Source organism: Vulpes lagopus, chromosome X (assembly GCF_018345385.1).
Source record: "Vulpes lagopus strain Blue_001 chromosome X, ASM1834538v1, whole genome shotgun sequence".
NCBI lineage: Eukaryota > Metazoa > Chordata > Mammalia > Carnivora > Canidae > Vulpes > Vulpes lagopus.
The window spans coordinates 88473325-88544226 of NC_054848.1; the positions used below are offsets into that span (position 1 = coordinate 88473325).

General features: G+C 49.1%; 3 protein-coding genes and 1 long non-coding RNA gene across 4 annotated transcripts; 3 read left to right on the forward strand and 1 right to left on the reverse strand.

Moving 5' to 3' along the window:
- The first annotated feature begins 10526 nt into the window (after positions 1-10526).
- Positions 10527-11818, forward strand: LOC121482626 (basic proline-rich protein-like). The gene is made up of 2 exons (XM_041740468.1): positions 10527-10915; positions 11257-11818. The coding sequence occupies exons 1-2, from the start codon at positions 10527-10529 to the stop codon at positions 11816-11818; spliced, it is 951 nt and encodes a 316-aa protein (XP_041596402.1).
- Positions 11819-13885: 2067 nt separating this feature from the next.
- Positions 13886-16451, forward strand: LOC121482627 (collagen alpha-1(III) chain-like). Its single transcript, XM_041740469.1, has 3 exons — positions 13886-14136; positions 14476-15552; positions 15890-16451. Exons 1-3 carry the CDS (start codon positions 13886-13888, stop codon positions 16449-16451), a joined length of 1890 nt encoding a protein of 629 aa, XP_041596403.1.
- Positions 16452-19802: 3351 nt separating this feature from the next.
- LOC121482628 (basic proline-rich protein-like) lies at positions 19803-21086 on the forward strand. The gene is made up of 2 exons (XM_041740471.1): positions 19803-20191; positions 20525-21086. The coding sequence occupies exons 1-2, from the start codon at positions 19803-19805 to the stop codon at positions 21084-21086; spliced, it is 951 nt and encodes a 316-aa protein (XP_041596405.1).
- Positions 21087-26370: 5284 nt separating this feature from the next.
- LOC121483129 lies at positions 26371-40948 on the reverse strand. The gene is made up of 3 exons (XR_005985695.1): positions 40732-40948; positions 27019-27079; positions 26371-26930 (listed from the first exon to the last, which is right to left on the reverse strand). It is a non-coding gene; the product is annotated as an uncharacterized LOC121483129 (long non-coding RNA).
- Between the last annotated feature and the right edge of the window lie 29954 nt (positions 40949-70902).

Consider the following 70902-nt stretch of genomic DNA (forward strand, 5'->3'; position numbering starts at 1 on the left):
ACAGTGCCCCCCCCTCAAAAAAAGCCCTACAAATCCTATATGACAGAGGGTATGGTTACCCACTCAGGATAGGACAGAAGATGGAACAAGGATCAGTATGTTGAAATGGGTATCATCTTCCAGATGGAGAAGATATAGGTCAGGTTTCCTCACTACTTGTCAGGTATGTTGCAGCAGCCCAGAAATGCTACTCCTTGGCCACCCTCCCAGTATAGAGGTGTAGGACTTGGATCCTTTTCGATTTCCCCCACAGGATCCATGTTCTATGGGTGCAGCCTTTGGCTCTGGCCACAAGCACAAACCTTGACTGCCTTAACAATGGAGGCTAATGAGATCATGAAAGTCGGGACCTGGGACCTGGGACCTGAACGCTGGGCTGGCAAGGACAGCTGACCACAACGGGTGAGCCCGCTTGATAAACTTTCGGGCAACTCACAAGTATGTAATTAAGGGGCAGGGAGCGGGTTTCAGCAAGCTTTCAAGAGGGGTGAAAGCAAAGGGTGTTTGTGGAGAGAGAAGCTGAGCCTAGAGACTTGTTCCCCTGTTGATGGCCAACAGGTAAGAGCTAGGCAACGGGCACAAGCCACCCCAGAGGATCTTCCAGAAGTGGGATATAGGGACGGACATTCAGGGTCTAGAAGAAAAGGAAGAGTGTGTGCCGGGAAGAATGTACCTCAATCTGTCCTTGGCAGACATGCTTGATTTTTGACCATTTTGGGGGAGAGAAGGGTTGGGTTCCTTCAAACCAACAGCTCTGTGTTTTAGGCAGTGTCTTTAGACCTCTTGTTGATTTTCTGGCTGTGGGGGCAGGCATGGGGTTCCAATCTGTAGCACTAGGCTTGAATGGAAGCCAGGGCCATTCCTTCCCATTGCAGAAGTCAGTTTCAGGGACTCTTGGGGAAAGTGGCCAAGAAAGTTGAAGTATGCAAATGAATGGCCAGGGTGTCTGCATTGTTCTGCTCAGCAATGTTCCTCTCTGCTGCTGGTGAGGTAGGTTCAGAAGCCCTGGAGACAGGCCTGTGCCTGAGTCCTTTGGGACCCCAGGAGATAGCCCCATAGCTGGTTTCATCTTAGGCTCTGGAGAAGGTCTCTTTCAACCCTCACACCATTGTCCCAGTAAGGGCAGTTCTCTTCTGGAATCTGTGTGCTGTCACTGGGCAGCCAGATTCCACATCCTATTTCTAAGCTGGTCAGAGGACTGTCATTCAACCAGTCTCTAAGGCTGCCAATGGCAGCAGGACTCCAGTGGTGGGCTGTGGTTGTGTGTCACCATACCCAATAAGGCTTCCAGGACTCTGGGCCCAAGCAGATCAAACCTGATTTCTCTAGGAGTCATTGGGACACGTGGCCAAATGCCCATAGCCTCCTGGCCTAGGATCTTTTATAGTAAATTCCTCTAGCCCTGCTCAGACATGGTGGCCACCAGAGTTCCAAACCCTGGCTTCCTGTGCTAGACCCACTAGGCTCTTAGACCATGATCCTTGAATTAGTGCCTGTCTCTGGAACTTCCATAAGGCCCTACTCAGCCTTATGCCATGCTTACCTCTGTGACTAGTCAATCTCCTGACCTCCCTGGAATACTATCTCTTGTCTACTCAACTCTTCCCCAGGAAGTGATGATACACAGTTCATGGAATCTGTAAAGTATTCCCTCTTGATGGCAGTATTGCACCAGAAATGTCAACCTACTCCTCTACCCCTCCACACTCTCCTAAAGAAAAACCACCAATCTTTGTCTAACCTGGCTCACAGAGGTAGTTTAGCATCTTGAACACATGGGATTGGAGTCACACTTGAAAGTCAGGTGCTCCATCCAGCAGAGCCTGGTGTCTACCATCTTCTTAGCCTGTCTTTGTGACCAAAAAGCAGTGACTGCCCATCTAAGCACCCTAGCAGAGGACCTGAAAGTATCCATAGCTACATCCTTAGCACTCCATGATTGCCTTAGACTTTGGGAAACACTGAGCATGTGTGCAGAGGCAGATCCATTTCCCACCTGTGCCCAGCAGGGTCTATGTTTCCTGGACATTCTTCCCGGTCACTGGAGAGGTAACTCTGAATGCGGAAACCTCAAGCAGGCAGACACAAAGGTCTGTGGCAGACCAGTGGCATTGGCAATGGAGTCAAGAGGAGGTGAGTCACCTACCCTGAGACAGATGATATACAGAACCTGAGGATCTAGCTCTTCTCAAGTGGTAGACCCCAGTTCAGGTGTAGACAGTGGTATACATGGGAGATGGGAGGGTAGCCAAGCCTTCTATCACAGATGTCAAAATTCCAAGTTGAATAGAAGAGAACCTAGTCTCCAAAGAGAAGGGACAAGTGAAATAATGGAGACCTGTGCTCCCAGGAGGAAACCAGGGTGCCCACACTGGGTACTTGTCAAGAGAAAAAAGGAGAATATGAAACAGAATATTTACTCTGTACAAATGTGTCAAAGCCAGGGGATTTACGGGGCTGTGAGAGCAACCAAATGCAGAAGAGTGTTACTACCACAGGAGCCTTATGGGATCAGAGCAGGGGAAATGGAGAATGCCATATACATTTGTTAGATTTCATTTGTTGTATTCAACCCCCAAACCACACGACAAATATTACATGTGGTTCCCACTGTGCAGAGGAATTTGGAAGGCAGAGAAGACAAGTTGAGAGTGGTCATCATTCAATGGTAAGGGCTTCTGGTTTGACTGGGAGAAATTTCCTTCCACAATGGTATTTCCAAAGCGATTAGAGTGTATAATACAGAACAAAAATTTTATATATAGTTGACTGTTGAATAACTTCAGGGTTAGGGGCACAGACCCATCTCTCCACTGCTGGAGTTGAAACTCCAGATATGACTTTTTACTTCCTTAAAAACCTTACTAACAACAATTGTTGACTAGAAATCTCTCCAATTACATAAACAATAAGTTAACACATATTCTGTACATGTGTTACTTACAATAGACTAGAAAAAAATTTTTTTTGGAAAAAAATGTTTTAAAAAAATCATGGAGAAGGACAAACATTATATGTTTTCATTCATTTGGGGAATATAAATAATAGTGAAAGGGAATAGAAGGGAAGGGAGAAGAAATGGGTAGGAAATATCAGAAAGGGAGACAGAACATAAAGACTCCTAACTCTGGGAAACGAACTAGGGGTGGTGGAAGGGGAGGAGGGCGGGGGGTGGGGGTGAATGGGTGACGGGCACTGAGGGGGGCACTTGATGGGCTGAGCACTGGGTGTTATTCTATATGTTGGCAAATTGAACACCAATAAAAAATAAATTTATTATTAAAAAAAAGAAAATCATAAGGAATTGACACAAATGGAAAGATATTCCATCTCACAGAATGGGAAATATTATTAAAATGTCCATACTACCCAAAACATTCTACAAATTTAATATAATCCCTATCAAAATATCAACAGCATTAAAAAAAATTATTTTAAAGATTTTATTTATTTATTCATGAGAGACAGAGACAGAGAGAGAGAGAGAGAGAGAGGGGCAGACTCCATGCAGGGAGCCTGACGCGGGACTTGATCCTGGGACTCCAGGACCACACCCTGGGCAAAAGGCAGGTGCTATACCGCTGAGCCACCCAGGTATCCCCCAACAGCATTTTACACAGAGCTAACAAATAATCCTAAAATTTGTGAACCACAAAAGACCTCAAATAGCCAAAGTAATCTTGAAAAAATTTGAACAAAACTGGAAATATCAAAATCCCAGGTTTTAAGATATATTACAAAAAGCTGCAGTAATCCAGTGTGGTACTGGGGTGCCTGGGTGGCTCAGTTGGTTAAATGGCTGAGGTCATGATCCCAGGATTGTGAGATTGAGCCCTGCGTCAGGCTCCACACTGGGGCCAGGAGCCTGCTTAAGATTCTCTCTTCCCCTTCCTCCTCTCTAAAACAAACAAAAACAATAACAATAAAAGTATGGTACTGGCACAAAAATATACACATAGATCCCTAGAACAGAATAGAGAGCACAGAAATAAATGATTATATGGTCAATTGATCTTTGATAATAGAAGCAAGAATATGCAGTGGGAAAAAGACAGTAAGTCTCTTCAACAAATGGTGTTGGGAAAATTGGACCACCATCTTACACCATACACAAAAATAAACTCAAAGTGGATTAACAACTTAAATGTGAGACCTGAAACCATAAAAACCCTAGAAGATAGCACAGGCAGTAATCTCTCCAATATCCACTGTAGCAACATTTTTTTTTTGATATGTCTCCGGAGGCAAGGGAAACAAAAGCAAAATTAATGAGACCACTTCAAAATAAAAAGCTTCTGCACAGCAAAGTAAGCAGTCAATAAAACTAAAAGACACCCTACTGAATGTGAGAAGATACTTGCAAATGACACACCTGATAAAGGGTTAGTATTTTAAAAATATAAAAACTTATACAACATAAAACCCCTAAATAATCCAACTTAAAAATGGCCAGAAGACATGATCAGACATTTCTCAAAAAAAGACATACAGATGTCCAACAGATAGATGAAAAGATGCTCAACATCACTCATCATCAGGGAAATGCAAATCAAAACCACAATGAGGTATCACCTTGCACAAGTAAGAATGGCTAAAAACAAAAATACAGGGGAAAAAAAAGTGAGGATGTGGAGGAAAAGGAACCCTTAAGCACTGCTGGTGGGAATGCAAACAGGTGCAGCCACTGTGGAAGACAGTGTGGAGGCTAATAATTTACAAATAGATTTAAAATTAATCTATTAATCTAATTTAAAATTAATTACAAATAAATTTTAAAAAAATCCTAATAATTTACAAATAGAATTACCATATGATCTGGTAATTCTACTGCTAGGTATTTACCCAAAATAGAGAAAACCACGAAATCGAACAGATATGTGCACCCCTATGTTTACTGCAGCATTATTTACAATAGGCAAATTACAGAAGCAGCCCAAGTGTCCACTGATAAAATGAATAGATAAAGAAGAGGTGGTGCATGCACGCGCGCGCGCACACACACACACACACACACACACCCTGGAATATTACTCAGCCATAAAAAAGAATGAAATCTTGCCATGTGCAACATCATGGATGGATCTAGAAGGTACAGTGCTAAGTAAAATATATTAGTGAAAGATAATATGATCTTACTCATCTGTGAAATTTAGGAAACAAAACAAAGAAAAAAAAACCCAGACACTTAACTATAGACAACTGATGGTTACCAGAAGGGAAGTAGGTGGAGGGATGGGCAAAATAGGTGGAGGGGATTAAAAGCACACTTATCACTTATATTACTGAGTAATATATAGAATTGTCCAATCACCCTACTGCACACCTAAGACTAATATAATGCTGTATGTAAATTATACTGGAATTAATGTTTAAAAAATTTTTAAAAAATCACAGGGAAAACACACATACAGTACTGGACTGTATTTATTTATTTATTTATTTATTTATTTATTTAAAGATTTATTTACTTATGATAGAGAGAGAGAGAGAGAGGCAGAGACACAGGAGGAGGGAGAAGCAGGCTCCATGCTGGGAGCCCGACGCGGGACTCCATCCCAGGACTCCAGGATCACGCCCTGGGCCAAAGGCAGGCGCTAAACCGCTGAGCCATCCAGGGATTCCCCCCCGGACTGTATTTATTTAAAACAATCTGTATATTTAAGTGGGGCCCTACAATTCAGTTTCAATGCAGTTCAAACTCAGGTTCTTCAAGGGTCAAATGTATACATATATATTAATGAATGAATGGTGATTATGAATACTGAGAGTGAAATACCCACTACCAAGGATGGCTTCCCAGCAGGGTCTACTGAAAAATGCCCCTCTCATCCGGGTGATCTGACTATGTGGATGGAGTCACTGGGCTTTCCACCTATCTCATGGACCCCAATATCCAGCACCTGCCCATAACCATCCTGGCACACACAATGCCAGGGTGACTGCCGGAGGCTCCTGGAGGTAAGTCTGTGCAATCCACCTCCCTTCTTCCAACCAGACCTGGACCCTTGTCAGTTCCTCTTGCTGCCACAATAGCCTCCTCCCTCTAGGGCCTGCTCCTGAGCCCTTAAGCTGGATGCAGTACCTGGATAAGCACCAGAAAAGAGGCAATACCTTAAGGAGAACAAGGGACCATCCAGGTCCCTACTGCTATAAATCAACGTCCTTGGAAAGTGGGGATTCTGTCTACATTCATCCATTTACAAGTCCATCTGCAAGCGTATTGAGAAAAACAAGCCCCAAGACCCTGCTCCCAGGAAACGCGCATATAAAACTAGAGAGATGTGGAACTGGATCTACACACATGCGGATTCCTCTGGCCATCATTATAGGTACATTCCTACTACCAATAAGCCCAAAAGGAAAAGACACCACCTCCCAACACCCCAGTACAGCAACCATATTTAGGGTTAGATGGCTTTTGGGTTTCCATGAACCCTTTTTGTAAATTTAAAGAGGGGAGGGAAGGCCCCAAAGCAACCAGGGATGTAATTTCTGGAGCAACAGTGCCATCAGGTGGAATCTTTTTGAACAAAGCTTGCAGCATCAGTCTATGTTTCTGCTCAGAAAGGCCCGTGATGGGAGGAAGGATGGGTCTGGGGCACCCACAAGATTCTGGGCTAGACACAGGGAATGGGCACACCTCCAGAATTGGTGGTGAAGCAACACAGGGTAGATGGAGCTGGGCTCACCTAACTAGGAGCCCGTGCTCCAGGCTGTCTACCTCAGGCCTCTAGTCTTCACCAGGCAGTGGGGGCGTGGCCTCAAGAGCTGCCATGTTAAGAGAACAGAGTTGAGGCTCCTACTTCAGGACATGAAGCCCGTGGAGCCTTGCCTTTGATGCAGAGGTGAGCACGTCAGTGTGGGGTCTCAGGGCCATGGGAAACCTAGGACAGGAAGCTTCAGGCTCAAAAAACACATTAACTGGGGAAAGGGTAGCAGGTGGCCACCCTCTCAGGGGCAGCATTTTGCAGGCCAGATGGAAAAGTTTATTATTTGGTATTAGAACCAGACAAGGAAAAGCAATTCAGATTGCAGGTTAGAGCTAGAGTTATATTTTTTGTCTTTTGTCTCCTGATTTAAAATAGCCTGGGTGCCATGCTCCATAGTACCTGAGAATGCCTAACTTGTCATACGTGACACAGGGTGTAGATACTCACTCAGGATATGATGGAATGGGAGAGGAGTAGATGGGACAAGTTTTAGTATATCATTTCCTTGACTCGGTGGATCCAGATTTCTTTTCTGCACTAGTTGTCAGAAATGCTGTAGCCCAGAAACACCCTATTCCTTGGCCTCCCTCCCAGAGTATGGGTATATGACTCAGGTCCTTTTCCTTGAAAAGACTCCTGAGACTTCCCACACATGGTCCACGTTTTGTGGGTACAGCCATTGGCCCTGTCCAGAGGAGCTCACTAAGGACATTTTCCTCCCCCCCGCCCCTGGCCCTAAGCTCTGCACCCAAGGTGGGGCTCAAAATCACAACCCTGAAATCAAGGGTTGCATAATCTACTGACTGACCTAGCCAGGCTCCCCAAGACCACTTTAAATTGGGGACCAATCAGATCAAAAGCTGAGACATAGACGCAAGGCGTGGCAAAGAAGGTTGATTCCAAAAGCACAAGCCCACAAAAGCGCAACTAGACAAACATTCAACTGACTTGCAAGCATAAAATGAAGAGGCAAGGAGGTTTCAGCACACTTCCAGCAGGGGTGAAAACAAGGAGTATGTGTGGAGGGAGAAGTAGTACCTGGAGACTTGCTCCCCTACTGACATCGAACAGGTAAGAGCTAAAAGTAAAGTGCATGAACCACCTCAGAGTTTCTGTCCCGAAGGACAATCAGGGTTTAGAAGAAAAGGCTGTGTGTCTGGGAGTATGAGCCTCGATTGTGTCCTGGGCAGACATGCTTGATCTGTGGCCCACTGCGGGGAGAGGAGGATTGGGTTCTCTCAATCCAATAGCTCTGAGTTTTAGGCAGTGTCTTAGGACCTCTTGTTGATTCTCCAGCTGTGAGGGCAAGCATAGGGTTTAGGCCTGGAGAGCTAGGGTGAATGGAAGCCAGGTCCATTTTTTCCCATTCCACAGTGAGACTCAGGACTTCTTGGGGAAGGTGGCTAAGAAAAGCAAAGAATGCAAATGACCAGCCAGGGTGTCCTCATTACTCTGCTCCTTTTCTGTTTTCTGCTCCTAGGGAGGTGGCTCCAGGACCCTGGAGCCAGGCCCATACTAGAAGGCTTGGAGACCCCAGGTGATGATTTATCAGTGTTGATTCCATTTTAGGCTCAGCAGAAGGATGCCTTCAACCCCGAATCCTTACTCCTGAGGGAAGTTTTATTCTGGCCTCTGAGGGCTCTCATTCTATATCAGGTCCCTTTGGCACTGGGTAGTTAGGCTCCATATCTAATCCTGAGTTCAAAAAACGTTTGTCAATTGGCCTGTCTCTACACTGGCAACGGAAGTCCCACTCTACGGCACTCTGTACATTTTGGCTTGGCGTTCAAGTTCCAAGAGAGACATCCAACACACTGTGCCCACACAGGCCAAAGTTGCTTTTGCACTGACGGATAGGTGAATGTGACCAAAGATGCTGGCCAGGGCTCCGACTGAGAGAATTCCTCTAGACTGGCATACACATGGCACCCCCAAGGGTCCTGAAGCCTGGCTTCCCATGTGATGGTAGCCAGGAACCCACGCTCTGATTTTCATTGTGCCGGTCTCTGGAGTTCCCATGGCCTTGGGTTTCGCTTTCCCCAGTGCCTAGTAGAGCTCTTGGCATCCTGGGGACTCTCATCCTTGGCCCACACTTCATTCTTATCACTGCTCCCCAGGAGCAAGGTTGTTGTGATATCCAATTCTTTCTATTGGGAGCAGTATTGCAACAGAAATGCCAAACTATCTCTCCACTCAAAGCCCTCTCACTCTACCTATAGCTAAAAAAAAAAAATCACATAGCCTCCCTTAATGAAAAAAATGCAATTACTCCACATTGAGACACCGTGGAAATATACAAGAACTGAACTGCAGAAAATTCTTTACATTCTAGGTTTCCTAAGACCTCAAGAAAAAATGCTGACTGTAAGCACAGTATTGTAGTTACCACCAAACCTAGTAGAGGACTATGAACAAGTGAAACTATAAGAAGTCACTGAAAGGCCAGTCTGATCACAAAGTCTCAAAAAAGCAGGCACAAGTACTTTGGGGACCAATGGAAACAGGAGTGTAAACAAGAAGTCCAACAACCCTGTGAAGAAGACGAATGACCAGAAAGACATGCCATTAGTCTCATGAGGGCTCCAAAGTTCAGGAATAAGGAACGGCACACAAGACGCAGTCTGGACACAAAAAGGGAGTACCAAAAAAATTGAGTAATTGACTACATGCCTCGGGAAAGTGAACACTCTAGACACAGAGCAAAGAAAATCAAGCATGGGGAAAAAATAAAGGACACATGTGATTCAAAGAAAATAAGTTTTTCTTACTCCAACTAACTTGTTGACAAAAGGCAGATAATATCTACAAACATTCTGTGATCAACAAAATAATATTTGAAGCGCCATGAAAACTACAAGGCCAAAATGTTGTGCACCTAAGGAAAGTGCAGATTACAAAAACGGAGTAAAATTCACAGCCAGAAGGAAGTGCCAATTACACCAATTCCAAACCCAGAAAAACAGAAAAACATGAATATTCAAGCTATTTTAAAACTAAGGACAATAAAGACTAATGTAAAACAAAACAAAAATCAAGCATTAACTATAAGGAGAAAAAAAGGCCAGATAATGAGCAAGAAAGCCAGGGAGAGTAGACTCAGACATACAAGAAGCTGAAATGTGTGAGAAGGGGCAACACGCTGCCTCTGGCACGCGGCGACGGCGGCGCGGGGAGACACCCGCGGACGCTCGGGGCCTGCTCGTGGACGCGTGTGGACGGGAAGGCACGACCCATCCCGGACCTTCTTCCACCCGTGTGTGGGCTACCGGGACAGCCGGGGCCTCCACGGAGGTCGGTCCGCGTGATCCAGAGCGGGAGCCTCCTTCGGGGCACTGGACTGGCAGATGCGTGCCTGACTATTGGCCCACGGGGGCAAACGGAGCTGGGCCCCCCAGCCCAGGGGACGGGGCTCCGCTCCCGGGAGCCTCCGAAGCCGGGGCGGGTGCTTGCTTGCTTGCTTGCTTGCTCGCCCGCGGCCCGTTGGCCCGCGGCCGAACCCGCCACCCGCCACCCCTCCACCCTCACCCCGAGTGGCCCGGCCCTTGACATGAGAGCCGCCCGCCATGTTGGGGCGAGGGACAGCGGACAGGGACACGGGCTTGGCTCCCGAGTCCTCTGGCGTGGCCTTTTTTTCTTCTGGCAGAGGGCGGAGGGAGAGGCCCTGGGGGAAGGGCGGGCTGGCATTCGCGGTGCAATACTGCCATCAAGCGGAAAGTCCTCGGGGGGATCCGGGAGCCCGGCGCCCTGCTCTCTCTCTCCCCCGCGTGGAGGGGCCCCGGGAGTGACGTGGAGGGAGTCCGGGGACGGAGGGACGTGATGGAGCGCGAGGGAGGTCCGAGGTCCGGGGGCCTGGGGGCCTGGCCGGTCGGGCCCGGGAAGTCCCAAGCCACGTGTGGGCGGGACTGGAGCGGGGTGACGCAGCCACCCGGGCCGGGCCAGGGGGCGCCGGGCCTGTGGCCGCACGTGCCCCTTCTCCCGGGAGCTAGAGCAGGATCCGGGGGGCCGTTGGCCGCCAGCCCCCTGCAGCCCCGCCTACGACCCGCACGGGAACCTGGAGGGCTGCCGCCACTGCTGGTGCGGACGGAGGCGGGGCCCCTGATGTCCCCGTGTCCGGATCGCGGGAAGGGGTACGGGTGTGGAGCCGGGCCACCCGGTGTCAAGGGGGGGTCCTTGAGCGTGCGGCGGTTTTGGGAGGCGGTGGAGGGGTAGGGGCGGGGGAGGAGGTGGTGGCGGAGCTCACCAGGAGGAGCAGAGAGTCCCGGAGGGAGGGACGGAGGGACGGGCCCCCGGTGGGGGCAGCAGCAGCACCAGCGGGCCTCCCCCCCTTCCTCCTCCTCCTCCTCCTCCTCCTCCTCCTCCTCCTCCTCCTCCTCCGCCGCCGCCGCCCCCCCCCCCCCCCCCCCCCGCGTCCCCTGCCCAAACCCGGCCTGGGCCCACCAAGAGGCTGTTGCCTGACACGGGTACCGGGAAGCGGCACTGCCAAGTCCCGCGCGCGGCTTTCCCCTCTCTGGCGGAGGCCTGGTCCCAGTGTCCCCATTTCCCTCAGCCAAGTCCAGGCCAAGCTGCCGCCGCTCCCGCCACCACCGCTCCCGCCACCACCGCCAGCACCGCCACCGCCACCACACCCCCGTCCCGTCCCGCCCCGCCCCGCCCCGGGCCAGGCCTCTGAGCTAGCCCCGTTTCCCTTTCTGGGCCACCTTCTCCAACGTCCCACCACAGCCCTCAGGGCAACAAGGACAGTCAAGGAACGGCTGCCTGAATCCTGCCTCTGCGTCCCAATGCCAACGCTTGCTCCAGAGCTGGTCATCAACGGACCAGCGTGGAGCGCCTGCCAAAAGGGCCAGGCGCCTCGCGATTGCCAATGGCCCCTTCTGTCCCGCCGGGACACTGGGACTTCACCCCCGGGCCAGGCGTCCCCTGGAAGCCACCGGGCGGCGGCTCAGGGGATCGCCAACGCGTTCCGCTTGATGGCAGTGTTGCACCAGCAATGCCAACCGGCCCTTCCCCCAGGGCCTCTCCCTCCGCCCTTTGCCGAAGAAAAAAGGCCAAGCGCTGGCCACCCGGGCTCCAACATGGCGGCCCCCGTGTCTGGGCCGCTTTCGCTTTAGGGGAGCGCGCCTAAGGCTTCTGAGGCTTCCTAGGCTTCTGAGGCATCGGAGGCCCCCTGGAGCGGAGCCCAGCGGAGCCTCGGTGCCCTCGGCCTCCCCTCGGCCGGCTTTGGGGATCACAACGGTCGGGCGGGGCCCGGCCGGGCCCGCCGTGGGCCTCCGGCGGCGGCGCCGGCCACGGGATCCTGCGAGGCGCCAGCCGCCCTCAGGACCCCCGCAGGCCTCCGGGGGCCCTCGGGAGACACACCGGTCTGGTGGTGGGGCCAGAGCCCTGCCCGGCCCGGCCCGGCCCGGCCTGGCCTGGCCTGGCCCCGGCTCAGCGGGCGCCCGATCCCGGGATCAGGACTCCCCGAGAGGCCGGCCCGACCCCTCAGGCCTCCAGCGGCCGGACCCGGACGGACGCAAAGGTCGGCTCTGGCCGTGGGGTCGACAGTGAGGTCCACGTCCCGCGGCCAGGGGACGGAGGGGTCCCGAGGACCTCGGCCCTTCGCCCGTGATGCGCCCCGCCCCCAACCGCCACGGGAATTGAGGCGTGGATCCAGGCCCACTCGGGTCAGTGTGGAGGGCGGCCCGGAGCCGCAGCACAGACGCCAAAGCGGCCCCGTGCCCGGTGCAGGCGCCCCCTCTGGACGGCTCCCAAGGGAGGGGAGGAAGCCCAGCGAGGGGGGAACACACCCACGTGTGCCCGGGGTCCCGGGGACCCGTGCCCGTCGCGGCCTAGCGGGCTCAGGCCAGCACACGCCGGACGCTGCTGCTCTTTGCCCTTCTTGCCCATCAATCGGCCCAGATCCTACGGAGAACACCTCAGGGCCCTATCACAGGTGCACCCTGACAACCCGCCTCTTGTGCCAGGGCCCCAGTAGAAGCCAGGAGAACCACATACGCCCCGCCACCCCCGCCACACACGGTCACACGGTCTCTCACTCACAGGCGCTCACGCTCATTCACGCGAACACACATATTCCCGGCAGATACGCTCACTCTCCCCGCACCACCACCCCCAACCCCAAACACTGGGAGATCACACGTGGAGGTCACCCTCCTCAAAACCGCAGGAGGTGGCCCACACGCCCCACACCGAGCACCCGTATGGGTGGACGACAGGTGTCCCTTTCGACCCCGATTCCCTGCACAAGGGTGTAGCGGTGCTCCCGTCATGCACGCGGAACCCTCTCCACGCTCCCGAATGGCTCGAGGCTCCTCCAACGTCAACCCTCGGGGAACACTTTTGCTTTCTGCCCTTTGGCAAACGGGAGAGGCCGCTCCTCCCAAGAGGCCCACGACCTCATGCTTCCTAGGGCAGGGAGGGATGTCCCGGTCTCACCTGTGGCATACAACACGACCCCCACCCCCCAACACCTCCAGAGGGTCCCTCTGGTGGCGCTTCCCACGTTTCGGTTCTGGAAGCCTGGCTGAACGACGTCCTACTGGACACAAATCCCACTCACGTCCCCAGAGCTGGGGCCGGCGGCACACGGCGCAAGAAGACGCTGGGGGGGCGGGGGGGGGGGCGTGATCTTTCAACCTGGAGCCAAGAGGCCCCGCAAAGAGACACGTTTCCCCCAAGGCAGGCCCGCACGGGCAAAGTCCGAAGCACGGGTCCAGGCAACTCTCGTCGGCCCGCCCGCCTCCCGGGCCCACGGGAAGGGAGCTAGAAGCGGCGGGTGGTCGGCCGGAGGGTGAGGGTGACGGGCCTCCACTGCCCGTCTCGGGTCCGCGTCGCCCCCCCCCCCCCCGCCCGCCCGCCCGCCCGCCCGCCGCTGTCAGTTAGCCTCTCCTGACCCCTGCAAGGAAGGCCTGGGTGGGCCTCAGCTCCAAAGGGCCATCCCGGACGCCCTTGACTGCCCGGGCCTCCAAGCCGGCTGACAGTTCGCACGCCACCCCCCCCACCCAGTGTCCGTTCCCCGAGGCCTACCGGCCTCCCTGGGGCTTCCCTTCTGACCACGAAGCCCAGGTCCGAACACCCTCCACAAGCAGGCGGGAGCCACCGAGGACCCCGAAGGGGGCACGCGCCGCCCGGGCAAGGAAGGGTCCGGCTCCCACACAAGTCTACCGCCCCGACGGTCGATGGCGGGGACACGGGGCCGCGCCAAGGGAGGGTCACGCGGGCATCCCCTAGCTCGGCGGCGTCGGGCTGGGCGTCGCGCCCGGCTCGCCAATCAGAGTCCGGGCAGGGGCCGCACGGCACCCCAGGGCGGGACCGGTGACAGAGGCTGCGGGGGTACCCTGCCCGGGGACCGCTCGGCCCTGCAGGACCTCTCATCCCGCAGAGTCAGCGCAACGCCGCCCACCTTGCCCACCCGGCTTGTCAAGCAAGAGTAGGCCAGCGAAGTCCTCCCTGCTCCTCGGGCTCGGGCTCGGGCTCGGGGCCAGGGAGACCCGGTTCCTCGCCCCTGGGCAGGTGCCCGAGCTCCGCGGGTGCCGCTGTGGGCGCCGGGACCCAAAGGGCGCGTGGACACCGCCTGGATCTCAGGCGTCGGGGTGGGGGTGGGGGGGGGGGAGCTCGGAGGGAGACCGGGGTCAGGAGACGCAGGTCGCCTCCTCGGTGCCCCGGGGCCAGGTTTGACCAAGGAAGGGGACAGCGTGCACAGCCCCTCGTGCCACCCCCGCCCCCCACAAACTAAGGGGCCTTCCGGGAAGCTGACGTGTGTGAGGAGAAGGGGCAACACGCTGCCTCTGGCACGCGGCGACGGCGGCGCGGGGAGACACCCGCGGACGCTCGGGGCCTGCTCGTGGACGCGTGTGGACGGGAAGGCACGACCCATCCCGGACCTTCTTCCACCCGTGTGTGGGCTACCGGGACAGCCGGGGCCTCCACGGAGGTCGGTCCGCGTGATCCAGAGCGGGAGCCTCCTTCGGGGCACTGGACTGGCAGATGCGTGCCTGACTATTGGCCCACGGGGGCAAACGGAGCTGGGCCCCCCAGCCCAGGGGACGGGGCTCCGCTCCCGGGAGCCTCCGAAGCCGGGGCGGGTGCTTGCTTGCTTGCTTGCTTGCTCGCCCGCGGCCCGTTGGCCCGCGGCCGAACCCGCCACCCGCCACCCCTCCACCCTCACCCCGAGTGGCCCGGCCCTTGACATGAGAGCCGCCCGCCATGTTGGGGCGAGGGACAGCGGACAGGGACACGGGCTTGGCTCCCGAGTCCTCTGGCGTGGCCTTTTTTTCTTCTGGCAGAGGGCGGAGGGAGAGGCCCTGGGGGAAGGGCGGGCTGGCATTCGCGGTGCAATACTGCCATCAAGCGGAAAGTCCTCGGGGGGATCCGGGAGCCCGGCGCCCTGCTCTCTCTCTCCCGCGTGGAGGGGCCCCGGGAGTGACGTGGAGGGAGTCCGGGGACGGAGGGACGTGATGGAGCGCGAGGGAGGTCCGAGGTCCGGGGGCCTGGGGGCCTGGCCGGTCGGGCCCGGGAAGTCCCAAGCCACGTGTGGGCGGGACTGGAGCGGGGTGACGCAGCCACCCGGGCCGGGCCAGGGGGCGCCGGGCCTGTGGCCGCACGTGCCCCTTCTCCCGGGAGCTAGAGCAGGATCCGGGGGGCCGTTGGCCGCCAGCCCCCTGCAGCCCCGCCTACGACCCGCACGGGAACCTGGAGGGCTGCCGCCACTGCTGGTGCGGACGGAGGCGGGGCCCCTGATGTCCCCGTGTCCGGATCGCGGGAAGGGGTACGGGTGTGGAGCCGGGCCACCCGGTGTCAAGGGGGGGTCCTTGAGCGTGCGGCGGTTTTGGGAGGCGGTGGAGGGGTAGGGGCGGGGGAGGAGGTGGTGGCGGAGCTCACCAGGAGGAGCAGAGAGTCCCGGAGGGACGGAGGGACGGGCCCCCGGTGGGGGCAGCAGCAGCACCAGCGGGCCTCCCCCCCTTCCTCCTCCTCCTCCTCCTCCTCCTCCTCCTCCTCCTCCTCCTCCTCCGCCGCCGCCGCCCCCCCCCCCCCCCCCCCCCGCGTCCCCTGCCCAAACCCGGCCTGGGCCCACCAAGAGGCTGTTGCCTGACACGGGTACCGGGAAGCGGCACTGCCAAGTCCCGCGCGCGGCTTTCCCCTCTCTGGCGGAGGCCTGGTCCCAGTGTCCCCATTTCCCTCAGCCAAGTCCAGGCCAAGCTGCCGCCGCTCCCGCCACCACCGCTCCCGCCACCACCGCCAGCACCGCCACCGCCACCACACCCCCGTCCCGTCCCGCCCCGCCCCGCCCCGGGCCAGGCCTCTGAGCTAGCCCCGTTTCCCTTTCTGGGCCACCTTCTCCAACGTCCCACCACAGCCCTCAGGGCAACAAGGACAGTCAAGGAACGGCTGCCTGAATCCTGCCTCTGCGTCCCAATGCCAACGCTTGCTCCAGAGCTGGTCATCAACGGACCAGCGTGGAGCGCCTGCCAAAAGGGCCAGGCGCCTCGCGATTGCCAATGGCCCCTTCTGTCCCGCCGGGACACTGGGACTTCACCCCCGGGCCAGGCGTCCCCTGGAAGCCACCGGGCGGCGGCTCAGGGGATCGCCAACGCGTTCCGCTTGATGGCAGTGTTGCACCAGCAATGCCAACCGGCCCTTCCCCCAGGGCCTCTCCCTCCGCCCTTTGCCGAAGAAAAAAGGCCAAGCGCTGGCCACCCGGGCTCCAACATGGCGGCCCCCGTGTCTGGGCCGCTTTCGCTTTAGGGGAGCGCGCCTAAGGCTTCTGAGGCTTCCTAGGCTTCTGAGGCATCGGAGGCCCCCTGGAGCGGAGCCCAGCGGAGCCTCGGTGCCCTCGGCCTCCCCTCGGCCGGCTTTGGGGATCACAACGGTCGGGCGGGGCCCGGCCGGGCCCGCCGTGGGCCTCCGGCGGCGGCGCCGGCCACGGGATCCTGCGAGGCGCCAGCCGCCCTCAGGACCCCCGCAGGCCTCCGGGGGCCCTCGGGAGACACACCGGTCTGGTGGTGGGGCCAGAGCCCTGCCCGGCCCGGCCCGGCCCGGCCTGGCCTGGCCTGGCCCCGGCTCAGCGGGCGCCCGATCCCGGGATCAGGACTCCCCGAGAGGCCGGCCCGACCCCTCAGGCCTCCAGCGGCCGGACCCGGACGGACGCAAAGGTCGGCTCTGGCCGTGGGGTCGACAGTGAGGTCCACGTCCCGCGGCCAGGGGACGGAGGGGTCCCGAGGACCTCGGCCCTTCGCCCGTGATGCGCCCCGCCCCCAACCGCCACGGGAATTGAGGCGTGGATCCAGGCCCACTCGGGTCAGTGTGGAGGGCGGCCCGGAGCCGCAGCACAGACGCCAAAGCGGCCCCGTGCCCGGTGCAGGCGCCCCCTCTGGACGGCTCCCAAGGGAGGGGAGGAAGCCCAGCGAGGGGGGAACACACCCACGTGTGCCCGGGGTCCCGGGGACCCGTGCCCGTCGCGGCCTAGCGGGCTCAGGCCAGCACACGCCGGACGCTGCTGCTCTTTGCCCTTCTTGCCCATCAATCGGCCCAGATCCTACGGAGAACACCTCAGGGCCCTATCACAGGTGCACCCTGACAACCCGCCTCTTGTGCCAGGGCCCCAGTAGAAGCCAGGAGAACCACATACGCCCCGCCACCCCCGCCACACACGGTCACACGGTCTCTCACTCACAGGCGCTCACGCTCATTCACGCGAACACACATATTCCCGGCAGATACGCTCACTCTCCCCGCACCACCACCCCCAACCCCAAACACTGGGAGATCACACGTGGAGGTCACCCTCCTCAAAACCGCAGGAGGTGGCCCACACGCCCCACACCGAGCACCCGTATGGGTGGACGACAGGTGTCCCTTTCGACCCCGATTCCCTGCACAAGGGTGTAGCGGTGCTCCCGTCATGCACGCGGAACCCTCTCCACGCTCCCGAATGGCTCGAGGCTCCTCCAACGTCAACCCTCGGGGAACACTTTTGCTTTCTGCCCTTTGGCAAACGGGAGAGGCCGCTCCTCCCAAGAGGCCCACGACCTCATGCTTCCTAGGGCAGGGAGGGATGTCCCGGTCTCACCTGTGGCATACAACACGACCCCCACCCCCCAACACCTCCAGAGGGTCCCTCTGGTGGCGCTTCCCACGTTTCGGTTCTGGAAGCCTGGCTGAACGACGTCCTACTGGACACAAATCCCACTCACGTCCCCAGAGCTGGGGCCGGCGGCACACGGCGCAAGAAGACGCTGGGGGGGCGGGGGGGGGGGCGTGATCTTTCAACCTGGAGCCAAGAGGCCCCGCAAAGAGACACGTTTCCCCCAAGGCAGGCCCGCACGGGCAAAGTCCGAAGCACGGGTCCAGGCAACTCTCGTCGGCCCGCCCGCCTCCCGGGCCCACGGGAAGGGAGCTAGAAGCGGCGGGTGGTCGGCCGGAGGGTGAGGGTGACGGGCCTCCACTGCCCGTCTCGGGTCCGCGTCGCCCCCCCCCCCCCCCGCCCGCCCGCCCGCCCGCCCGCCCGCCGCTGTCAGTTAGCCTCTCCTGACCCCTGCAAGGAAGGCCTGGGTGGGCCTCAGCTCCAAAGGGCCATCCCGGACGCCCTTGACTGCCCGGGCCTCCAAGCCGGCTGACAGTTCGCACGCCACCCCCCCACCCAGTGTCCGTTCCCCGAGGCCTACCGGCCTCCCTGGGGCTTCCCTTCTGACCACGAAGCCCAGGTCCGAACACCCTCCACAAGCAGGCGGGAGCCACCGAGGACCCCGAAGGGGGCACGCGCCGCCCGGGCAAGGAAGGGTCCGGCTCCCACACAAGTCTACCGCCCCGACGGTCGATGGCGGGGACACGGGGCCGCGCCAAGGGAGGGTCACGCGGGCATCCCCTAGCTCGGCGGCGTCGGGCTGGGCGTCGCGCCCGGCTCGCCAATCAGAGTCCGGGCAGGGGCCGCACGGCACCCCAGGGCGGGACCGGTGACAGAGGCTGCGGGGGTACCCTGCCCGGGGACCGCTCGGCCCTGCAGGACCTCTCATCCCGCAGAGTCAGCGCAACGCCGCCCACCTTGCCCACCCGGCTTGTCAAGCAAGAGTAGGCCAGCGAAGTCCTCCCTGCTCCTCGGGCTCGGGCTCGGGCTCGGGCTCGGGGCCAGGGAGACCCGGTTCCTCGCCCCTGGGCAGGTGCCCGAGCTCCGCGGGTGCCGCTGTGGGCGCCGGGACCCAAAGGGCGCGTGGACACCGCCTGGATCTCAGGCGTCGGGGTGGGGGGGGGGGGGAGCTCGGAGGGAGACCGGGGTCAGGAGACGCAGGTCGCCTCCTCGGTGCCCCGGGGCCAGGTTTGACCAAGGAAGGGGACAGCGTGCACAGCCCCTCGTGCCACCCCCGCCCCCCACAAACTAAGGGGCCTTCCGGGAAGCTGACGTGTGTGAGGAGAAGGGGCAACACGCTGCCTCTGGCACGCGGCGACGGCGGCGCGGGGAGACACCCGCGGACGCTCGGGGCCTGCTCGTGGACGCGTGTGGACGGGAAGGCACGACCCATCCCGGACCTTCTTCCACCCGTGTGTGGGCTACCGGGACAGCCGGGGCCTCCACGGAGGTCGGTCCGCGTGATCCAGAGCGGGAGCCTCCTTCGGGGCACTGGACTGGCAGATGCGTGCCTGACTATTGGCCCACGGGGGCAAACGGAGCTGGGCCCCCCAGCCCAGGGGACGGGGCTCCGCTCCCGGGAGCCTCCGAAGCCGGGGCGGGTGCTTGCTTGCTTGCTTGCTTGCTCGCCCGCGGCCCGTTGGCCCGCGGCCGAACCCGCCACCCGCCACCCCTCCACCCTCACCCCGAGTGGCCCGGCCCTTGACATGAGAGCCGCCCGCCATGTTGGGGCGAGGGACAGCGGACAGGGACACGGGCTTGGCTCCCGAGTCCTCTGGCGTGGCCTTTTTTTCTTCTGGCAGAGGGCGGAGGGAGAGGCCCTGGGGGAAGGGCGGGCTGGCATTCGCGGTGCAATACTGCCATCAAGCGGAAAGTCCTCGGGGGGATCCGGGAGCCCGGCGCCCTGCTCTCTCTCTCCCGCGTGGAGGGGCCCCGGGAGTGACGTGGAGGGAGTCCGGGGACGGAGGGACGTGATGGAGCGCGAGGGAGGTCCGAGGTCCGGGGGCCTGGGGGCCTGGCCGGTCGGGCCCGGGAAGTCCCAAGCCACGTGTGGGCGGGACTGGAGCGGGGTGACGCAGCCACCCGGGCCGGGCCAGGGGGCGCCGGGCCTGTGGCCGCGCGTGCCCCTTCTCCCGGGAGCTAGAGCAGGATCCGGGGGGCCGTTGGCCGCCAGCCCCCTGCAGCCCCGCCTACGACCCGCACGGGAACCTGGAGGGCTGCCGCCACTGCTGGTGCGGACGGAGGCGGGGCCCCTGATGTCCCCGTGTCCGGATCGCGGGAAGGGGTACGGGTGTGGAGCCGGGCCACCCGGTGTCAAGGGGGGGTCCTTGAGCGTGCGGCGGTTTTGGGAGGCGGTGGAGGGGTAGGGGCGGGGGAGGAGGTGGTGGCGGAGCTCACCAGGAGGAGCAGAGAGTCCCGGAGGGACGGAGGGACGGGCCCCCGGTGGGGGCAGCAGCAGCACCAGCGGGCCTCCCCCCCTTCCTCCTCCTCCTCCTCCTCCTCCTCCTCCTCCTCCGCCTCCGCCGCCGCCGCCGCCCCCCCCCCCCCCCCCCCCGCGTCCCCTGCCCAAACCCGGCCTGGGCCCACCAAGAGGCTGTTGCCTGACACGGGTACCGGGAAGCGGCACTGCCAAGTCCCGCGCGCGGCTTTCCCCTCTCTGGCGGAGGCCTGGTCCCAGTGTCCCCATTTCCCTCAGCCAAGTCCAGGCCAAGCTGCCGCCGCTCCCGCCACCACCGCTCCCGCCACCACCGCCAGCACCGCCACCGCCACCACACCCCCGTCCCGTCCCGCCCCGCCCCGCCCCGGGCCAGGCCTCTGAGCTAGCCCCGTTTCCCTTTCTGGGCCACCTTCTCCAACGTCCCACCACAGCCCTCAGGGCAACAAGGACAGTCAAGGAACGGCTGCCTGAATCCTGCCTCTGCGTCCCAATGCCAACGCTTGCTCCAGAGCTGGTCATCAACGGACCAGCGTGGAGCGCCTGCCAAAAGGGCCAGGCGCCTCGCGATTGCCAATGGCCCCTTCTGTCCCGCCGGGACACTGGGACTTCACCCCCGGGCCAGGCGTCCCCTGGAAGCCACCGGGCGGCGGCTCAGGGGATCGCCAACGCGTTCCGCTTGATGGCAGTGTTGCACCAGCAATGCCAACCGGCCCTTCCCCCAGGGCCTCTCCCTCCGCCCTTTGCCGAAGAAAAAAGGCCAAGCGCTGGCCACCCGGGCTCCAACATGGCGGCCCCCGTGTCTGGGCCGCTTTCGCTTTAGGGGAGCGCGCCTAAGGCTTCTGAGGCTTCCTAGGCTTCTGAGGCATCGGAGGCCCCCTGGAGCGGAGCCCAGCGGAGCCTCGGTGCCCTCGGCCTCCCCTCGGCCGGCTTTGGGGATCACAACGGTCGGGCGGGGCCCGGCCGGGCCCGCCGTGGGCCTCCGGCGGCGGCGCCGGCCACGGGATCCTGCGAGGCGCCAGCCGCCCTCAGGACCCCCGCAGGCCTCCGGGGGCCCTCGGGAGACACACCGGTCTGGTGGTGGGGCCAGAGCCCTGCCCGGCCCGGCCCGGCCCGGCCTGGCCTGGCCTGGCCCCGGCTCAGCGGGCGCCCGATCCCGGGATCAGGACTCCCCGAGAGGCCGGCCCGACCCCTCAGGCCTCCAGCGGCCGGACCCGGACGGACGCAAAGGTCGGCTCTGGCCGTGGGGTCGACAGTGAGGTCCACGTCCCGCGGCCAGGGGACGGAGGGGTCCCGAGGACCTCGGCCCTTCGCCCGTGATGCGCCCCGCCCCCAACCGCCACGGGAATTGAGGCGTGGATCCAGGCCCACTCGGGTCAGTGTGGAGGGCGGCCCGGAGCCGCAGCACAGACGCCAAAGCGGCCCCGTGCCCGGTGCAGGCGCCCCCTCTGGACGGCTCCCAAGGGAGGGGAGGAAGCCCAGCGAGGGGGGAACACACCCACGTGTGCCCGGGGTCCCGGGGACCCGTGCCCGTCGCGGCCTAGCGGGCTCAGGCCAGCACACGCCGGACGCTGCTGCTCTTTGCCCTTCTTGCCCATCAATCGGCCCAGATCCTACGGAGAACACCTCAGGGCCCTATCACAGGTGCACCCTGACAACCCGCCTCTTGTGCCAGGGCCCCAGTAGAAGCCAGGAGAACCACATACGCCCCGCCACCCCCCGCCACACACGGTCACACGGTCTCTCACTCACAGGCGCTCACGCTCATTCACGCGAACACACATATTCCCGGCAGATACGCTCACTCTCCCCGCACCACCACCCCCAACCCCAAACACTGGGAGATCACACGTGGAGGTCACCCTCCTCAAAACCGCAGGAGGTGGCCCACACGCCCCACACCGAGCACCCGTATGGGTGGACGACAGGTGTCCCTTTCGACCCCGATTCCCTGCACAAGGGTGTAGCGGTGCTCCCGTCATGCACGCGGAACCCTCTCCACGCTCCCGAATGGCTCGAGGCTCCTCCAACGTCAACCCTCGGGGAACACTTTTGCTTTCTGCCCTTTGGCAAACGGGAGAGGCCGCTCCTCCCAAGAGGCCCACGACCTCATGCTTCCTAGGGCAGGGAGGGATGTCCCGGTCTCACCTGTGGCATACAACACGACCCCCACCCCCCAACACCTCCAGAGGGTCCCTCTGGTGGCGCTTCCCACGTTTCGGTTCTGGAAGCCTGGCTGAACGACGTCCTACTGGACACAAATCCCACTCACGTCCCCAGAGCTGGGGCCGGCGGCACACGGCGCAAGGAGACGCTGGGGGGGCGGGGGGGGGGGCGTGATCTTTCAACCTGGAGCCAAGAGGCCCCGCAAAGAGACACGTTTCCCCCAAGGCAGGCCCGCACGGGCAAAGTCCGAAGCACGGGTCCAGGCAACTCTCGTCGGCCCGCCCGCCTCCCGGGCCCACGGGAAGGGAGCTAGAAGCGGCGGGTGGTCGGCCGGAGGGTGAGGGTGACGGGCCTCCACTGCCCGTCTCGGGTCCGCGTCGCCCCCCCCCCCGCCCGCCCGCCCGCCCGCCCGCCGCTGTCAGTTAGCCTCTCCTGACCCCTGCAAGGAAGGCCTGGGCGGGCCTCAGCTCCAAAGGGCCATCCCGGACGCCCTTGACTGCCCGGGCCTCCAAGCCGGCTGACAGTTCGCACGCCACCCCCCCACCCAGTGTCCGTTCCCCGAGGCCTACCGGCCTCCCTGGGGCTTCCCTTCTGACCACGAAGCCCAGGTCCGAACACCCTCCACAAGCAGGCGGGAGCCACCGAGGACCCCGAAGGGGGCACGCGCCGCCCGGGCAAGGAAGGGTCCGGCTCCCACACAAGTCTACCGCCCCGACGGTCGATGGCGGGGACACGGGGCCGCGCCAAGGGAGGGTCACGCGGGCATCCCCTAGCTCGGCGGCGTCGGGCTGGGCGTCGCGCCCGGCTCGCCAATCAGAGTCCGGGCAGGGGCCGCACGGCACCCCAGGGCGGGACCGGTGACAGAGGCTGCGGGGGTACCCTGCCCGGGGACCGCTCGGCCCTGCAGGACCTCTCATCCCGCAGAGCCAGCGCAACGCCGCCCACCTTGCCCACCCGGCTTGTCAAGCAAGAGTAGGCCAGCGAAGTCCTCCCTGCTCCTCGGGCTCGGGCTCGGGCTCGGGCTCGGGCTCGGGCTCGGGGCCAGGGAGACCCGGTTCCTCGCCCCTGGGCAGGTGCCCGAGCTCCGCGGGTGCCGCTGTGGGCGCCGGGACCCAAAGGGCGCGTGGACACCGCCTGGATCTCAGGCGTCGGGGTGGGGGGGGGGGGGGAGCTCGGAGGGAGACCGGGGTCAGGAGACGCAGGTCGCCTCCTCGGTGCCCCGGGGCCAGGTTTGACCAAGGAAGGGGACAGCGTGCACAGCCCCTCGTGCCACCCCCGCCCCCCACAAACTAAGGGGCCTTCCGGGAAGCTGACGTGTGTGAGGAGAAGGGGCAACACGCTGCCTCTGGCACGCGGCGACGGCGGCGCGGGGAGACACCCGCGGACGCTCGGGGCCTGCTCGTGGACGCGTGTGGACGGGAAGGCACGACCCATCCCGGACCTTCTTCCACCCGTGTGTGGGCTACCGGGACAGCCGGGGCCTCCACGGAGGTCGGTCCGCGTGATCCAGAGCGGGAGCCTCCTTCGGGGCACTGGACTGGCAGATGCGTGCCTGACTATTGGCCCACGGGGGCAAACGGAGCTGGGCCCCCCAGCCCAGGGGACGGGGCTCCGCTCCCGGGAGCCTCCGAAGCCGGGGCGGGTGCTTGCTTGCTTGCTTGCTTGCTCGCCCGCGGCCCGTTGGCCCGCGGCCGAACCCGCCACCCGCCACCCCTCCACCCTCACCCCGAGTGGCCCGGCCCTTGACATGAGAGCCGCCCGCCATGTTGGGGCGAGGGACAGCGGACAGGGACACGGGCTTGGCTCCCGAGTCCTCTGGCGTGGCCTTTTTTTCTTCTGGCAGAGGGCGGAGGGAGAGGCCCTGGGGGAAGGGCGGGCTGGCATTCGCGGTGCAATACTGCCATCAAGCGGAAAGTCCTCGGGGGGATCCGGGAGCCCGGCGCCCTGCTCTCTCTCTCCCGCGTGGAGGGGCCCCGGGAGTGACGTGGAGGGAGTCCGGGGACGGAGGGACGTGATGGAGCGCGAGGGAGGTCCGAGGTCCGGGGGCCTGGGGGCCTGGCCGGTCGGGCCCGGGAAGTCCCAAGCCACGTGTGGGCGGGACTGGAGCGGGGTGACGCAGCCACCCGGGCCGGGCCAGGGGGCGCCGGGCCTGTGGCCGCGCGTGCCCCTTCTCCCGGGAGCTAGAGCAGGATCCGGGGGGCCGTTGGCCGCCAGCCCCCTGCAGCCCCGCCTACGACCCGCACGGGAACCTGGAGGGCTGCCGCCACTGCTGGTGCGGACGGAGGCGGGGCCCCTGATGTCCCCGTGTCCGGATCGCGGGAAGGGGTACGGGTGTGGAGCCGGGCCACCCGGTGTCAAGGGGGGGTCCTTGAGCGTGCAGCGGTTTTGGGAGGCAGCGGTTTTGGGAGGCGGTGGAGGGGTAGGGGCGGGGGAGGAGGTGGTGGCGGAGCTCACCAGGAGGAGCAGAGAGTCCCGGAGGGACGGAGGGACGGGCCCCCGGTGGGGGCAGCAGCAGCACCAGCGGGCCTCCCCCCCTTCCTCCTCCTCCTCCTCCTCCTCCTCCTCCTCCTCCTCCTCCTCCTCCTCCGCCGCCGCCGCCCCCCCCCCCCCCCCCCCCCCGCGTCCCCTGCCCAAACCCGGCCTGGGCCCACCAAGAGGCTGTTGCCTGACACGGGTACCGGGAAGCGGCACTGCCAAGTCCCGCGCGCGGCTTTCCCCTCTCTGGCGGAGGCCTGGTCCCAGTGTCCCCATTTCCCTCAGCCAAGTCCAGGCCAAGCTGCCGCCGCTCCCGCCACCACCGCTCCCGCCACCACCGCCAGCACCGCCACCGCCACCACACCCCCGTCCCGTCCCGCCCCGCCCCGCCCCGGGCCAGGCCTCTGAGCTAGCCCCGTTTCCCTTTCTGGGCCACCTTCTCCAACGTCCCACCACAGCCCTCAGGGCAACAAGGACAGTCAAGGAACGGCTGCCTGAATCCTGCCTCTGCGTCCCAATGCCAACGCTTGCTCCAGAGCTGGTCATCAACGGACCAGCGTGGAGCGCCTGCCAAAAGGGCCAGGCGCCTCGCGATTGCCAATGGCCCCTTCTGTCCCGCCGGGACACTGGGACTTCACCCCCGGGCCAGGCGTCCCCTGGAAGCCACCGGGCGGCGGCTCAGGGGATCGCCAACGCGTTCCGCTTGATGGCAGTGTTGCACCAGCAATGCCAACCGGCCCTTCCCCCAGGGCCTCTCCCTCCGCCCTTTGCCGAAGAAAAAAGGCCAAGCGCTGGCCACCCGGGCTCCAACATGGCGGCCCCCGTGTCTGGGCCGCTTTCGCTTTAGGGGAGCGCGCCTAAGGCTTCTGAGGCTTCCTAGGCTTCTGAGGCATCGGAGGCCCCCTGGAGCGGAGCCCAGCGGAGCCTCGGTGCCCTCGGCCTCCCCTCGGCCGGCTTTGGGGATCACAACGGTCGGGCGGGGCCCGGCCGGGCCCGCCGTGGGCCTCCGGCGGCGGCGCCGGCCACGGGATCCTGCGAGGCGCCAGCCGCCCTCAGGACCCCCGCAGGCCTCCGGGGGCCCTCGGGAGACACACCGGTCTGGTGGTGGGGCCAGAGCCCTGCCCGGCCCGGCCCGGCCCGGCCTGGCCTGGCCTGGCCCCGGCTCAGCGGGCGCCCGATCCCGGGATCAGGACTCCCCGAGAGGCCGGCCCGACCCCTCAGGCCTCCAGTGGCGCACAGGCCCTTCCCCCAGGGCCTCTCCCTCCGCCCTTTGCTGATGAAAAAAGGCCAAGCGCTGGCCACCGGGGCTCCAACATGGCGGCTCCCGTGTCTGGGCCACTTTCACTTTAGGGGTACACTTGTCTACTATTACCAGAGTTGAGCTTTTCCTCCTTCCCTCTTTTATCTGTGAGCCTACTTTGCGATTGGATTGTATGGTATCTTATGGAGCAACATGGAAGCTGATTTACCTCCTTTGTTTTAATACTGACTGATGGTTATAGGACACATCAGGAGATATACTGGTGTGATCTTGAGCTTTGAGCCACAGTTACCCCAAGCTGATAATTTCCCTTTCTGGCACATTCCACCAGGGCTCCCTCATTCAGGTCCCGTTGACTAGGGTGGTTACATGGTGACTTGTGGAAATGGATGGCTTTCTGCAAATCCATGGGCTGTGTTTATGTTGTCTATCATAAGTTGCGCATATGTCACTAAAGGATGTAAGGTTTCAAAGTTTATTTGTCCGTGTCCCAGGTGTTTCTCTAGGATTCTGGAGTCAATGGTGGTACGCATATTTTAGCATGGATCACTTCGTATGCTGCTTGTGAGATGGCAATCCACCTCATCTTTGGCCTTCGTTAATCTTTGATTGTCTGTAGATTGGCATGCAAGCATCTCCTTTTTCCTGTTCCACAATCACGAACTGCCTTGAGAGCCTTTTCTACCACAGGTGAAATTCTGGTACAGTACACAAGAGTCCTGGTGTTAAGAATCTGCCTAGGGATTCTTTCCTTCTTGAGCTTTGCTGAAATAATACCACAATCTGTGTTCTTCCTACAGTAAAATGAACTCTCTTGTTAAAGGAAAAAGAAGAAAATAGAGCACTCACTCACCCAGAACATCAGCACTGGCCTCTTCATTTTCACTTCTTTCTTTCCTTTCATTCTGTCTCCCCTGCAGTGAGAGAGAGAGAGAGCTTGGTATGGGACCACCATAGTGCTGCGTAACAGGGTTTTGTATGCATCCCACTTCGGCCACCTTCAGTGTTTCAGGTCAGTATTTTTTTTTTTAGTTTAGTTTATTTTTTTAATAAATTTATTTTTTATTGGTGTTCAATTTACCAACATACAGAATAACACCCAGTGCTCATCCCGTCAAGTGCCCCCCTCAGTGCCCGTCACCCATTCAGCCCCACCCCCCGCCCTCCTCCCCTTCCACCACCCCTAGTTCAGGTCAGTATTCCTAACACCTCTGGGGTCAACCAAAACTTCTGAATACAGCATGATGTGCACATCAACTTCACTCATCCTTCAAAAATTCTAAGGATTTTCATTCAGGGGTTTCAGAAAGCAGCTCATGTAGAATGTACCAGGTGAAACCTGAAGATATCTCCCATGATCTCTTTCCTGAGCCACAGCCATCACCTTGGCATTTATACTTATAGCTTTCCCCCTCAGTTCTGGCCCTGAATGACCATGGAAGGATATCAATAGGTATCTTGTCAGGCCTGCAACCTTCTCTGGAATTGAGCGACAGACCCTCTACTGAGAAGCAGCTCATCTGACTCAAAGAGGTACCAGGTATCTCCTCTCTGGCTGCACTGAGATATTCACCACATTTACTTTCCTGGGATGTGGACATTTTCTTTTAAAGATGTGGCAAGTTATGATTTACCAGCCTCTTTCTTCTGCATAGACACTGACGCAAAAGTATGTATCCTGGTCACACACACCCATATTTCAGTAACCATGACTCAGTATGCTGGTTGAAGACAGAAGGAGAGAGGAAGAAAAGAGAAACCCACTGTCTGAAGAGAAGGGACAAGTAAAATGAGCTATGTTCTAAGCCCCTTGGCAGAGATGAAGGTACCCTACACTGGGTAGCTATGAAAAAAGAAATGGAGAGGATCAAGCAGGTCAGGACATTTACTCTGCACAGATGTGCCAAGACCAGGATACTTATATATGCTGGGAGCAGCCAAATGTGAAAGAGTGTATGGAGTACTATGCAGGATGTGTGGGGTCAGAGAACGGAATGTAGCATGCCCTCTGTGTCTGTTAGTTTTCATTTGCATGCAATCCCTGCAGCATACATGAGGAGAAATTTCATGTGGTTGCCACCGCAGGTAGGAAGTTCAAAGGCAGAGACACCCCTTGGGAGCCGTCACCATGGAATGCTAAGGGCTCTTCTCTGGGCAAAATTTCTATCCAATGTGGCATCTCCAAAGCAGTTATGGGGGGGGGAAAGAGGGGAAATTTATATATATATATATATATATATATATATATATATATATATATATATATACACACATACACACACACACACATATGTGACACATAAACATATCTGTGTGTCTATTATTAATGAAAAAGTGAATGCTGAATGATTGAGTGGGTGTTTTAAGGATAGACTACAAAGACACTCTCAAAGACAACTTCCCAGGAGGGGCTACTGAACAATGGTTCTCACTCAGGTCATCTGACTGTGTGGATGAAGCCACTGGGCTCTCCCGTCTGTCCTATGGACTCCACCACTCTTACCCCCAATCCCCACAACTCACCTGGGGCACTCTGTGGTAGAGTGACTGAGGCTCCCGGAGGTGAGCATGGGCAATCTACCTCCCTGTCTTCTTACATAACAGGGCCCCTGTCACTTCCTCCACAATGGCCTACTCCTGAGCCCTTAAGCTGGATGAAGTAGCTGGGTGAATGCAAAAAGGAGCCAATAACTCAAGGAGAAGGCGTTAAATCCAGGTCCTGGTGTCAGCTATTGTTATGGAATCAATGTCCTCAGAAAGCAAGGATTCTGCCCTAGAACCATATGGGTATCCATACAAAAGTGTGCCAAGAAAAGAGGGTCCCAGTTGCCAGGATATCCACATTTAAAACTCTTAAGAGAGATGTAGGATGAATCCACAGATGTATGTATTCCTTCAGATGTTACTATAGGTATATTCTCATTGCCATCAAGAAGTCCAAATATATGAGATACCACTTCCCACAACACCACAGGACAGTCAACCCCATTTGGGGGCTTCAGTGTCCTCAGGCACCTTTTTTGATCCTTAAAGGGCAGAGGCAGAAACCTCACAAGCAAGCAGGGATGGCATTTCTGGAGCAACAGTTCCATCAAGCAGATACTTTTTAAGCAAAGCCTGCAGCACCTTCGGGTCTTCTGAGGAAGGCTTGTGAGGGGATGAAGGGTGGGAGTGGGGCACCCACAAGATTCTCTGGGCCAGACCCAAAACACCCCCAGGATCAGTGGAGAATTGACAGAGGGTGGATAGAGACAGACTCAACCATCAAGTAGGGGATGCAGGCCTCCCCAGGCAGTGGGGGCGTGGCCTTGGCTGCTGCCTTGTTAAGAAACAAAGAGCTGAAGTTCCAATTCCAGGGAATCTGGCCTGTGGATTCTTGCCCTTGGTGCAATAACAAGCTCAGCCAGTGAGGCCCCTAGGGTTTCAGGGCCCTGGGGAACCCAGGACCAGAGGCTCCAGGCTCAACTGCCATCCCTCAATGGGGGTAGCATCTTGCAGACAGGATGGAAAATTTCCTGATTATTTGGTACTAGACCCAGACAAGGAAGAGTAAGGCAGGTACACTGCAGGTTTGAGTTAGAGCTGTGTTTTGATTACTTTGGCTCCCTCTAAAAAGAGAATCTGGGTCTTAGGCCCCAAAGTATCCCAGAAAGCCCTCCTTGTCCCATATGAGAAAGGTTGTAGGTATGGGATGAAACAGAACAGGATCAGTATACTGAAAGGAACATCGTCCTCCAGAATGAAGGGATCCAGGTCTGTTTTCTGCACTACTTGTTGGAAACGTCACAGCTCAAATGCAACCTATTCCTCAACCTCCCTTTCAATGTATGGGCATATGACCTGGGTCCTCTTGTTTGGGGACTCTCCTGGGATTTCTTGTAAGGGTCCATGTTCTATACATGGCCAGAGGGGTGCACCGAGACCATCCTGGTCTAGGAACCAGTCAAACCATGTCAGTCAGAACCCGGCACTGGGAACTAAGCTAAAGATTGTTCAACACCAATAGGCTATGCTTACATAAGGCCAGAAGTATAAAACGAAGGGGCAGGGAGTGGGTTTCCACACTCTTCCAGGAGGGGTGATATCAAGGAGCGTGTGTGGAGGGAAGAGTTGAACATGGAAACTTGCTCCCAGAAGCAGGTAAAAGCTAGGCAAAGAGCATGAGCTACCCCAGAGGTTATTCTGGAAGCAGACTATCACAACAGCTGAAGTATAAAATGAATTGCTGTGTTCCCAGCAGTATGTGCCTTGTTCCTATCTTAGAGAGACATGCTTGATCTGTGGAGGATATGGGTGGAGGGCAGTGTCTCTCAACCCAAGAGCTATGTGGTATTCTAAAGACACCTGTCCTTGTATCTGGCCTATATTCATTTTGGCTAGGTATATCCAGCCAAATCATGTTTCCTTTTCTTGGGGGGGGGTCTCTTGGTCTACAAATTAATGTATTGCTCCAGAGGCCTGATGCGACTGAAGGCTGTTAGAAATCTTTTAAATCAATTGAGAAAATCAAGCAAAATTTTAAAGAGCCTCTACTGCATGCCATAGACCCCCAAAGAAAGGCAAGTCACAATCTTAGGTTATCCTTTTCATTCTCAAAAGACTGTCCCATGCAGGATAGCAAACAACGGTTTAGGTGGAAGGCAAGATGTCTGTTTTTATGTCAGTCTACATGTGCACTGACATAGAGGTTTACCCGTCTCCACCCAGGTATTTTGTTCTGGTTTTATATTAAAGGAGACTCACCAAACTTTGACTCTGCAGGAACCTTTCTGCTTTTCTCCCCTCAAGAGAGAACACACTTCTCCCAAGAGTTCAGGCCCACAAGGACCACATTCTCATTCTTTTTATGGTAGGCAGTGTATATTCCCTCTCATGGATGAATAACAGGACATCCCACTCTACCTCCAGAGGGACCTTTTGGTCCCTTTCTACTTCTCAATTCTACAAATCCTGGGTGAAAGACACTCTCTTGGATGCACTCCTTTGCTCATTTATATGTGAATATAATTCTCCCCTATTTTCAGAGAAGCAACAGAATGAACCAAAATTCTCATATACTTTCATTTTTTGATCAATGTTGCCAAATGGTTTTCCAAGAGGAGTACCTAAAATGCATCCTGCCCAGTATTAGATGTTCCAATTCTAATAGAACTGACTAGTCGTCTTCACTGAGGTCAATATAAAAGGTAAGAGGTATATCCTGATGAATATGCAAATACCTGCCTCCACTCCATGTGTTTCCTTATGTCTCCTTGACTAAAGTAGGTTTACACTGATATGGAGTCTAAGGCTTCATGGACGCTTGGGCATCAACCAGTTTTGGAAAGCCCCCTTTCATGCCATGCTTTGAACTAGATTCTCCAATTTTCAGATATTTTACTTTAGCTCTCATCAGCAAATAAGGGCCTAAGTACATTCAAAGCACAAATAGGAACAATGGAAGATCCTAAAGAACATGACTAAGCATTGTGTATTCCCTATGTTTGAAGGGAACCACTGTATGTCATATTTAACTAGGCCTTAAAAAGAAAAGCAATGCAATATTTAGAACTGTTTTATTCTGATCCTCTTAAATTCTGGTTTACGGGGGTACCTGGGTGGTTCAGTGGGTTAAGCACCTGCCTTTGGCTCAGGTCATGATCTGGGATGGAGCCCTGCATCTGGGCTGTTCAGTGGGGAGTCTGCTTCTCTCTCTCCCTCTGCCCCTTCCCCTGCTCATTCTCTCTCTCTCTCATTCTCTTACAATAAATAAACAAACAAATAAATAAATTCTTTTTAAAAACCTGATTTATAGGCTCCACAGTACTCTAAACTTAGCCTATCTTGTTAGGTACACTAGGGTGTCAACACCCTTTTCAAATTAATCAATTGAGAGCTATATCATCTTCTGGAATCACTGGATTAATGTCTGTTGCCCACACTTCTTATCTGCAATGGTCTAGCCAGCCTGTGCTCCTTGGCTTCCAGTAAGATTACCAAGATCCTCTTGTTTGGAAATATACCTGAGACCTCAAGTAAGAGGTTCACTCTATCTTCAAGTCAGCATGAACCCTTGTCAAAAGGGTACACTGAGATCGCCATGCTCACAGTACTGGGGTAGAGACCACATGAGACTGTTTGTTTGGGTCTTGGCCTGTGCTCAGCAAATAAGGTCTCAGTCAGCATCTTCCCCACATAACATTAACTTCCAAAATCTTTGAATTTTCAGCAAATGTGTTAAAGGAGAAATCCAAAGGTTTTAGCACCTTCCAATGAGATACTAAAAAAAAAGCAGTAACATTTGAATTCTGTTTGCAATACTACACTTAAGAGAGAAAACAAAATATTTCAGAGAATTGATTTGTAACTTTTCACACAACTTTTACCCACCCAGTGCTGGAAAAACCAAAACTCAGAAGCTATGCTTTAAATTTTTTTCACCTTTCCTAGAGATGGTAAGAACAAATATGGAAAATATTTATAACCTTCACTGAGGTTAACAAAATTCTTAACAATCAAGGACCTTACCAATTTTTTTTCAGCCTGATTCCATGGACAAATATTCCATTACTAAAGAGATTTATATTACCAACAATTAAAGATCATATACCTAGGAATAATCTAACAAAAATACGAAAAACTTACATGAGATAAACTTTAAAGTGTCCTGAAAGACAGAAAAACACACTTAAACAAGAGTAAAAATGTATTATATTCTTGAATAAAAAGATTCAACCTCTTAAGTATGTTCATCATCAGTTAATTAATCTATTCTAATCCCAAGAAAAATCCAAAAGGCTTTAGAAGGTCCTGTTGTTTTCCATTATTCATAAGGGACAACAAAATAAACAGGCAGGAATAAAAGGAGAGTTCTGATAATGAATAGCCATGTGGTGGGATGACTAGCTCTACCATATAGATATAGAACAAAAAGGCCAAGAATAGACACCAAAATGGGCTACTTTCTTACATCATACACAAAAATAAACTCAAAATGGATTAAAGACCTAAATGTAAGAACTGAAACCTTAAAACTCCTAAAAACACACATACACAGAGGCAGTAAACTCTTAAGTCATCAGCCCGGGCAATATTTTTCTGGATATGTATCCCAAGGCAAGGGCAACAAAAGCAAAAATAAACAATTGGCACAATGGCAAACTAAAAAACTTTTGCACAGCAAAGGAGACCATCAAAAAATGAGAAAGCACCCTACTGAACGGGAGAAGATATTTGCTAATCATATATTCAATAACAGGTTAATACTCAAAATATATTAAAAAACTCCTACAACTCAGTAACCAAAAATAATCCCATTAAAAAATGGCCAGAGGACCCAAACAACTATTTTTCAAAAGACATACAGACGGCCAACAGACGTATGAAAAGATAACTGACATCACCTAACATCAGAGAAATGCAAATTAAAACTACAGTGAGATATATCACCTCACACCAGTTGGAATGGCCAGTATCAAAAAGACAAGAAATAACAAGTGTTTGTGAGGATGTGGAAAAAGGGGAACTCGTGCACTACTGATGGGAATGTAAACTGGTGCAGCCACTATGGAAAACAAGGAGATACCTCCAAAAATTATAAGTAGAAATACCATACAATCCAATAATTCTACTATTGAGTACCTGAAGAAAACAAAAACACTAATTCAGAAAAAAACATATGCACCCTATGTTTACTGCAGCTTTGCCTACAATATCCAAGATACGGAAGCATCCATATGGAAGTGCCACTGATAGATCAATGGATAAAAATGTGGTACATATGTACACGATGGAGTATAACTCAGCTATTAAAAATGAAATATTGCCGTTTGCAGCAACATGAATGGACTTAGACAGTATTAACTAAGTGAAGTCAGAGGAAGATGAATACCATGATTTCACTTACATGTGGAATCTAAAAAAACAAAGCAAACAAGACAAAAAACAGAAATATTCTCAGAAGTACAGATAACAAACATATTGCTGCCAGAATGGAGGAAGGTGAGGTGATGGGTAAAATAGGTGAAGAGAATTAATAAGTACAAATTTATAGTTATAAAATAAATAAGTTATGGGAATGAAAAGTACAGCATAGGGTATATAGTCAATAATACTGTAGTACAGATGGCAACTACACTTATTGTGGTGAGCATGTCATAATGTATGTAATTGAATCACTATGTTACACAGCTGAAGCTATTTTTTTAAAGTGAATTTATTTTTAGTAATCTCTACACCCAGTGTAGGGCTCAAACTCACAACTCCAAGATCAAGAGTCACATGCTCTTCTGACTGAGCCAGCCAAGGTATTCCCACCTAAAACTAACTTAATACTTTATGTCAAAGACACTTCAATTAAAAAAAAAAAAAAAGAACAGACCCAAAGGCATAAAAGAATTTAGCATACGGGGTCGCCTGGGTGGCTCAGCTAGTTAAGCATTTGACTTCAGCTTAAGGTCATGATCTCAGGGCCTAGGATCAAGCCTGCATTGGACTCCACACTAGGCTGCTGCTTGTTCGTCTCCACCCCTCCCCCGCCCCCACACTTGTGCCCTCTCTCTCTCAAATAAACAAAATCTTGGGAAAAAAAGGGGATTTAACATACAAAAGCCTCCTAGATCAGTGGAAGACAGATTTGGGGCCAAAGAGTACCTACCTAGAAAAGGTTCTTGGGGGACGCCTGGGAGGCTCAGCCGGTTCAGCGTCTGCCTTTGGCTCAGGGTGTGATCCCGGGGTCCCAGGATCGAATCCCACATCGGGCTTCCTGCATGGAGCCTGCTTCTTCTCCCTCTGCCTATGTGTCTTTGCTTCTCTCTGTGTCAGTCATGAATAAATAAACAAAATCTTTTTTTTAAAAAAAAAAAAAAGGTTCTTGGTTCTACACACAATAAGCCAGGATAAACTCTATATGGATCCAAGAATTGAATGTGCAATGAGAGAATCATATAACTATTAAAAGAAAGCATGGGCTGATTCTGTTGTAATTGTACAGTAGGAAAAACCTTTCTACCTTTCACTCAAAACCCATCAAACAGGATACATATGAACAGATAAAATTCACCATATTAAAACAAAACCTCATAAAGTCAGAAGAGCAATGATAAATAGGAAAAAATACTTCCAACTCACAGTAGGCTTACTAAAACAGAGGAAGCTTTAGAAATAATTTCAGTACCACCCATAGTAAAATATTAACAGTCCACAGAGAAACACAAAACTACCCTAAATATACAAAAAGGTTCCTTACCAACTCAAGGAAAATCCAAACAAAAATTGCACTGTTAGACAATTTCTTACACATCAAGAGTTTCTACTCGTGACCTGCCCCTCTGAGGGGCTTGTATTACCAGTTTATTGTATTAACTTTTTATGTATTAACTATATTCTTGTCCCTGTGTTGAATCTGGCTCATCTTTTTTTTTAAAGATTTATTTAGGGGTGCCTGGGTGGCTCAGTTGGTTAAGCATCTGCCTTTGGCTCAGGTCATGATCTCAAGGTCCTGGAATCAAGCCCGCTACATTGGGCTCCCTGCTCAGTGGAGACCCTACTTCTCCCTCTCTCTCTGCTGCTCCCTCTGGCTTGTGCTTGTTTGCTCTCTCTCTTAAATATATAAATATTTAAAAATAAAGTAATTGAAATAAATTTTAAAAGACTTATTTGAGAACACAAGCAGGAGGGGGAGAGGGAAAGAGAAGCTCAAACAGACTCTGCACTGAGCATGGAGCCCAACATGAGGTTCAATCTGACCACAAGATCATGAACTCAGCTGAAACCAAGGGTTGGATGCTTAACTGATTGTGTGACTCAGGGGCCCCAAATCTGGCTCATCTTACATGGTCTCAAGTCATCACTTGTTATTTTCTTGCAAGGATTTGTCCTACACGTGCAGAGAGTTAAATGCCTTTTCACAGGATGATGTTTTTACACAAAGTGTGGAGCCAATCTCTTTGAATACTTAAAATGGGTGCCGTCCCTTATGTGAAAGTCCCTAACTCTTAAATTTCAATTGCTATTTCATGCCATCAAATCTTCTTTGCAGAACTTATGTGAGGTGTTAAATTTTGGAAATAAGACCAAACATTTGCCTCAATATCAGTAACAAGAAACACAAGCACACACTATCATCCAGAAATATCCAACATAAATGTGTTTTCTTTCCTTCTAAACTTTTCTGTCTATATCTAATTGGTTCACTTCATACGTATTTTTTTTCTGAGTGTCCCCTGCTTCTCAAAAGTTTGAGTTACACCATTTCACTTTTATGAAAAACCAACATCAATATGATAACAGCTTTCTTTGCAAAAGTAACAAACCTTGGATTTTCTTCAATTAGCAAAACCAGGTACTACTATTATTCTTAAAAGGGATGTGGCCTAACAGTAACTGTCAAACTTTTGAAAGTGTGGGATCCTCTTAATGCCATTTCAGCTTAAGATAGGTTTCACAGGAATTTCTTTAATTTCTTATAGGAAAAACCTGTATTGCCATTAGTCTTCATTATCTTTGATAACCTGAAATTGCTTAAGAAGCTTGTTTCTTTCATATCATCCTATTGCACAGAAAACTGTAAAAAGATGAAAATGTAAACCACCAGTAATCGTATTGCTTGAGGAAAGCCCCTGAAAATTTGGGGGCCTGGTTAAATGCATTTGTGGAAATAGCTATTATTTTAGGTCAAAAATTCATTACTAACATCTGTGCTGTTTGATAATCATCAACTTTTCCAAAAAATAGTGTTTAAAAATCATAACTTAGGGATGCCTGGGTGGCTCAGGGGTTGAGCATCTGCCTTTGGCTCAAGTCGTTGATCCCGGGGTCCTGGGATCAAGTCCCACATCAGGTTCACTGCAGGGAGCCTGCTTCTCCCTCTGCCTAGGTCTCTGCCTGCCTCTGTGTCTCATGAATAAATAAAATCCTTAAAAAAAGACATAACTTACATTTCTATTTTGTCTTTAAAAAGAATAGCGATATGGTTAGAAAATGGTCTGAAAGAGCCTCCTCAAAATTCTACTCCCTTGGAGAAAACACAATCAACAGCATGGCTCTTCCACCTGCTTTATTTTTGTTCATGAATGGCCAATGAGATACGTGTATCTGGATAGGTATGTGACACATAAACACATGTGTATAAAGCAAACTTTGTCCTTCTTTCATTTCTATAAATATAATTATGTAACCTTTTTGTTTTTCAGATTTCACCAGGGTCTGAATAAGGTGTGACATCTGTCATAAATAAACATGGACAGAATGGATTTGTGGGAGTTCTGATACTACAGAGTAGGAATCATTTAATGAATGAAATACAGTAAGGTCTTAGAACTAACAGAAAGCTATTAAAAGTTTTAAATATACAGGAATATAAGAGGCTGGATTCCACTCAAAAATTACTAGAACTGATACAGGAATTCAGCAAGTCGCAGGATATAAAAATCAATGCACAGAAGTCAGTTGCATTTCAATACACTAACAATGAGGCAGAAGAAAGAGAAATCAAGGAATCTATCCCATTTACAATTGCACCAAAAACCAGAAGATACCTAGGAATAAACCTAACCAAAGACGTAAAGGATCTGTACTCTGAAAACTATAGAATACTTATGAAAGAAATCGGAGAAGACACAAAGAAATGGAAAAATATTCCATGCTCATGGATTCAAAGAACAAATATTGTTAAAATGTCTATGCTACCCAAAGCAACCTACACATTCAATGCAATCCTTATCAAAATACCATCAATGTTTTTCACAGAGCTGGAACAATCCTATAATCTATATGGAACCACAAAAGACCCCGAATAGCCAAAGGAATCTTAAGAAAGAAAACCATCAAGCTATATTACAAAGCTGTGATCATCAAGACAGTATGGTACTGGCCCCAAATCAGACACATTGATCAATGGAACAGAATAGAGAATCCAGAAATGGACCCTCAACTCTCTGGTCAACTAATCTTTGACAAAGTAGGAAAGACTATCCAATGGAAAAAGGACAATCCCTTCAACAACTGGTGTTGGAAAAATTGGACAGTCACATTCAGAAGAATAAAACTGGACCAATTTCTTACGCCATACACAAAAATAAACTCAAAATGGATGAAAGACCTAAATGTGAGACAGGAATCCATCGAAATCCTGGAAGAGAACACAGGCAGAAACTTCTTTGACCTTGGCCTCAGCAACTTCTCACTATACTCATCTTCAAAGGCAAGGGAAACCAAAGCAAAAATGAACTATGGGGACTTCACCAAAATAAAAGCTTCCGCTCAGTGAAGAAATCAACAAAACTAAAAAGCAAACTACAGAATGGGAGAAGATATTTACAAATGTCTTATTAGATAAAGGGTTAGTATCCAAAATCTATAAAGAACTTAACAAATGCAACACTCCAAAACAAATAATCTAGTTAAGAAATGGGCAGAAAACACGAATAGACATTTTTCCAAAGAAAACATCCAGATTGTTAACAGACACATGAGAAGATGTTCAACATCATTCATCATCCAGAAATTACAAATCGGGTGCCTGGGTGGCTCAGATTAAGCATCTGCCTTTGGCTCAAGTCATGATCCCAGGGTCCTGGGATAGAGCGCTGCACAGGGCTCCCTGCTCAGCGGGGAGCCTGCTTTGCCCCCTGGGGCTCCCCCTGCTTGTGTTCTCTAGATCTCTGTCAAATAAATAAATAAATAAATATTTTTAATAAAAAAGAAAATACAAAACAAAACTACAATGATACCACCTCCCATCTGTCAGAATGGCTAAAATTAACAAGACAGGGAACAACATATGTTGTCGAGGATGCAGAGAAAGGGGAACCTTCTTGAACTGTTGGTGGGAATGCAAACTGGTGCAGCCACTCTGGAAAACAGTATGGAGGTTCCCCAAGAAGTTAAAAAATAGTGCTACCCTACAACCCAACAATTGCACTACCAGGTATTTACCCAAAGGATACAAACATGGTGATTAGAAGGGGCCCCTCACCCTAATGTTTATAGCAGCAATGCCCACAATAGGCAAACTGTGGAAAGAGCTCAGATGTCTTTTGACAGATGAATAAAGAAAATGGAATATCGCTCAGCCATCAAAAGGGATGAAATCTTGCCATCTGCAACATGGATGGGACTAGAGGGTACACTTAATAAATCAGAGGAGGACAAATACCATATAATTTCACTCATGTGGAATTTAAAAAACAAAACATATAAACATAGGGGAAGGGAAGGAAAAATAAAAGAAGACAAAAATAGGGAGACAAACCATAAGAGGATCTTAACTATAGTAAACTAAGGGTTGCTTGGAGGGGAGGTGAGTGGGGATCTAGGGTAACTGGGTGATGGGCATTAGGAGGGCATGTGATTGAATGAGTACTGGATGTTATACAGAACTCAAGAATCACTAAAATCACCTCTGAAACTAATAATACACTATGTCAGTGAAATTGAATTTAAATTAAAAGAGACTAGATTCTTTCACTTAGGTCATTTTACCTCTTCAAATTTAGCCCCCCTGCTAAGTTATACATCAGGAGGAGCACAAACTACTTGTGAAAATTAACCCTGGTCTCACCAAGTCCCATCATGGATGACAGCTCCTCATATTCTCTTGCGACCTATTATGTGAATCTAATGGTTTTACTTAAACTATTTACTTTTTTTTATTTAAATTCAATTAACACATAGTATATTTTTAGTTTCAAAAGTAGAGGTCAGTGATTCATCAGTACCACGTAATACCCAGTGCTTGTTACCTCACCCAATTATCCCATCCCCCTTCACTCCAGCAACCCTGTTTCCTATGACTATACTATATGTTGGCAAATCGAACTCCAATAAAAAAATTAAAAAAAAAAGAGTCTCTTATAGTTTGTCTCCTTCCCTGATTTAAACAACTTACAGGACGCAATAGTTTCCCAGGCCAGTCACTGGCACCGGGTTTCTCGCAAGATTTTCAGGAAAGTTTGTCAGAAATGAGTAGAGAGGATTGAGCCCAACACGGCCAACAAGGACATCTATTCCTCTCTCATTCCCTAGAAGCAGCATGTTTCTTAATACGATTTTTATGTTTTTTTTTAATCGGAGTTCGACTTGCCAACATAGAGTATAACACGATAAGTTACTTCTCTCAAGATACGTTCCGAGGAGCCCTCCATCCAAACCGACCAAGCCGAACCTCCCGCGGCCACGCAAATGGGGAGGAAGCACAGGGGAGAGAGAAGGGATCCGGGGGACCCCCCGCAGCCACAGGGAAACGCTCCCGGGCCCTCGGCCGGGCGGGGCGGGGGGGGGGCGTCCGTCCGGGGGAGCTGCTACCGGGCTCTCCCCCGGCCGCGCCAGGGCGCACAACTTAGAACTTAGGCGGCGGCGGTCCGTTCCCGGCGCCCACACCCGACCCGCATCGCCGAAATGCCAGTCCCCGCGGCCGCCACCACCGGCCGAGGTCGCGCGCCGGGCACAGGCTGCCAGCACGCTGGGGGACCGGGAAGGCCCCGGGACTCGGAAGGGCCGCCCAAGCCCGGCCCCCAGCCCCGGGGCCCCTCGCGGTCGAGGAAGGGAAGGGAAGGAAAGGCAGCGGGACAGAGGCCGAAGGACCCACCTGGCGGAGGCCGCGCGCCGGAGGGACAGAGCCCGGGAGTTGGGACGCTCGCGCGGGGTCGCAGGGTCAGACTGGGCCCCGGGCCACCTCTGCCGCAAAGCAGCGCCCTGGTCGCCCCGGCAAGCCACAGTCCCTCCCCCAGCGCCAGCGGCTCCCACTCCCCGGAGCGGGTGGGGGATGGAGGTCCGGGGTCCGGGGGGGGAGGGGTAAGAATCCGGGTTCCTCGGCGTTGGCCCCGCCCAAGGGAGTGGAGGGGCAGGCTTAGGAAGGTTCCCGCGCGCTTGGAAGGGGCGGAGAGAGGTGGGCGTGGGAAGGTAAGAGCCGAAAGCCGTCTTTTGCATTTGCTCTGGAAAATCAATTTGTCCTTGTAGGGTCCGTGCCGGCCAAATGGTGAATGTGCTGAAACAAAATTTACCGTTCAACGGTCCCAAAACTATTTAGAGGGAAAAGAAGTTTAAACAAATACACTTCCAAACGTTGTAACAAGTTTGCATCATTCATATGCATGAAGTTATCAAAACTTTTATTGCTTCCTCCCCAGATGAGTGTTGGGATCCGAAAAAATGCAGGCACTCCTTCCTCCCCATCGCCTCCCTCCCGCTCTTTGCCGAGGACTTGCTAGGGAGTCGGCGCTCTTGCATAACTACTGCACACTGCCTAGGTGGATAGGGATGTCCTGGGTCCGAAGTAATCACAGCGACTGGCAAGTTTCTTCTGCCTGGCCGGTATCGATTTCTTCCTAACTGTTGAAAGAGGAACATGTTGGTCTGGCAAAATAATGCTCCCATAATGGAGACACGTGTAGATTATGGGAGGAAAAGGAACCTAACAGGTGACGCTGCCACTCGAGATGAGGGGTATTAATTGGTCCTGTATCCTCCCAGCAAGTTCTAATCTAAGGAGAGAGAGATATGCAAATAAAAACAACTGTCTAGTGGCATCTGCGTGGCACGATGGGTTAAGCATCTGCCTTGGGCTCACGTCATGATCCCAGAGTTCTGAGATCAAGACCCCCTAGGGCTCCCTGCTCAGTTGGGAGCCTGCTTCTCCTCTCCTTTTTTGCTCCTCCCCCCCCCCCCCCCTTGAGCACACGTGCTCTCTCTCTCTCAAATAAAATCTTAAAATAAGAAAAACCCAACAATTGTCTTAGGAGCTCCCTAGGCCTATGGGTAACCACCAGCTATTTGGTTACTCAACAGTTGACTGAAGATATTTTTGTTGACTCTTCTTATTTCCATTGACAAATGCAGCCTTTTCTTGATTATTATTTTTTTTTAAATCTTCACAAATACAGGAATACAGACATACTTTAAGGGAGAACTGAAGGCACCCCGGCCCACACCTGTATTGTCCCTTCAAAGATCACCTGCTACTCCCAGCCTGGCTCAGGCTCTGACTCCCAGACCCTTTTTCTCACCCATTTCCCAGTTGTTGGGGCAGAAGTGGTGGGAATTTCTAAGGCAGAAGGAAGGAAGACAATGAAGACCCTGAGGGTCTTTGTCCTGGTGGGGCAGCTGCCTTTTTGCATTTCAGGTCAACAGGAAATCTCATAAAACCCAGCTGCCTTCCACTCCCAGGGGGTGCAGGGAGGAGTTAATTCCCTGCCACTCCTTCCCACCAGGTAGAGTGGAAGGTGAAAGAGCTTCCACTTCCTCCCCCGGTGGAATTACCTGACCTACCCCTGGGCTCTGGATCTCAGCTGCGGCTCTGGATTCCTCCCGGTGTTTCTTGTCCCTCACTTTAGGGAGCGGTGGCCATTTCCTCACGCAGATGCACAAGTCAAAGCGTTTTCTTCTGTCCCCATTCCCTGGACAGACACAGATTCAGTAACTATTACCTACTCATTGTACCAGGGAACCGAGGTCTAAATGGCTTTGCCATTGTGAACCAGTGTTGCAGAGGATGTATTCACACACGGGGCTCTCATGCTGCATATCTATTGGTCCCTCCATGCTAATGGCCAAATAAGCACAAGAAAAGATGTCCAATATCATTTAGTCATTAGGGAAATAAAACTGAAAACCACACGGAGATACCACTTCCTACTTACCAAGACGGCTATATTAAAGACAAAATGGAGGGGATCCCTGGGTGGCTCAGCGGTTTAGCGCCTGCCTTCCGCCCAGGGTGTGATCCTGTGGTCCCCGGATCGGGGACCCACATCGGGCTCCCTGCATGGAGCCTGCTCCTCCCTCTGCCTGGGTCTCTGCTTCTCTCTCTCTCTGTATCTCTCATGAATGAATAAATAAAATCTTTAAAAAAATAAAAATAAAAATAAATTTTAAAAATGGAAAATAGCAATTTGCGATGAGGATGTCAAGAATTGAATCTCACATACATTGCTAGCGGGAATGTAAAATGGTATGGACACCTGGGAAAGCCATTTGGCAGTTCCACCAATAGTTACACAGTGACCAGGTGATTGGCAATTCTACTCCTGGGTATATATAACAGAAAACTGAAAAGAGATATTCAAACAAAAACTTGTACATGAGTGTTCATCACAGCATTATTCATGAAGATAAAAAGGGGAAACAGCCAAATGTCTCTCAACTGATGAACATTTAAACAAAATGTGCTATATCCATACCATGGATTTTTATTTAGTCATTACATGGAGTGAAGTACGGATACATGATATAATATGGATTAACCCTGAAAATATACTACTTTTAAGAAAGCAAACAAAAGAATACATATTGCATGACCCTATTCACAATAAATGTCCAGAATAGGCAAATCCATAGAGGAAAAAATGAATTAGAAGTTGTCAAGGGCTGGGGGCTAGGGGATAGGGAATTACTGTTAATGGGTATGGACTTTCTTTTTGGTATGATAAAAGTATTCTAAAAATGATTGGGATGATAGGTGGACAATTTTGTGAACATACTTAAAAAAACAGTGACACTTTATTTTTTAAAGATTTTATTTGACAGAAATAGAGCACAAGCAGGGTGAGCTGCAGGCAGAGGGAGAGGAGAGGGAGGATCCCCACTGAGCAGGGAGCCTGATGTGGGGCTCTTTGCAGGGTGGGGCTTGATCCCAGGACCCTGGGATCATTACCTGACCTGAAGGCACTTAACCGACTGAGCCACCCAAGCACACCTACTTGTACACTTTACAATGAATTATATAGAGTATGAATTTCATATCAATAATAAAAAGGTAAGCCCACACATAAATTTAATAAAATTTAAGCAAAAGAATGATGGGAAATGTTATTATGTGGGTGAATCAAGGTAAGAATACTATGATCCACTGATCAATCTTTGTATCAGCAGTGTGTGTTCTGATATGATGTAATAGGAGTACAAAGCATCAAGTATAAAACATTCTTGCTAAGGTAATTTAGCCTGAATCTAACCAAGTCTATAGATCTCACTACAAGATATTCTGATTATAATGGAATATGTTCAGGGTTAGGATGCCTCCAGAGAAATCCAGAATATGAGTAATTCTACAGGACAAATAATACAGTATTTTCATTAAAGAAATGGCAAAGAAAAAGGGTTTACGGGGATGTATAGATGAAAAGAGTATTATATCATAATTCGGCCAATTCTGTGGATGATCCTTGTTTGGATCCTAACAAGGGCAAATCAAATTTGAGAGAATATTTAGGTCAAACAGGGATATTGGACATGGATATTATCATGTGGTATTAGGGAATACAGTTGACCCTGCACAATGAGAGGAGTTAGGGGTACTGACCGCTTCATGCAGTCAAAAATCCAAGTATAACTTCTGGCTCTCCCAAAACTTAATTACTAATAGCCTACTGTTGACTAGAAGCCTTACCAGTAACATAAATACATATTTTGTATATGTATTATATGCTATAATCTTATAATAAGGGAAAAGAAAATCATATTAAGAAAGTCATAAGGAAGAAAAAATACATTTACGTACTGTGCTGTTTCCCAAAAAATCTGTGTATAAGTGGACCCATGCAGTTCAAACTTATTTGGTTCAAGGGTTGAGTGTAATTATAATTTCTTAGATGCAATGATAATATTTGGGTCTTTTAAAGCCCTTATCTGTTAGAGTTTTGTTATAGTAGAGTGTGTGGATTGTAAAGCTTAAGATTTATGTGTGAGATCATATATCTGTTTTGAAATGCTGAAGCTGGGACACCTGGAACTGCTTTTGGCCCAGGGCATAATCCCAGGATCCGGGATCGAGTCCCACATCGGGCTCCTTGCAGGGAGCCTGCTTCTCCTCAGCCTGTGTCTCTGCCTCTCTCTCGGTGTCTCTCATGAATAAGTAAATAAAATCTTTTTAAAAATTTTAAAAAATAAAATGCTGAAGCAAAAGAAAAAGAAAAAAAAACCCGTAACTAACAAAATGTTGAATATTGTTTAAGCTAATTTTAAGTTAATTTTGGTTATGTTTACAAAGCTGTAGTTGTATCCGACTAGGAGTGGAAACAAGTGATTTTTGTTTAATATATTGTAGAACTATTCAAAGCTAAATTGAGGTGATTAGTATCTATTTTTAATAGGCTTTTATATGAGAATATAAATATGTGGAAGAAAATCCTGAAAAATACACACTATACAATACAGGGTCACCTCTAGGAATGGCATGAATGTTAGGCCAAAGGTAACTTTCATTTTTTGCTGATCACCTACTGTGTGCCAGACACTGTTCTTAATGCTTGAAATACAGCCATGAAAGAGACAAAGAAAAAAGTTCCAGCTCACATGGGGCTCACATTCTAGTGGGAGAGAATGAAAAAATAAGATTGATGATATATATGCCATGACGGATAATGATCTGTCCTATGCAGCACACAAAGGCAGGGGACGGGAGTCAGCCACAGGGAGGCTGGGGGACCTGCACTTTCTGTAGGTTGTACAGTGAAGGCCTCACTGAGAAGGTGACATAATACCTGAAGGAAGTAGGGGGAGAGCCCCGTGGAGATCTGGGGATGAAAGTTGCAACAAGAGGGAATATCCTGTACCTCTTTCTACTGTTACTCTGTTAAATCTTTTCAGCCACTGGCCCACAGTCATTTTCCCACCAGTTTTGACGCAACAGGTGCCGTGTTGTACTTTGGCAGGATGCAAGCAGTCAGGTTTAGGGCCAGGATTACCTTGATGGTTTACATAATCAAGATACGGTTCAAGACCTTTGCCACTTTGAATAAATGGGGAGGCTCTAGCCACGTGTACTAAGCATGTATGCTTCCATAAATTGGATCTTGAATACATGTATAAATTGTTCCTTGCTTAGCATCTTAAGGGACTCAGTCCACTTTTATACAGGCTGTTCACAGCTGCTTGAGTGACAGTGCTGTACAAAATCCAAACTGTCTCTTGCCACCTAGCTCCAGGATACTCATCCCTCATTGGAATCATTAAGTAGTGACTGGGGAACATTTCTATATCCATGGATGTAGAGCTAACAGGGTATTTCTTTCATTAACCTCAGGGACAGTAGCTTAAATAAGCAGAAAGGCTGATCAGTATCTTTGGCCACTGAATCCCAGCAAATCACAGTGTGAAGTCACTAAATGGTCACAGTTGATTACATCACAATGGGTTTGCAGCATATAAAGCCCAGACCATCTTTAGGCCTAGGCTTATTTCTCCTAAGGGTATGTAGTGGCAGGAAGGATTTCTGTTATGGAGCAGCTAGTCAACCTGGTATAGTTTTCTCTTTTTCATGCAGAATCTTTACTTAGAGAAATTGATTTGTATCCAAGGCAAGGATAATAAAAAATACTTTCTTTCCTTCTCAAGTCACAGTTTTATTTTTCTTAATTTAATTTAATTTTTAAAGATTTTATTCATCCATTCATGAGAGACACACACAGAGAGAGAGGTGCAGAGACACAGGCAGAGGGAGAAGCAGGCTCCATGCAGGGAGCCCAATGTGGGACTCAATCCCAGGTCTCTAGGATCAGTCCCTGGGCCGAAGGCGGTGCTAAACCGCTGAGCCACCAGGGCTGCCCCTCAAGTCACAGTTTTAGAAGAAAACCAAAGAATGTGATCTAAGGTGCATGCTGTGCTTGCCAGGGGTGTGGACGCAGAGTTCAAGCACAAAGAGCAGGCATTGATTTCATACTTCTGATATGTAAGTTAGCTCAGTTGTATTTGGATTCTGTGCTACCCTCTTCTTTCCATAGGCTCCTTTTTCAAAGTAGGCCTCTCCCTGAACTTCCTCTGTATATATCTGGTTAGCACTGTGGCCATGTATGCTCGGTCTCCCTAATGGTTCATCATGATGATCATGAGAATTTAACCTGGCAAACTAGAACTCTTAACCTATCTGGTAAGTTTTAACACCCATGAACTCATTTGTAGAATGATAAGCAATAAGATGAGATCTCAGCTTTGCTCCTAATTGGCTATAGCGTTAAGTCATACTCCTTGGGTCTTGGCTTCTTCATTTTTAGAAGCGGAGGATAAGATTAGTGGACTTCTTTTCTTTCTTTTTATCATTTTCTTTTTTTTTTTGTATTTTTTTTATTGGAGTTCAATTTGCCAACATATAGTATAACACCCAGTGCTCATCCCATCAGGTGCCCCCCTCAATGCCCATCACCCAGTCACCCCATCCCCCCACCTACCTCCCCTTCCACTACCCCTTCTTCATTTCCTAGAGTTCTCTCATGTTCCATCACCATCTCTGATATTTCCCACTCATTGTCTCTCCTTTCCCCTTTATTCCCTTTCACTATTTTTTATATATTCCCCGAATGAATGAAACCATATGTTTGTCCTTCTCCAATTGTCTTACTTCACTCAACATAATACCCTCCAGTTTATCCAAGTCGAAGCAAATGGTGGGTATTCGTCGTTTCTAATGGCTGAGTTATAGTCCATTGTATATATAGACCACATCTTTATCCATTCATATCTTTCAATGGACACCGAGGCTCCTTCCACAGTTTAGCTATTGTGGACATTGCTGCTATAAACATTGAGGTCCAGGTGTCTCCCCTTTTCACTGCATCTGTATCTTTGGGGCAAATCCCCAGCAGGGCAATTGCTGGGTCATAGGGCAGATCTATTTTTAACTCTTTGAGGAACCTCCACACAGTTTTCCAGAGTGGCTGTACCAGTTCACATTCCCACCAACAGTGCAAGAGGGTTCCCCTTTCTCCACATCCTCTCCAACATTTGTTTCTTGTCTTGTTAATTTTCACCATTCTCACTGGTATGAAGTGGTATCTCATTGTGGTTTTGATTTGTATTTCCCTGATGGCCAGTGATGCAGAGCATTTTCTCATGCGCTTGTTGGCCATGTCTATGTCTTCTTTGGTGGGCTTCTAAGAAGGCACTTACCTGCTCACACACTTTAAACTTGTGTGATTTGAATTCTACAAGTGGTTAATTTTAAATTACAAGTAGAGAGATCACATACCTCTCTGCAAATGTAGTAATGAACCATTTGCAGAAGGAAATTATGGATGTTGTCTTGTGTGGGCACATGCTCAGAAGCACACAAGGAGAAGCTGATTTTAGGAGAGGGTATGGGAGTGTGGATTCAGAAAAGTCTTAAAGTTTATTTTTTTTAGTAATCTCTATTCTCCAACATAGGGCTTGAACTCCCATGCTCTTCAGACTGAGACAACCAGGTATGCCTGGATTCAAAGAAACCTTAACATGGATAGTAGTGAAGTCAAACAAGCTCATATCTTTCAACAAAACAGGATATCAGATCCAGGGGCCTGGCTGGCTCAGTTGGTAGAGCATGTAACTCTTGATCTCAAGGTTGAGAGTTTAAGCCCCATGCTGGATATAGAGATTCCTTAAAAATATAGAGTTATCAGATGATTGATTGATCAAAGTCTTTGGGGAGGGATTGAAATTTAAAGATACTAGAGATTTAGATTAGCTACTGTGGGACATTTTCTAGGACTCAGATATCAATGGAGAGAACAACTATTAAGTAGTATTTTAGGTTTGACCCTAACCATTATTATTGTCCATAATGCTCGCCCACTCTTCCTTCAGACTTGGATCTGAATGCCTTTTATAATTTTTAAAGGTCAAATATACTCTGAGAATGCATATTGATTAACAGTAAAAGTGTTTATTGTTCCATTTAAGCTAAAGACAATTCCAGACAAGAAGATATATCACTTTGAGAAACAGGAGTAGCATTGTTTATAGCCTTCTAAAATGACTTGAAGTGACATTTCAACAAAGGTGAAATAAGATGTAAATATGGTCTCTCTTTAGCTGGACCATGCAACATCCACACTAAATAGGTTTGTTTGGTCTTATTTAGAGGCAAGTAAGAGCTGTGGCAAGGACACAGCAGAATGTCCACCATTTAGATGGTCTGTCTGGCTTAGCACTGTATTTTAACCTCTCACATTCCCTCGCAACATTTTATACAAGTGTTTTGATTTACTGTCTCAAGGAGAATGCCTTTATGACATGTATCATTCTACTGTCTGATTTTGTGGAGCACATCTCTTAGAATGCCAAGCAATTAAAGATGCAATAGAAAGATTCTTATTTGTATTAATGTGAATCAACTTGAATGTTCTAGAAGTGTGATCTCATTTCAAGATGAAATATATTTAAGAAGTAGAACTATCTGACAGCTTGGTTTTTTAAAAAGATTTTATTTATTCATGAGAGACAGAGAGAGAGAAAGAGAGAGAGAGAGAGGCAGAGACACAGACAGAGTGTGAAGCAGGCTCCATGCGGGAGCCCAATGTGGGACTGGGTCCCCGGATGCCAGGATCACACCCTGGGCTGAAGGCAGGCACTAAACCGCTGAGCCACCCAGGTGTCCTTCTGACAGCTTGTTTTTATACTTCATTTTCTAATTTATGAAACTTCAATAAATTAAAAACTCAGCTTAAAAACAGTATAGATTATTTTTGCTTTTCTTTCCCAAGGGAAAGCAAGCTTCAGGAGTCATACCCAGAAAGAAGTTGCTATGGCCAATATCAAAGAGTTTTCTGCGTGTGTTCTCTTCCAGGATTTCAGTGGATTCCTGTCTCACATTTAGGTCTTTCATCCATTTTGAATTTGAATTTATATTTGTGTATGGTGTAAGAAATTGGTCCAGTTTCATTCTTTTGCACACAGCTGTCCAGTTTTCCCAACACCATTTGTTGAAGAGACTGTCCTTTTCCCATGGCATATTCTTGCCTCCTTTGTTGAAGATTATTTGACCATATAATTGTGGGTTCATTTCTGTGTTTTCTATTCTGTTCTATTGATCTATGTGTCTGTTTTTGTGCTAGTACCATGCTGTTTTGATTACTACAGCTTTATAATATAACTTAAAGTCTGCAATTGTGATGCCTCCAGCTTTGCTTTTCTTTATCATGATTGCTTTGGCTACTTGAGGTCTTCTATAGTTCTGTACAAATTTTAGGATTGTTTGTTCTGTCTTTGTGAAAAATGCTGGTGGTATTTTGATGGGGATTGCATTAAATGTATAAATTGCTTTGCAGTATAGACATTTGTTCTTTGAATCCATGAGCATGGATGTCTTTCCATTTCTTTGGGTCATCTTTAATTTCTTTCATCAGTGTTTTATAGTTTCCAGAGTACAGATCTTTCACTTCTTTGGCTAGGTTTATTCCTAGGAATCTCCTAGTTTTTGGTACAATTGTAAATGAGATTGTTTTCTTAATTTCTCTTTCTGCTGCTTCGTTATTGATGTATAGAAGTGCAACAGATTTCTGTATGTTGATTTTGTATCCTGTGACTTTACTGAATTTGCTTATCAATTCTAGCAGTTTTTTGGCAATCTTTTGGGTTTTCTATATAGAGTATCATGTCATCCACAAATAGTGAAAGTTTTACTTCTTCCTGGCCAATTTGGATGCCTTTTACTTCTTTTTGTTGTCTGATTGTCATGGCTACGACTTCCAGTGCTATGTTGAATAAAAGTGGGGAGAGTGAACACCCCTGTCTTCTTCCTAACTGTAGAGGAAAAAAAGCTCTCAGTTTTTCCCCATTGAGGATGAAATTATAAAGATCTAATTTTGAATAGCAAAACAAAAAAATGCCCATGATGTATGAAGAAAAATGTGGCTCACACATTTAAAGTATTTTTATAGTATTTTATTTTTATAGTATTTTATAGTATTTTTTATATTTTTATGTATTAATTTTTATAGTATTTTATAGTATTATGTTTATATTATATATTATTTATAGTATTTTATAGTATTAATTTTTTTATGATAGTCACAGAGAGAGAGAGAGAGGCAGAGACACAGGCAGAGGGAGAAGCAGGCTCCATGTACCAGGAGCCCGACGTGGGATTCGATCCGGGGTCTCCAGGATCGCGCCCTGGGCCAAAGGCAGGCACCAAACCGCTGCGCCACCCAGGGATCCCTATAGTATTAATTTTTATAGCATTTTATTTCTGGAGTAAAAATGCTTTTGTTTGCTTAATTTGAGAGCATAGTTCTTCATTACCACCACTACCACCACCAACACCAGCCCAACCCCCCACATAGAGGTATTTAATTGTCATGAAAATAGTCATGAGTGAAGACCCTGAAATTAAAGAAGTAAAAGGTATTCCACTTCTTTAATACATAATATTGTTTAAAAGCTTTCTGGAAGGTATATTATTAAGTGTGCATTTATGGTGATATTCATTGTAGATAAATGAAGAACTCAGAGCCTGAACCCAAGTTCAAAACAAGATGCCAGAAGAAAAGATCAAAGAGCTTAGAACAGAATTCCAGCAAAATTGAACACAGGTAATGAAACTACATATATATTGTATCATGTCAAGATGAGTTCCAATTTGGAAAATATCTAGTTTAACAGAAGGAAAATATGAACAGAAACAGACTTTCTCATAAATTAAAATTTTAGTTTAAATAACTCTACAAATTTGATTTCCCAAGACAAATCATTTCCATGTGTGGAAAAGATTCAAACATTAGTTTCTTATGCTTCTCTACATATTTTGTGATAGCATATATTATACAAGCAAAAACTATTTTTGATAGAAAATTTTCATTCTTATTTGAAGAATTGGGTCCACTTTTATATGACTCTGGGTTCTAGAGAAATAAAACCAACAGAACAGGGATTTTATATTTATATTATGTGTGTGTATACAAACACGTATACACATTTGTATGTATTTTATATATGTGTGTAACATTCATATGTAAATATGAATATATTTCATATGTATGCATATATTTTATATTTAACATATATAATATATAACTTAATATAATATACATAATATAAAGAAATAGCTCATATGATCATGGTAGCAGCAAGTTCCAAGATCTGCAGGGTGAATTGGCAAGCTTCAGGCATAGGAGAACCATTGGTTTAGATCTAGTCTGAGTAGAGAAGCCTTAGAATCATGAAAACCAATGGTGTAGTTCTGGTTGGAAGGCCAGCATGATTGAAACCTAGGAAGAGCCAATGTTTGAGTTTGAATTCTAATACAGGAAAAATTCCAGTGTCCCAGTTCAAAGGCAATTAGGCAGTAAGAATTCTTTCCTACTAGTTGGAAGATCAGCATTTTTGTTATATTTAGGCCTTCAGTTGATTAGATTAGGCCTGCTCACATTAGGGAAGGCAATCTGTGTTATTCAATTTACCAGTTCAAATGTCAATTTCATCTAATAACACCCTCACAGAAACATCCAGAATAATGTTTAACCAGATATCTGGGTACCCGGTTGCCCAGTCATGTTGACACATAACATTAACCATCAGGACCACATTTCCTTTCATGAAGAAAATCTTCAATTATTTTAACGATCTCCAAACCTTTTGGAGACCTCTATAATCTTGACTACCATCATTTCAAAATCTGTCAACTTTATATTCCCACCTATATTATCTTTGAGGAAAATTCTCATGATACTTGAAATCTTTATTAGGTGATCTGCACTTTACAACTGATTGAGTACTCTCCTCAAGACAACTCATATTTGGAGGGAATATTCAGGATGTGAAGATTGTATCTTAACAGCCAATCCTCAATAGGTGTTTGTTGTTTGAATTGGTCTCTTTCTACCATTCTACTGAAAATTTACCAAAAAACTCAACAGTGAACTCCAAGTGACCCAATCTGGTGGCCTTTTCTTTGTCTCACTTTGCTTTACTGTACCTGTAATATTTGACTTTTTTTTTCTATCCTACTTTGCTTTCTTGGGGTTGGTTACTCTTCCTTTTTTCACTCCCCAAATTAGGGCATTTGCCTAGGTTCTGTCTTCAGCTCATGACAAATGACTTGCAGGCATGAGGAGGTAATCTGTTATAATAGAAAAGGAACTTAATTAGGTGTGTGAAGAACTACGTTTAAATCCTAATCATGTTTCACGCTAAATTTGTGATCTTTGACCAATCACTTAAGCTTTTAGAGTCTCAGTGTCTCGTCTATAAACAGTGAGATAAAACTACTTGCCCTACCTATATTACAGCGTTATAACAAGGCTCAAAAGAGATAATAGATGTAAAAACTTTGATAAGCATATATTACTATACAAATAGATGTTGCTTATGTTATTAGAAGATAGCAAGATCGCTGGCACTCTAAGACTCTTTGTGTATAGCTAATTAGCTCCCAAGGAGATCAAACCATAACCTTGTATTATCCATATTTGAACAAACTAGTTTAGTAGGCCCAAGCCAGATAGAATACTTCTTTGCATATGTTCATCATGAAATCTAATTTTTCATTATTTTGGAGTACTGTTTCACAAAGTTTTTGATGAGGATGCCAACTCTTCTAGCATTAGAGTGTTAGCAAAAGTACACTCATTGTGTAGAGTTAAAAAATGCTTATTAAATATCTATACAAGTCTCTTGCCTGTACTAAGTCTTTGAAGATTGATAAATTAATAAATAGTATATAATCTCTAAAAAATCCACAAATGTCTACTGCAAGCATTTGAACATTAGATTATTTATATTACAGGAACACTGGTCGTCAAGTTACTCATAAATTTCAGGACCTCTTCCACTGCATCTACTGGCAGATAGAGGGCCATGCCCACCATCATCTCTACCAGTGCCACCTCTACGCAAAGGAGTTGTTCCTCCTCTTCCACTTCCTTTACCGGGAATAAATGGTAAACCATCATCACCACCACAATCATTTTTGTTCAAGGCCCTCCTCCTCCATCACTACCTTTGTTGGGGGACCTTTCGCTCCAGGATCATCACTTGCTCTAACTTAAAGAATGAAGCAGAAATAAATGTATAAAACTAAACCTCATGGATCAATTCTTTTTTTTTTTTTGATAGATTTTATTTATTTATTCATGAGAGAGAGAGAGAGAGAGAAGCAGAGACATAGGCAGAGGGAGAAACAGGCTCCATGCAGGAAGCCCGATGTGGGACTTGATCCTGGGACTCAGGGATCATGCCCTGAGCCAAAGGCAGATGCTCAACTGCTGAGCCACCCAGGTGTCCCTCATGGATCAATTCTTAACCCTATGACTCAATTCTTCATGAAGAGAATCAAATGGTCAAGGGCAAAACTTTGACTAATGTTTATGGCATCTTCTAGCCACTGGCGATCATTAACATGCAAATACTGCATAGCTGTAGCTGAGTAAGGTACAATGTTAGTGAACAAGACTGCTGGCTCTTATGCTTTCCTTTGTGAGCTCACCATTATATGCTCCTTCTTCAGACAGTATCTCCATAATTGGAAACTCCATAGAGAATATGAAATTCATGTAGAAGGCAAAGAGGAAACAAAGTTGTGTAAGGATAATTGTATTAGTTTCCTAGGGCTACCATAAGAAATTACCATAAACTAGGTGTCTTAAAGCAACAAAAACTTCTCCCTCAGAGTTCTGGAGTACAAAAAGTCTAAAATCAAAGCGTTGGCAGAGCCAACCCTCTGAAGGCTCTAGGAGACAATCTCTTCTTTGACTCTTCCAGCTTCTAATATTGGCTATTTGGCATTCTTCAGCAGCATCTCCCTCAGTTACATTTTTATGTTGCCTTCCCCGCTTTGTGTCTGTAAACTCCTTCTGTGTCTCTTTCGCAAAGTAATTGCATTCAGAGCTCACCTAGATAATCCAGAATAAGTACCTCCTCTTAAGAACTTTAACTTAGGGGATCCCTGAGTGGCTCAGCAGTTTAGCGCCTGCCTTCGGCCCAGGGCGTGATCCTGGGGTCCTGGGGTCCCGGTCCCGGGATTGAGTCCCACATTGGGCTCCCTGCATGGACCCTGCTTCTATATCTGCCTATGTTTCTGCCTCTCTCCCTCTGTGTCTCTCATGAATAAATAAATAAAATCTTTTAAAAAAAGATATTTAACTTAATCCCATTTTTTTTGCTATATAAAGTAGTCATAGATTCTGGGGATTATGACATGGGCACATGTTTTTGTCTCACTACAGTAATATAATAAACACAATCTTTTTTTAAAGATTTTATTTATTTATTCATGAGAGACACACAGAGAGAGAAGCAGAGACATAGGCAGAGGGAGAAGCAGGCTCCATGCAGGGAGCCGGATGCAGGATTTGATCCCAGGATCACACCCTGAGCCAAAGGCATATGCTCAACCACTGAGCCACCCAGGCGTCCCTAGGAAACACATTCTTAAATGAAAAGCAATTTTGAATCTTTTGTCATCTTTAAGTATGATAACTCTCCTAAATATAAACATAAGTGCTTTTAAAAAATTATTGACCTGGGCAGCCTGGGTGGCTCAGCGGTTTAGCGCCCTCTTCAGCCCAGGGCGTGATCCTGGAGACCCCGGATGGAGTCCCACATTGGGCTCCCTGCATGGAGCCTGCTTCTCCCTCTGCCTGTGTCTCTGCCTCTCTCTCTCTCTCTGTCTGTCTCTCATGAATAAATAAATAAAATATTTAAAGAAATTATTGACCCAGGTTATCTTAGTTATTTTTGTTAAGACAATGTTTTCTATTGAGATTTAAATTTTTTTATCATGTGGAATAGGTAGCAACATTCAGTGGTGATAATAACCTCATTTGTGTGTGTGTGTGTGTGTTTGTGTGTGTGTGTGTGTGTGTTATAGGAAAGTGCCTTTTTCCTGACTATTGTTTTGTTTAATCATCAAACAATGTTTTTATCTTAAAGATGTTATTTATTTGATAGAGAGAGAGCACAAGCAGGGGGAGCAGCAAACAGAGGGAGAGGGAGAAGCAGGCTGAGCAGGGAGCCAGATGTGGGGCTCCATCCCAGGACCCTGGGATTGTGACCTGAGCCGAAGGCAGATGCTAAACTGACTGAGCCACCCAGGTGCCCCCAAACAATGTATTTTTTTTAAAAACTTATCACATGGGGTACCTGGGTGGCTCAGTTAAGTGTCTGCCTTTGGCTCAGGTCATGATCCCAGGGATTGGTGGGGAGCCTACTTCTCCTTCTGCCCATCCCCCTGCTCATGCTCTCTCTGTCTCTCAAATAAATAAGTAAAATCCAAAAAAATAAAAAATAAAAATAAATAAAAAGTGTATCACAAAAATTAGGGCAGCCCAGGTGGCTCAGCGGTTTAGCACCGCCTTCAGCCCAGGGTGTGGTCCTGGAGACCTGGGATCAAGTCCTGCATCGGACTCCCTGCATGGCCCCTGCTTCTCCCTCTGCCTCTGTCTGTGCCGCTCTTTCTCTGTGTCTCTCATGAATAAATAAATAAAATCTTTAAAAAAAAAACAAAAATTACACAACACCCATGAATTAGGAACAAATTTTCATTTTTTAAAAGCATTTATTTATTTGAGAGAGAGAGAGAATGAGCAGGGGAAAGGGCAGAGGCAGAGGGACAAGCAGACTTCCCACTGAGTGGGGATCCTGAGACGGGGCTTGATCTCAGGACCTTGAGATCATGACCTAAGCTGAAGGCAGATGCTTATCAACTGAGCCACCCAGGTGCCCCAAGAATGAAGTTTTTAATGAAAATGCACTTACCCAGAGCACTATATGGGGAAATAACTCATCTATGTGTATAAAAAAATCATGTCATTATTTTTTGAATTTAGTTTATTTATTGAATATTTACTCAGCAAAAAGGAGATCTTGTGAATGAATGTCACATATGCTGACGGCTCAGTTTATTTAACTTTATTGTATAATCAGAAGTAGGAAAAAAAAAAAAAGAAGTAGGAACAGACTCCTTTTCCTTGCTATCATTCTTCATTGATTTTGGTTCTGTACATAGCCTTTCTGGTCTCTGTTTTTTTTTTTTTTAATTAACTTTTATTGGTGTTTAATTTACCAACATACAGAAAAACACCCAGTGCTCATCCCGTCAAGTGTCCACCTCAGTGCCCGTCACCCGTTCCCCTCCAACACCCGCCCTCCTCCCCTTCCACCACCCCTAGTTCGTTTCCCCGAGTTAGGAGTCTTTGTGTTCTGTCTCCCTTCCTGATATTTCCCAACATTTCTTTTCCCTTCCTTTATATTCCCTTTCACTATTATTCATATTCCCCAAATGAATGAGAACATACACTGTTTGTCCTTCTCCGATTGACTTATTTCACTCAGCATAATACCCTCCAGTTCCATCCACGTTGAAGCAAATGGTGGGTACTTGTCGTTTCTAATTGCTGAGTAATATTCCATTGTATACATAAACCACATCTTCTTTATCCATTCATTTTTCGATGGACACCGAGGCTCCTTCCACAGTTTGGCTATTGTGGCCATTGCTGATAGAAACATCAGGGTGCAGGTGTCCCGACGTTTCATTGCATCTGAATCTTTGGGGTAAATCCCTAACAGTGCAATTGCTGGGTCGTAGGGCAGGTCTATTTTTAACTCTTTGAGGAACCTCCACACAGTTTTCCAGAGTGGCTGCACCAGTTCACATTCCCACCAACAGTGTAAGAGGGTTCCCTTTTCTCCGCATCCTCTCCAACATTTGTTGTTTCCTGCCTTGTTAATTTTCCCCATTCTCACTGGTGTGAGGTGGTATCTCATTGTGGTTTTGATTTGTATTTCCCTGATGGCAAGTGATGCAGAGCATTTTCTCATGTGCTTGTTGGCCATGTCCATGTCTTCCTCTGTGAGATTTCTCTTCATGTCTTTTGCCCATTTCATGATTGGATTGTTTGTTTCTCTGGTGTTGAGTTTAATAAGTTCTTTATAGATTTTGGAAACTAGCCCTTTATCTGATATGTCATTTGCAAATATCTTCTCCCATTCTGTAGGTTGTCTTTTAGTTTTGTTGACTGTATCCTTTGCTGTGCAAAAGCTTCTTATCTTGATGAAGTCCCAATAGTTCATTTTTGCTTTTGTTTCTTTTGCCTTCGTGGATGTATCTTGCAAGAAGTTACTGTGGCCAAGTTCAAAAAGGGTGTTGCCTGTGTTCTCCTCTAGGATTTTGATGGAATCTTGTCTCACATTTAGATCTCTCATCCATTTTGAGTTTATCTTTGTGTATGGTGAAAGAGAGTGGTCCAGTTTCATTCTTCTGCATGTGGATGTCCAATTTTCCCAGCACCATTTATTGAAGAGACTGTCTTTCTTCCAATGGATAGTCTTTCCTCCTTTATCGAATATTAGATGGCCGTACATTTCAGGGTCCACTTCTGGGTTCTCTATTCTGTTCCATTGATCTATGTGTCTGTTTTTGTGCCAGTACCACACTGTCTTGATGACCACAGCTTTGTAATACAACCTGAAATCTGGCATTGTGATGCCCCCAGCTAAGGTTTTCTTTTTTAAAATTCCCCTGGCTATTCGGGGTCTTTTCTGATTCCACACAAATCTTAAAATAATTTGTTCTAACTCTCTGAAGAAAGTCCATGGTATTTTGATAGGGATTGCATTAAACGTATAAATTGCCCTGGGTAACATTGACATTTTTACAATATTAATTCTGCCAATCCATGAGCATGGGATATTTTTCCATCTCTTTGTGTCTTCCTCAATTTCTTTCAGAAGTGTTCTATAGTTTTTAGGGTATAGATCTTTTACCTCTTTGGTTAGGTTTATTCCTAGGTATCTTATGCTTTTGGGTGCAATTGTAAATGGGATTGACTCCTTAATTTCTCTTTCTTCAGTCTCATTGTTAGTGTATAGAAATGCCATTGATTTCTGGGCATTGATTTTGTATCCTGCCACGCTACCAAATTGCTGTATGAGTTCTAGCAATCTGGGGGTGGAGGCTTTTGGGTTTTCTATGTAGAGTATCATGTCATCGGCGAAGAGGGAGAGTTTGACTTCTTCTTTGCCAATTTGAATGCCTTTAATGTCTTTTTGTTGTCTGATTGCTGAGGCGAGGACTTCCAGAACTATGTTGAACAGCAGTGGTGAGAGTGGACATCCCTGTCTTGTTCCTGATCTTAGGGGAAAGGCTCCCAGTGCTTCCCCATTGAGAATGATATTTGCTGTGGGCTTTTCGTAGATGCCTTTTAAGATGTCGAGGAAAGTTCCCTCTATCCCAACACTCTGAAGGGTTTTGATCAGGAATGGATGCTGTATTTTGTCAAATGCTTTCTCTGCATCTAATGAGAGTATCATATGGTTCTTGGTTTTTCTCTTGCTGATATGATGAATCACATTGATGGTTTTACGAGTGTTGAACCAGCCTTGTGTCCCAGGGATAAATCCTACTTGGTCATGGTGAATAATTTTCTTAATGTGTTGTTGGATCCTATTGGCTAGTATCTTGTTGAGAATTTTTGCATCCATGTTCATCAGGGATATTGGTCTGTAATTCTCCTTTTTGGTGGGGTCTTTGTCTGGTTTCGGAATTAAGGTGATGCTGGCCTCATAGAACGAATTTGGAAGTACTCCATCTCTTTCTATCTTTCCAAACAGCTTTAGTAGAATAGGTATGATTTCTTCTTTAAACGTTTGATAGAATTCCCCTGGGAAGCCATCTGGCCCTGGACTCTTGTGTCTTGGGAGGTTTTTGATGACTGCTTCAATTTCCTCCCTGGTTATTGGCCTGTTCAGGTTTTCTATTTCTTCCTGCTCCAGTTTTGGTAGTTTGTGGCTTTCCAGGAATGCGTCCATTTCTTCTAGATTTCCTAATTTATTGGCGTACAGCTGTTCATAATATGTTTTTAAAATCGTTTGTATTTCCTTGGTGTTGGTAGTGATGTCCCCTTTCTCATTCATGATTTTATTAATTTGAGTCTTCTCTCTCTTCTTTTTAATAAGGTTGGCTAATGGTTTATCTATCTTATTAATTCTTTCAAAGAACCAACTCCTGGTTCTGTTGATCTGTTCCACAGTTCTTTTGGTCTCAATATCATTGAGTTCTGCTCGAATTTTAATTAACTCTCTTCTTCTGCTGGGGGTGGGGTCTATTTGTTGCTTTTTCTCTAGTTCCTTTATGTGTAAGGTGAGCTTTTGAATTTGAGATCTTTCCAGTTTTTGAATGTATGCTTGTATTGCGATGTATTTCCCCCTCAGGACTGCTTTTGCTGCATCCCAAAGATTTTGAACGGTTGTATCTTCATTTTCATTAGTTTCCATGAATCTTTTTTTTTTTTTTTATAATTTTTTTTTATTTATTTATGATAGGCACACAGTGAGAGAGAAAGGCAGAGACACAGGCAGAGGGAGAAGCAGGCTCCATGCACCGGGAGCCCGATGTGGGATTCGATCCTGGGTCTCCAGGATCGCGCCCTGGGCCAAAGGCAGGCGCCAAACCGCTGCGCCACCGAGGGATCCCTCCATGAATCTTTTTAATTCTTAATTTCCTGGTTGACCTTTTCATCTTTTAGCAGGATGGTCCTTAACCTCCACGTGTTTGTGGTCCTTCCATACTTCTTGTTGTGATTAAGTTCTAATTTCAAGGCATTATGGTCTGAGAATATACAGGGGACTATCCCGATGTTTTGGTATCGGTTCAGACCCGATTTGTGACCCAGTATGTGGTCTATTCTGGAGAAAGTTCCATGTGCACTTGAGAAGAATGTGTATTCAGTTGAGTTTGGATGTAAAGTTCTGTAGATATCTGTGAAATCCATCTGGTCCAGTGTATCATTTAAAGCTCTTGTTTCTTTGGAGATGTTGTGCTTAGAAGACCTATCCAGGGTAGAAAGAGCTAGATTGAAGTCACCAAGTATAAGTGTATTATTATCAAGGTATTTCTTGAGTTTGGTTATTAATTGGTTTAAATATTTGGCAGCTCCCACATTCGGGGCATATATATTGAGGAGTGTTAAGTCCTCTTGTTGGATAGATCCTTTGAGTATGAGATAGTGTCCCTCTTCATCTCTCACTATAGTCTTCGGGGTAAATTTTAATTTATCTGATATAAGGATGGCAACCCCTGCTTTCTTTTGAGGACCATTTGAATGGTAAATGGTTCTCCAACCTTTTATTTTCAGGTTGTAGGTGTCCTTCTGTCTAAAATGAGTCTCTTGTAGACAGCAAATAGATGGGTCCTGCTTTTTTATCCAGTCTGAAACCCTGCGCCTTTTGATGGGGTCATTAAGCCCGTTCACATTCAGAGTTACTATTGATAGATATGAGTTTAGTGTCATCATATCTATTCAGTCCTTGTTTTTGTGGATTGTTCCACTGAACTTCTTCTTAAAGGGGAATTTTAAGAGTTCCCCTTAAAATTTCTTGCAGAGCTGGTTTGGAGGTTACATATTCTTTCAGTTCCTGCCTGTCTTGGAAGCTCTTTATCTCTCCTTCCATTTTGAATGAAAGCCTTGCTGGGTAAAGTATTCTTGGTTGCATGTTCTTTTCATTTAGGACCCTGAATATATCCTGCCAGCCCTTTCTGGCCTGCCAGGTCTCTGTGGAGAGGTCTGCTGTTACCCTAATATTCCTCCCCATAAAAGTCAGGGACTTTTTTTCTCTTGCTGCTTTAAGGATCTTCTCCTTATCTTTGGAATTTGCAAGCTTCACTATTAAATGTCGAGGTGTTGAACGGTTTTTGTTGATTTTAGGGGGGGATCTCTCTATTTCCTGGATCTGAATGCCTGTTTCCCTTCCCAGATTCGGAAAGTTTTCAGCTAGGATTTGTTCAAATACATATTCTGGCCCTCTGTCCCTTTCGGCGCCCTCAGGAACCCCAATTAAACGTAGGTTTTTCTTCCTCAGGCTATCATTTATTTCCCTTAATCTATCCTCATGGTCTTTTAATTGCCTGTCTCTTTTTTCCTCAGTTTCCCTCTTTGCCATCAACTTGTCTTCTATGTCACTCACTCGTTCTTCCACCTCGTCAAGCCTCGTCGTTAGGACTTCTAGCTTGGATTGCATCTCATTTAATTGATTTTTAATTTCTGCCTGATTGGATCTAAATTCTGCAGTCATGAAGTCTCTTGAGTCCTTTATGGTTTTTTCTAGAGCCACCAGTAGCTGTAAAATAGTGCTTCTGAATTGGCTTTCTGACATTGAATTGTAATCCATATTTTGTAACTCTGTGGGAGAGTGGGCTGTTTCTGATTCTTTTTTTTGAGGTGAGGTTTTCCTTCTAGTCATTTTGCTCAGTGCAGAGTGGCCAAAAACAAGTTGTATTGGGAAAAGGAGAAAAAGAGAGAGAAGGAAAGAAAAGAGAAAAAGAAAAAAGAGAAAGAAGAAAAAAATATGGGAAAAAGAGAAGAAAAAGAAAAAGAAAGGAGAAAAAAGAAAAAAAAGGGGGGGTGGGGGAAGCAATCAGAAATCAAGAAGAAAGAGAGAGAAAAAAAAAAGCACAAAACAAAACAAAACAAAAACAAAAACAAAAACAAAAAAACAAAAAACAAAAAAAACCACGGGGGAGTATCTTCCGATTCTGTGTAGTTTAAGTCCCTTGACTTCCCTTGGAACTGGTCCGTCTCGCTGGTCTTCTGGGGGAGGGGCCTGCTGTGCTGATTCTCAGGTGTTAGCACTTGGGGGAGCTGCTCTGCCCCTGCCTGGTGCAGGGCTCGGTGGGGGTTGTTCACCCCGTGAGGCCCCGGGAGGAAGCCACAGTGGCGGGGGCAGCTCTGGGACCCTGGAGTCAGCCCCCGCAGTAGCTCCGGGGCTCTCCGTCTGCAGGGCCTGGGGGCTCCGGGGCGGGGCCGCTGATCTGCTCAGTTCCAGGCAGGAGCGTCCTTGCTGTCCTGGGCCCTCCCGGCCTCTGCCTGTCCCGGGGGAGGCCGGATCCTGGGCTGTGTCCCAGCGCCCTGTGCTCCGGAGCCTGCGCTGTTGGATTCGCGCTCCCGGCGGTGCAGCCCCCTCCGCGGAGCCGCCGCCCGAGCCCCTCTGAGCTGTTCCCGGAGCCGCGCAGCCCCCTCTGCGCGGAGCTTCTTCCTCTGCGCGAGCCGCCGCCGCTGAGCTGTTCCCGGAGCCGCGCAGCCCCCTCCGCGGAGCCGCCGCCCGAGCCCCTCCGAGCTGTTCCCGGAGCCGCGCAGCCCCCTCCGCGCGGAGCTTCTTCCTCTGCGCGAGCCGCCGCCGCTGAGCTGTTCCTGGAGCCCCGCAGCCCCCTCCGCGGAGCCGCCGCCCGAGCCCCTCCGAGCTGTTCCCGGAGCCGCGCAGCCCCCTCCGTGCGGAGCTTCTTCCTCCGCCCGAGCCCCTCCGAGCTGTTCCCGGAGCCGCGCAGCCCCCTCCGCGGAGCCGCCGCCCGAGCCCCTCCGAGCTGCTCCGGGTCCGCCGAGCGCTGCAGCCCTTAGGGAGCTCGGCGCATCTCCCGGGGCGCAGTTCCTCTGTTACTGCCCCAGGGAGCCCGAGGGCATCACCGCCTTTCTGGGGATCCTGCTCCAATTCCCGGGGAGCCCCTTTCCGCGGGGAAGGTCGGTGCAGCTCCTGCTCCTCCGGGACGCGGCTCTCCTGTCCTGGGGACACTCGCCCCGGCCTTAGCCCGGCTCCTCGCGGGGCCCCTCCCCCTTGGAGGCCTTTTGTGTCTTTATTTCTTTTTCCCCGTCTTCCTACCTTGATAGAAGCGCGAACTCTTCTCACTGTAGCGTTCCAGCTGGTCTCTCTTTAAATCTCAGGGCGAATTCGTAGGTTTTCAGGATGATTGGATGGTTTTCTAGGTAATTTGCTGAGGACAGGTGACCTGGAGACCCTACTCCTCCGCCATCTTGCCCCTCCTCCTCTGGTCTCTGTTCTAATAAAGCATAGATCTCAGGATATTCTCCTTACTTACACTTTTCTGCCTTCCTGCTCAGATTCCACTCAATAAATCTCTCTTATCTGGATTTTTTGGTGTTTTTTGCTAAGATGCTGAATGAATATCTGTGTCTTTTTCCTACTAGAGAATCACAGAGAGTGAAAGTTTTTCAACATTAAATTCCTTGCCATTTAAAAATTACTAGTATACCTTGCCCTGGTTGGTAGTTGGGAGGCAGCATTCCCCTTCCACTAATGAGGTGATATTTAGGACAGAGAGCTGGGCAAGCTTGATGAGGTGATGTTTCTCCTCCTCCAAACTAGAAAGTCAAGGAAGGAGTTGGAGAAAGGAATTTTTAAATATATATCACATCCTGGGCAAAACCCCCCAAATACCTGTATAAGAAATTGAAATCCTGCCTAGATTTTTGGGTTGGCCTGTGAGTAGCACATAAATAAAGCAGAGCAGAATAGCTTTTCAAGGCCTCTGAAAACCAAATTGTTATTCAAAACACAGACCACAAAGATACACCATGACCTACCTGAGGGGTAAATCTAAACTGCTTGCTAAAGTATAAGATGTAAGTATGATCCAGATACTTAGAACATAATACCCACATGTCCAGGATATAATCATAAATGACTTGTCCTACAAAGAACCAGAAAAATCTCAAGTGAAAAATACTATTAACATAGCACAAGTGAATTGCTCTGTCTGATCAAGCGTCTTCTATTCAAATGTCATCCCCAAGAAGCCTTAAAATTTAGTTTTTAAGTAGTCTCTACACCCAGTGTTGGGCTTGAACTTACAACCCCAAGATCAGGAATCACATACTCTACCCATTGAAGCAGCCAGGTGCCCCAAGAGTAGAATAAGAATTGCTAAAGGCAGGCCAAGGACTTATATATCAAAGGTAGAGGATGATGAAGTTGATCAGGGTGGGGGATTTTATCTCAGCTGTTTTAGCAGGATTCTTTTAAAATTGGGCTAGGCAGGCCAAAGGTAGGACTGGGGCCAAGGTCAAGGCCTAGTTGAAAGAGGGCTCAGGGCAGCCTGTTTGGTCAAGGAGAGAAAGTCTTTTATCAGTAACTACCTTTGTTTTGAAAGCCTGCTGAAGTCAGTCCTTGGGTCATGGGAAAATGGTCAAAGATATGAACCGTATAAAAGCAGAAGATAAAGTATTCCTCTGTTCACCTGTACACAGTGGTGAGTGCACATGGGAAAACACAGGGTAATGAACACTATGTTTAGGAATAAACTGAGAGACATGGTAAATAAACAAGGTGTTGACCTGCATATGAAGAAAGCCTTCCTTGGTAAAAGAGGCAGCAATGGAAGGTATGTATGAAAGGGGATGGGAAAGCAAATGTGAGGCAAATAATAAATTACAGGTGATCAAAACATCTGATATGATGTCATGCCATAGGGAAGCAGGCTTGAGTAAGTCAGAAATGAAAACAATTGTGGCAATGCCTATGATAGGTGGAATCACTGGTCCCAATTCACTACACTCTGGTCTATAGTCATAATACTTAGATCTAGGGATTAAGGAGGTTTAATTGAAGTTATGGCCCAGCATTAATCCCTCCCCCAGTTGAAGGCTTGGCTTTTGTAAGATATCCTATGTTGACCTGAAATGCCAAAAGGCAGCTGCCTGGCCAGGACCAAGCACCTCAGAGTCCTCAATGTCCTCCTTTCACTTGTTCATGGTATATGATCCTTTCAGCATATTGTCGAATTTGGTTTGCTAATATTTTGTTGAGGATTTTTACATGTTGAGGATTTTTACATCAGGAATATTCGCCTGTAATTTTCTTTGCTTGTGGTATCCTTGTCTGGTTTTGTTATCAGGATAATGTTGGCTTGGTAAAACGAGTTTATTTATTTATTTATTTATTTTATTTTTTTAGTTTTTTTATTGGAGTTCAGTTTGCCAACATTTAGCATAACACCCAGTGCTCATCCCGCCAAGTGCCCCCCTCAGTGCCTATCACCCAGTCACCCCAACCTCCCGCCCACCTCCCTTTCCACTACCCCTTGTTCATTTCCCAGAGTTAGGTATCTCTCATGTTTTGTCCCCCTCACTAATATTTTCACTCATTTTTCTCCTTTCCCTTTATTCCCTTTCACTAATTTTTATATTCCCCAGATGAATGAGACCATATAATGTTTGTCCTTTTCCGATTGACTTATTTCACTCAGCATAATACCCTACAGTTCTATCCATGTCGAAGCAAATGGTGGGTATTTGTTGTTTCTAATGGCTGAGTAATATTCCATTGTATACATAGACCACATCTTCCTTATCCATTTATCTGTTGATGGACACCTTCAACAGGAGGCTCCTTCCAAGTTTAGCTATTGTGGACATTGCTGCTATAAACATCAGGGTGCAGGTGTCCCGGCGTGTAAAACGAGTTTAAAAGTGTTCCCTCCTCTATGTTTATTTGGAAGAGTTTGAGAGGAATTGGTATTAACTCTTTAAATGTTTAGTAGATTTCACCTGTGGAGCCATCTGATCCTGGACTTTTGTTTGTTGGAAGGTTTTTGATTACTGATTCAATTTCTTCATTAGTCATCAGTATGTTCAGATATTTTTATTTCTTCATGATTTACTCTTGGTAGATTGTATGTTTCTATGAATTCATCCATTTTTTCTAGGTTATCCAATTTGTTGGTATTTAATTTTCCATTGTGGTCTTCTATGGTCTTCTGTACTTCTGTGGTATCAGTTGTAACATCTCTTTCATTTCTGATTTTACTTATTTGAGTCTTTTCTGCTTGGTGAGTTTGGCTAAAGGTTTGTTAATTTTGTTTATCTTTTAAAAAACCAGCTCTTGAGAGAGAGGAGGGGCAAAATGGCTGAAGAGTAGGGTCCCCAAATCACCTGTCCCCACCAAATTACCTAGAAAAACGTCAAATCATCCTGAAAATCTACGAATTCGGCCTGAGATTTAAAGAGAGACCAGCTGGAATGCTACAGTGAGAAGAGTTCGTGCTTCTATCAAGGTAGGAAGACGGGGAAAAAGAAATAAAGAAACAAAAGGCATCCAAGGGGGAGGGGCCCCGCGAGGAGCTGGGCTAAGGCCAGGTCGAGTGTCCCCAGGACAGGAGAGCCCCGTCCCGGAGGAGCAGGAGCTGCACCAACCTTCCCGGGCGGAAAGGTGCCCGCAGGGAGTTAGAGCAGGACCCCAGGAGGGAGGGGATGCCCTCAGGCTATCTGGGACACTAACAGACACCTGCCCCCCGGGAGAGCGTGCCGCACCCCGCGGCCGAGCTCCCTAAAAGACTGCAGCGAGCACGGCTGGACCCGGAGCAGCTCGGAGGGGCTCGGGCAGCGGCTCCGCGGAGGCGGCTATGCGGCGGGAGCGCGAATCCAACAGCGCAGGCCCCAGAGCACAGGGCGCCGGGGACACAGCCCAGGATCCGGCCTCCCCCCCGGGACAGGCAGAGGCCGGGAGGGCCCAGGACAGCAAGGACGCTCCTGCCCCGAGCTGAGCAGATCAGCGGCCCCGAGCCGGAGCCTCCAGGCCCTGCAGACAGAGAGCCCCGGAGTTACTGCGGGGCTGACTCCAGGGCTCCAGAGCTGGCCCCGCCACTGCGGTTGTTCCTCCTGGGGCCTCACGGGGTAAACAACCCCCACTGAGCCCTGCACCAGGCAGGGGGCAGAGCAGCTCCCCCAAGTGCTAACACCTGAAAATCAGCACAACAGGCCCCTCCCCCAGAAGACCAGCTAGACGGACAAGTTCCAGGGGAAGTCAAGGGACTTAAAGTATACAGAATCAGAAGATACTCCCCCGTGGTTTTTTTTTTTTTTAATTTCTGTTTGCTTTCCCCCACCCTTTTTTCCTTTCTTTTTTTTCTTTCTCTTTTTTTTCTTCCTTTTTTCTTTTTTCTTTTTCTCTTTTCTTTCCTTCTTTCTCTATCTCTTTTCGCCTTTTCCCAATACAACTTGTTTTTGGCCACTCTGCACTGAGCAAAATGACTAGAAGGAAAACCTCACCTCAAAAGAAAGAATCAGAAACAGTCCTCTCTCCCACAGTTACAAAATCTGGATTACAATTCAATGTCAGAAAGCCAATTCAGAAGCACTATTATACAGCTACTGGTGGCTCTAGAAAAAAGCATAAAGGACTCAAGAGACTTCATGACTGCAGAATTTAGATCCAATCAGGCAGAAATTAAAAATCAATTGAATGAGATGCAATCCAAACTAGAAGTCCTAACGACGAGGCTTAACGAGGTGGAAGAAAGAGTGAGTGACATAGAAGACAAGTTGATGGCAAAGACGGAAACTGAGGAAAATAGAGACAAACAATTAAAAGACCATGAGGATATATTAAGGGAAATAAATGACAGCCTGAGGAAGAAAAACCTACGTTTAATTGGGGTTCCCGAGGGCGCCGAAAGGGACAGAGGTCGAGAATATATATTTGAACAAATCATAGCTGAAAAGTTTCCTAATCTGGGAAGGGAAACAGGCATTCAGATCCAGGAAATAGAGAGATCCCCCCCTCAAATCAATAAAAATCGTTCAACACCTCGACATCTAATAGTTAAGCTTGAGAAGTCCAAAGATAAAGAGAAGATCCTTAAAGCAGCAAGAGACAAGAAATCCCTGACTTTTATGTGGAGGAGTATTAGGGTAACAGCAGACCTCTCCACAGAGACCTGGCAGGCCAGAAAGGGCTGGCAGGATATATTCAGGGTCCTAAATGAGAAGAACATGCAACCAAGAATACTTTATCCAGCAAGGCTCTCATTCAAAATGGAAGGAGAGATAAAGAGCTTCCAAGACGACAGGCAGGAACTGAAAGAATATGTGACCTCCAAACCAGCTCTGCAAGAAATTTTAAGGGGGACTCTTCAAATTCCCCTTTAAGAAGAAGTTCAGTGGAACAATCCACAAAAACAAGGACTGAATAGATACCATGATGACACTAAACTCATATCTGTCAATAGTAACTCTGAACCTGAACGGGCTTAATGACCCCATCAAAAGGCGCAGGGTGTCAGACTGGATAAAAAAGCAGGACCCATCTATTTGCTGTCTACAAGAGATTCATTTTAGACATAAGGACACCTACAGCCTGAAAATGAAAGGTTGAAGAACCATGTACCATTTAAATGGTCCTCAAAAGAAAGCAAGGGTAGCCATCCTCATATCAGATAAACTAAAATTTACCCCGAGGACTGTAGTGAGAGATGAAGAGGGACACTATATCATACTTAAAGGATCTATCCAACAAGAGGACTTAACAATCCTCAATATATATGCCCCAAATGTGGGAGCGGCCAAATATTTAAATCAATTAATAATCAAAGTGAAGAAATACTTAGATAATAATACACTTATACTTGGTGACTTCAATCTAGCTCTTTCTACCCTGGATAGGTCTTCTAAGAACAACATCTCCAAAGAAACGAGAGCTTTAAATGATACACTGGACCAGATGGATTTCACAGATACGTACAGAACTTTACATCCAAACTCAACTGAATACACATTCTTCTCAAGTGCACATGGAACTTTCTCCAGAATAGACCACATACTGGGTCACAAATTGGGTCTGAACTGATACCAAAAGATTGGGATCGTCCCCTGCATATTCTCAGACCATAATGCCTTGAAATTAGAACTAAATCACAACAAGAAGTTTGGAAGGACCTCAAACACGTGGAGGTTAAGGACCATCCTGCTAAAAGATGAAAGGGTCAACCAGGAAATTAAGGAAGAATTAAAAAGATTAATGGAAACTAATGAGAATGAAGATATAACCGTTCAAAATCTTTGGGACGCAGCAAAAGCAGTCCTAAGGGGGAAATACGTTGCAATACAAGCATCCATTCAAAAACTGGAAAGAACTCAAATACAAAAGCTAACCTTACTCATAAAGGAGCTAGAGAAAAAAACAGCAGATGGACCCTACACCCAGCAGAAGAAGAGAGTTTATTAAGATTCGAGCAGAACTCAACGAAATCGAGACCAGAAGATCTCTGGAACAGATCAACAAAACCAGGAGTTGGTTCCTTGAAAGAATTAATAAGATAGATAAACCATTAGCCATCCTTATTAAAAAGAAGAGAGAGAAGACTCAGATTAATAAAATCATGAATGAGAAAGGAGAGATCACTACCAACACCAAGGAAATACAAACAATTTTAAAAACATATTATGAACAGCTATACGCCAATAAATTAGGCAATCTAGAAGAAATGGACGCATTCCTGGAAAGCCACAAACTACCAAAACTGGAACAGGAAGAAATAGAAAACCTGAACAGGCCAATAACCAGGGAGGAAATTGAAGCAGTCATCAAAAACCTCCCAAGACACAAAAGTCCAGGGCCAGATGGCTTCCCAGGAGAATTCTATCAAACGTTTAAAGAAGAAACCATACCTATTCTACTGAAGCTGTTTGGAAAGATAGAAAGAGATGGAGTACTTCCAAATTCGTTCTATGAGGCCAGCATCACCTTAATTCCAAAACCAGACAAAGACCCCACCAAAAAGGAGAATTACAGACCAATATCCCTGATGAACATGGATGCAAACATTCTCAACAGGATACTAGCCAATAGGATCCAACAACACATTAAGAAAATTATTCACCATGACCAAGTAGGATTTATCCCCGGGACACAAGGCTGGTTCAACACTCATAAAACAATCAGTGTGATTCATCATATCAGCAAGAGAAAAACCAAGAACCATATGATCCTCTCATTAGATGCAGAGAAAACATTTGACAAAATACAGCATCCATGCCTGATCAAAACTCTTCAGAGTGTAGGGATAGAGGGAACATTCCTCAACATCTTAAAAGCCATCTACGAAAATCCCACAGCAAATATCATCCTCAATAGGGAAGCACTGGGAGCCTTTCCCCTAAGATCAGGAACAAGACAGGGATGTCCACTCTCACCACTGCTATTCAACATAGTACTGGAAGTCCTCGCCTCAGCAATCAGACAACAAAAAGACATTAAAGGCATTCAAATTGGCAAAGAAGAAGTCAAACTCTCCCTCTTCGCCGATGACATGATACTCTACATAGAAAACCCAAAAGCCACCACCCCAAGATTGCTAGAACTCATACAGCAATTTGGTAGCGAGGCAGGATACAAAATCAATGCCCAGAAATCAATGGCATTTCTATACACTAACAATGAGACTGAAGAAAGAGAAATTAAGGAGTCAATCCCATTTACAATTGCACCCAAAAGCATAAGATACCTAGGA

Coding starts and splice junctions, on each gene's coding strand:
- LOC121482627 (XM_041740469.1), top strand. CDS start 13,886: ATGGCGGGGACACGGGGCCGCGCCAAGGGAGGGTCACGCGGGCATCCC. Junction 14,137..14,475: donor ACCCGGCTTGTCAAGCAAGA/GTAGGCCAGCGA, acceptor GTGTGTGAGGAG/AAGGGGCAACACGCTGCCTC. Junction 15,553..15,889: donor TTTTGGGAGGCGGTGGAGGG/GTAGGGGCGGGG, acceptor CATTTCCCTCAG/CCAAGTCCAGGCCAAGCTGC.
- LOC121482628 (XM_041740471.1), top strand. CDS start 19,803: ATGGAGCGCGAGGGAGGTCCGAGGTCCGGGGGCCTGGGGGCCTGGCCG. Junction 20,192..20,524: donor TTTTGGGAGGCGGTGGAGGG/GTAGGGGCGGGG, acceptor CATTTCCCTCAG/CCAAGTCCAGGCCAAGCTGC.
- LOC121482626 (XM_041740468.1), top strand. CDS start 10,527: ATGGAGCGCGAGGGAGGTCCGAGGTCCGGGGGCCTGGGGGCCTGGCCG. Junction 10,916..11,256: donor TTTTGGGAGGCGGTGGAGGG/GTAGGGGCGGGG, acceptor CATTTCCCTCAG/CCAAGTCCAGGCCAAGCTGC.